The sequence below is a fragment of the Boleophthalmus pectinirostris genome, unplaced genomic scaffold (genome assembly GCF_026225935.1).
Source record: "Boleophthalmus pectinirostris isolate CB_2022bp ecotype Guang Dong unplaced genomic scaffold, ASM2622593v1 HiC_scaffold_17, whole genome shotgun sequence".
Classification (NCBI taxonomy): domain Eukaryota; kingdom Metazoa; phylum Chordata; class Actinopteri; order Gobiiformes; family Gobiidae; genus Boleophthalmus; species Boleophthalmus pectinirostris.
In genome coordinates this window covers 25,910,421-25,979,046 of record NW_026571115.1, presented here as the reverse complement: position 1 = coordinate 25,979,046, position 68,626 = coordinate 25,910,421, and the positions used below count along the sequence as shown (strand labels likewise).

Below are 68,626 nucleotides of genomic sequence, written 5' to 3'. Positions count from 1 at the left end.
TGTCCACACAGACCCCGCCCCCTTTTCCTTCTCGGCCAATCAGAAACGACCTGGATGAAAGGGTCATGAAGTCTGACACCTCTGCGTTTCAACTCGACATGAAACAGAAGCAGAAGGAGGAGGACTTGGACAGTAGCAGTCTTATGTCCTACTTTAACTCAGAGATTCTCACATTGTCAAAATCTCGGACAAATTTCGAGGACACATAAACAACTTGGAACAATTTTGACCGGAGATTTTAATATTTTCAGCGTTATTTTTTGGGGGGATTTGAGTTGCACCATGCTGAAGCACCTGCCTTGCATCCACATGGAGCCCGCCCCCTTCAGCTCTCAGCCAATCAGGAGCGAGATAGAAGGGAAAGCAGCTCGGTTTGAGTTGGAGCGTCGCGCCTGTCAGAGTCTGCGAAAAGGTGAGACAAAATGTGGAGAAGTTAAGACGTGTTACGGTTTTAGTTTCATATTTTACTTTGCAGCCAGTGATTGATACAACAAACACGGATCTAAGGCCAATATAAAAATCCAAGTATCATTCATTCAATATTTTTTCAAAATAAAACCAAAAATAAGAAAACAAAAAAACAACAATATTTCTTCATTATTTGTTTCCAAAACCAAATGAAAAAAAAAGGATAATGATTTGTTGTTTTAGTTTTCGATTTTGTGTTTAAATGAATAATGGAAACAACTGGTTCAGTCCTGGTTAAGTCCTGGTTCAGTTCTGGTTTAGTCCTGGTGTAGTCCTGGTTTGGTCCTGCTTTAGTCCTGGTTTAGTCCTGAGACCAAGACTCAGACCGGGACTGAGACTGGGACCAGACCAGGACCAGACTAGGACTGAGACCGGGACTAGGATCAGGACTGAGACTGGGACTAGGATCAAAACCAGACCAGGACTGAGCCCGGGACCAGGATCAGGACTGAGATTGGGACCAGACCAGAACTGAGACTAGGATTGAGACAGGGACCAGACTAGGACCAGACCAAGACTGAGACCGGGACCAGGATCAGGACTGAGATGGGACCAGACTGGGACTGAGACCAGGACTGCAACCAACTTAGACCTGGTTTAGTCCTGGTTCAGCAGTTTGGGAAACGGTCAAATAAATTTTTTTCCATTATTCATTTAAACACAAAATCGAAAACAAAACAAAAAAAAAACTAATTGTTATCCAATTTTTTAAATTAATTTATTTATTTTTTCATTTTGGTTTTGGAGACAAATAATGAAGAAAACAGTTGTTTATTCGTTTTCTTATTTTTGGTTTTATTTTGAAAAACCAATGAACGAATGATACATGGATTTATAAAGAACAGCACTCTTAAACTCTGCAACTTTAAGAGACCAAGATGCCAAAGAGGAAAATCTTTGTTAATGTTAAGTTAAAATAGTTTGAGGTTTCATATTAAAGGTGCAATATGTAACTTTCTGGTCTGACACTCTTGTTTAAAGGGCCCATGTTACACTAATATCTGACCTATGTTATAATGTTTCAAACATATCTGGAGTTGGGTTTTGTTTCATTCACACATGTTTAACACACAAACCCTGTGAATTTGAGCAAAGCAAAGTGAAAACCCTCTGTTCCACCTTGTGATGTCATGGTGCAATACAGGAAGTGCTCCACTGTGCTTAAACTCCACACACCTTTCATTAATTTGGATAATTTCAACCTTGGAATTGCCGATCTCTACTGAACTAAAGGTAAAAGGGTGCTGTTATCTTAAAAACTACTGCCTGATGACATCACAAAGTAGAACAGAGCATTTTGAGATTTGGAGATGTAGACAGACTAATAACGCAGGATTACTCAAACATGTGTGAATGAAACAAAACACAAATCCAGATTTGTTTTTGAGGAGGTAACAACATTATAGCATGATTTAACGCTCACAAGAGTCAATTCTGCAGGCATATAAGACCTTTAATGCCATACTGTGGATTATTCAAGGAAAAGTAATGAAATTTTCATGTTGACAAGTTGCCCTCCACCAGAAAAGTTTGATAGTGCATCTTTAATTTGTAGCTAGATTACTTTAGTTTTCAAAAATGCATTTCCTTACATTACAATAAGGCATTATTCTTTCACTCTTCACACTTGATGCTGGTAGGTTCTTTTAAATTTGAATAAGTTGCAAGGATGAAATTATGCACAAAATCAGGTACAACTGATACACAAAAAAATATCAAAACTTAAATCATATGGTAAGGAGCAATCCAAGAGTAATCAAAACTTTTACTTGAGAAAAAGTACTAATGATACACTCTAAAACAGACCTGGACATTGTGCAGCTCTAGGGTCACTTTGGTTGACTCAGAGTGTCCCGTTTAAGCTCATTTGGAAATACAAAATAAACATATTTTATCATTTTACCTCATGCATGGACTAAAGCTGCATTACTTCTATTTTAGAAGTGTTCTTAATGTCATTTTTTGTAAGGCAACCTCACTTTTCATTGCTTAGTCATAACAGAAACTCTTACCAGTCTTATAAGCTTGTCAAAACAATGATATTCACTAAGGATGTAACAATATCGAACTCTCTCAGTATGATATTATCACGATATGCATCTCACGGTACAATATTTATTGCAATATTTTGGAGAGACTGATATAATTGTAGATGGGACATTTGCTTTGCTTTTAAAACACGTTGACAAGATTTTGGTGTGAATTATTTCTGTCATAATCCCAAGAATTCAAGTACAAAACATATCTCTTCATGTTGTCTGCACTGAAATGAATCATGGGATGTGTAGTTTCTGATGTTCATAAGCTGTTGCTACTATAAAACAATGCATTTAAGCAAAGGAACTTGTGATTCGATATATTGTGACAGCCCACGGTATTATTGTGAGACTTTTGACGATACAATATATTTTGGTTATGTTACATCCCTACTATTTACTGCTTTTTATAAAGAAATACAATTAATATTATGCAGAAGAATTGCCTGTCACTGCTCTAAAATATATTACTCAAGTAGGTGTCTGAAAACCACAGTGAGAAGTACCATTTCTTTAAAAAGTCACTCAAGTGAAGTGAGTACTACCGACTGCTGCGAATGATGTGTGTGTGTGTGTGTGTGTGTGTGTGTCTGTGTGTGTGTGTGTCGGAGGGATGGAGTTGTGTGCGGTTACAAGTTACAACATGGACACAAATAGAACAGTGACACAGAGAGAGGGGGAAGAGGGGGGAGAGGGGAAAAGGGGTGAAAGGGAGGAAGGGGTGGAAGGGTAAGAAGGGCACAGGTCAGACTTCGAAAGACAGCATCAGGTTCACCAAGTTCAGCCGTGCTCTAATGTGAAAACATGTGGCACTTAACACTGGGAAACTGGATACTCTTTAGTTGTTCTTTGTAGTAATTTAAGACTACCTATTAATACATACTACAAGAAAACTGAAGCTAGTAAGTGGGCTAGTTTACTTTGCCTATGATGCAAATAATCTGTGTAAATTCAACTAGATTATCACATTAGATTGTATTTCTAAGAGGCTTTTCACACACATTTTACATAGACAATTATAATCATTCATTCCACACACAACCGCCTTATACGTTTAGAGTATTGTTGTGTTTCCGTTACCCAGGATTCCAAATACATACTGTATTTCAATATTTTACAAAGACCTGAGTTCAGACAGTTGTGATTGACAAGTGGATTAGCCATCAGGAATATGCAAAGGAAAGGCGAAAATATCACAAGGGACTGAAAAACATTACAGATTTCAGCTGAATCAATGAGCGAGACACAAGATTGGGTCCACGAGACTGAAACAAGAGAAGATTTTGATTAGCCAGGCCAGTGCCACCTAGTGCCTCCCCTCAATTTCATTTCTCTGCAGCGACTAGGTCAGGAATCAGAATACACTAGACAGTTTGCAAGAACCGTAGACCGTTCACCCGCCAATCAGCAAAGAGCTGTGAAGCCATGACGTCAAACTCAAGCGCCTGTCTGGGTCCCTTTTGTGGTACAGCACAACAGTAAACAGTAAAGAGATGGATGTAGACGAAGCCATACATTCTGTGTTGGCAATGAATCCCGAGATCGAGGATTTAAAGCTGAATAAAGAGAATGTTTGGTGAATTTTATCAAGGAGAAAAACGTTATTGCCTTTCGTCCGACAGGATTTGGCGCATTACATATGTCACGACCAAATAGCAGCGATTGGTTAAATAAAAAAGTACCCTTCTACTGTTGAGCGAACGAATCCTAATGCTGCGAGGTCAGACGGTTTCCAGGAAGTAAAACTGGCTGATGAATCAGGCTAATATTTTTATGATAATTTATAACAAATAAATAGTGTTGGTTCTTGATGGAGATGTAACAGAAGATGTAGTGACCAGACTCATTCTACGTAGCATAATAGTCTCTGTTCTACTATGACACTGTTTTAAATTATAGCTCTATACGCTTAAACCATAGACTGTATATATAAATGGACAGAGCTAACGCTTCTGGCTCCTTCTGACTCTGGCTGCCATTGACTTACACTGGGATATTATGGCTCCTCTCTCTGTAACTGCTGCTCATTTTGGTCTAAAATGTTCATATTACCCCACTCTACATGATTCTGGTGTTTTGTTTTTTATTTACAAGACAAAACAAATTTAGACCTAAAATTATAACAAAAACAAATCCAGCTTTTCTTTTACTTTCTGTTGATGCATCAGAGGCACCATTTCCTCCAAACAAAGGTATAACCAAGCAACAGTCATTTTGTGTTAGTGCTGATTCTCTTAATTGTTGATTTTGTCAGATATATTTTTTCACACTCCGGTTAAAAGTGCATTGTGTAACGTTCCTGGTGGAGGGTCAGTCAAATGCTTTTAGCCATGAAAATTATTATTAGTTATTGCTTTGTGTGGAATGTTTCACAGTATGACATTTAACCTTTCTGTCTTCATGGAGACCAAATTAGACCAAGTTACAGGTCACCCTGCTCACAGTCAGAATGCCTGTTTTTCTGGGTAATTTTGAGCTATAAAACCACCTCTAATTGAATAAATGTAAAGAAATCTTGTTTAATATCATATTGTGGAACATTCCAGGCAGAGCAATGACATGTCCATAGAAACAAACAGGTGATGGACCCTCCACAAGAAATGTTACACAATTCACCTTTAAGGTTAGGGTTACGTTTAGAAACAGGTAAATTCAGGGTTTGGGATCGCTAACCTTGACAAAATTGAACTGTCATTTTTAAACAAAATAAAATTAGCCTATAAAAAATAAAGGCATTAGTTAACTGTATTAAAGGCATCACAAAAATACTGTTAATGTCACTGAACATTAATTGCTGAACATCTCTCTCATCAACTCTCTGGAAAACACAGCACACAGCACGTATGTTACTTAGCTTTGATCAGAGGTGGGGACTCGAGTCAGACTTGAGTCACTATTGTTAGGACTTGAGGCTTGATTTGATAGACTTGGGACTCGACTTCGACTTGAGCCTTGTGACCTGAGAAAACATGATGCTTCTTCTAAAAAAATATGTTATTAGAAAATACTTTTCTCTTTACAGTGATTAATTTTATAGGATCAAACTGGAACATGTCCCTCCTGTTTCTCTGTTTGTTACTTTGGATGAAACTGAAGTACTGTGATGTGGTACCTCAAATGTACAACAGTAATATACAGTACAACACAGATGGAACAACAGAGAACATGATCCCTCGTGACAAAATAACTGTTATTTAGCACTTTAAAATCTGAATTCTTTCTATTCTGACCTGTAATGATTCACACTAGACCTTGTCAAGACAGTTAAAAAAGAAAAATTTGCATTTCTACAACTCTTCTATAAATACTCATAAAAAGTCATTGTATATTTTTATAAGTACAATTTAGTTTCAAAGTCAAATTGCAAAAAACAGAGCTATATTTAGTATTTTGCTTTAAAGACTTGAAATGACTTGAAACTCAAAGCATATGACTTGGACTTGACTTGGACTTATGGGTCAGTGACACAAGAGACTTGACTTGGACTTGCCTGTATTTGACTTGGGACTTGACTCTGACTTGAGGTCAAAGACTTGAGCCTTACTTGAGACTTGCAAAACCATGACTTGGCTCTTGATTGACATATAGTGCTAAGGCCCACTCTCAGACAAAATACAGAGAATTTCGGGAGTCCCATGGAAGGTCCGCCACCTGCTTGTCTCCATGGTGATATTATTGCTTTGCCTATGACGCCACCAGGCCCAGTCATGGAGACAAGCAGGCAGGTAGAAAAGTCACATCTTTAAATCACTACATATCATAATCAGAATATGGATCTTGGCTTATAACTGCAAGCCTCAGTGAGCTTCATTTGACTAGAGCTGAATGCTTTCCGTTAATCCACAGCATCGTTCCTTAGCATGTACTTCAATGCTGTTTACTATGCTATACTTAGAGTCCCTATTTACCCGGAACAGTCCCAGTTTTGAGCCGTGTGTCCTCTGTCCCAGCAGATTTATCCAAAACCAGTGATTTGTCCCAGTTTTACACAAGAAATGTCCCAAATGTCAATATTTTTGACCAATTTGATCTCTGCCAACAGTAAAGAGAAGCATAAATTGTTATTTGTTTAGCGAAAATACAGAAAAGTGGCTTAAAAATGAACAAAATGCAAAGAAAATGCAACTACACTGACTCACATGTTAGTCATGAATGGTCTCTACTAGGGATGGGCATGATTAGTCGATTAATCGATAATTGATCATTAAGAATTTCATCGATTACGTAAATTTTAATCGACAAACGGAATGCAGGTTGCTGTGCGTAGCGTGACCAAACGGGGGTCCGTACAAGTAGCTCTCTGCACTCAGAAGGAGCGAGCAAACACAAACAGTCAGTCCGCCTGCAACGTACCGAAGTGCATATGCGTATGTACGTAACGATGACTTGTACAAGAAATTCCACGCTTTCCGTTCCGGTCGGGACAAGTGTGAGTCCATGTGCACAGTGAACAAAGCAGCACATATGTTTCGGTGTCCAGTGGAAAAAAGCTTTACCAGGTGAGAGTCGCGCAATGTCAAAGACGAGTCCCCACCTCCCTCCCCCCGTACGGTGTTCTGGTTTTGACAAACGCAAATATGGTCACACTAACCTGTATTCCACTGAATCATGTCTTTTAATCCGACAGAAGTTGACCGCATCAGCTTCACAAGAGCTGTAGTTTTATCTTCGCTTAGTTTATGCAAATTAACGATGCGGTTTTACGTTTTGCTTCTGTGAGAGTTGTGCAAAACTGAATTAAACACAATTATAATAAACGGGCTGATGTGTCTCTAGAGTGGTTACGGTTTATTTGTCGTAAAGTTGAATTTATTTATGCAGATTAGGTAGTGCAGATAGTAATAATAATGATGATCATTTTAATATAAAAACATTAATGATTAATCGATAATCTATCGTTAATTATCTCGACGATCGATTAAGAAAATTTCATCGAATGCCCATCCCTAGTCTCTACATCACAATTTTCCTTAATTACGCACTCGTTTCACAATTTTATTATTTTATTACCACCTGCCCCAAATCAAAACCCTAGTTATACCTCTCAGCCAACCCACTTTCAACAATCAACCCCACTTTTCCACTCATATCCAACACGTGGCTGCGAGCGCTTTTCTTCTCAGCCGTTCAGACACAACAGTCCATCAGTGTAGAACAGCACCGCCCAAGGACAGCTTAGCATTTTCCCTTACATATTATAAACAGTTAGCGACCTTCGTCTTCTCACCTCGTCATCAGTTTGAGAGGAGTTATTATCACAGGTGGCCCCTCGGTCAGGTTACCCCCACTCTGCGCTGGAGGAGGAGGAGGAGGAGGAGAAGGTGCTCTGTTAGCTGTGACTGTCAGTACAGAGGAAGCATCAGCACATTGCATCATTGACAGTACATCGTCTTGTCAACTCTTGGCATGAGTGGTTTGAAACTGAGACGGCGCAGGTTTTATGTGGTGTCCAGAAAAGTTACACAGTTCACCTTTAGGCCCATAATTAGGTCAAGTGCGTGACTTTATAAATAAAACACTGTATTCTACTCTGAACTGTGGTTTAATTTTTTGTTTGGACAATTCTTTTCTAATAGTAATCTGCGTTGAGCTATGTTGACTAGGGTGATCAGATGTAGCTATTTACCCAGGATGATCCCAGTTTTGAGTCCCCTGTCCCAGTAAATTCATGTCCAAAACCAGTGATTTGTCCCAGTTTTATACAAGAAATGTCCCAGATCTCCCTATTTTTAACCAAGCTGGTGCCTGCTAACAGTAAAGAGAGACATAACTTGTCATTTGTTTAGGTAAAACACAGAAAAGCTGCTTAAAAATTACCAAAACACAAAGAAAATGTGATTATATTGACTCACATTAGTGCCGAGTGCATAACAATTTTCCTTAATGACGCACTCGTTCCACAATTTTATTATTACCAACCAATCCAAACCAGGGATGTCCCAGTTTTTTATTTTGAACATCTGGTCACCCTAATATTGACCAAAATATGTATTCAACTTACAAGATAGGTTAAAGGAAATGTGAAAAGGAGCTACAATCACAACAGTTGACTGTACATTTAAATGAACATAGGTAACGCACTAGTTATTGTGTTCCAAACAGGAAGTGAGCATGGGCGCACTTCCCTCTCCCCGACTCCAGTTGACGTTATACTAGAAAATTGTCAGCCCACTTTTTGTAATTGCTGCAGTGAGTCTCGTCATTTCTGTCGCTCTACATCAGGGGTCTCCAACCTTTTTCCTCGAGTGAGCTACCTTTACAAAATGAAAATTCCAGAGAGCTACTACTTTTAGCGGTTGCAGGAAGTAAAGTATACATAGGAGGCATGGCAAGACTTAGGAGCCTGTTTCATCAGCCGGTTTCACTTCGTAGAAACCGTCTGACCTCGCAGCATTAGGATTCGTTCAACGGTAGGTGGGCACTTTTTTTATTTAACCAATTGCTGCTATTTGGCTGTGAGGAATGTAATCTTGTAGGAAGAAGTGCAATAACGTCTTTCCCCTTGATAAAATTCACCAAACATTCTCTTTGTTCCCGCTTCAAATCCTCGATCTCGGGAATCGTTGCCAACACAGAATGTATGGCGTCATCTACATCCATCTCGACCGCTTTGTTTACTGTTGTGCTGTACCACAAAAAGGACCCAGACAGGTGCTTGAACGTTTGAGAGTTTGACATCATGGCTTCACAGCTCTTCATTGACTGGCTGGTGTACGATCTACAACTTTCAGGGTTCTTGAAAACTGTCTAGTGGAGAGAAATGAAATAGAGCGGAGGCACAAGGTGGTACCAGCCTGGCTAAAGACTTAGATGAGGTACAGTTAGATAAAACACAGAACATAAACCATTATTTATTTATGAGCGCACAAAGTCAGACATCAAAATGATAGATTTACAATAATAATAGGCATTTAATTCATCAAATTTTAGTTATTCAGGACAATACATGTAATTCAGAAATCCCTTGGTGAGGAAGAGGGTGGAGAGCGACTGGTAGCTCCTGAGCTACAGATTGGAGACTCCTGCTCTACATGATCCTGGATTTTATTTCGCTGTTATCTCTGTAAATAAATACCTCCTCTGTATATTGGGCTCAGCTTCAAATTCACCCCTTTAACCGCGAGCCTCGTGAGCTATTGGTGACATCTGGGTGCTTAATCTGCAGATACAGGACACATGCATACATATTTTTCTCAGTATATGGACAGGCCAGGGCTCATGTGAAAGCTCAGAACCTCCAGAATTCCTTGTCTGAGCTGCAGAGGCTACACTAGCACTGAATCATTATTGACTGCAGGTTCTGGGGTTTAGAGAGTGACCATTCAGATCAGAGAGGATTTTTTAGGCTTAAACAAACTGGATAAGCATAGAAACCCAAATGTGAGGCTTTCCGATTCTTCATCTTCAGGACCTAAATTCCAAATTATAAGATAAATAAATGTGACATCGTGCCTAATGTTTTTTGTAATTGTTATCAGTAAAAGCTGAATTTGATTTGAACTTGCTGACACACAGGTCAAGTTCATGAAATTTTCCGTCAAAACGTTACATACAGTTCCTTCAAACTCTACACACAAATATGTAAAATGTAACTGGACAACGATGATAAACTTTCACATTTACGAGTCATGCAGTAAATATAGCGCTGTCAACAAGTCATGAATCAAAAGTGCTACTTACATTACAATTTGGGTGGGACAAGAAATAAACCATAAAGAGTATATATATATGTTTTAATCTGCTTCTTGTGTTTTTGTTTTTCTTTCTCATGGTACTTACCCACTGTTTAACACCAGCAGTCTGCAGCTCACACCTGTGCTAAGAATAAACAGCCCATAGTCCTTTCATGACCCACTAAAACACTCGACTATATTCATATAAACACAAAAAATTGTACAGTAACAACTTTTTAAAAACACAATCTGCTCCTCATTTCAATAAGTGTGTTTTAGTGAGCAATAAATTTAAATATCCCAATGTAAGCTCTAGTGTTTATTAATTTAAATTAAAGCTGCACTGTGTAACTTTTCTGATGAAGGGTCCGCCATCTTCTTGTCTCCATAGTGATGTCATTGCTTTGCCTGGGATGTTATTAAACAAAAGTATCTTGCATTTATTCATGTTTTTATTTGTCAAAAACTACCACAAAGATATGCATTCTGACTGTGAGCAGGCCCGCTTCTCCACAGATCTGACCTGTAACTTGGCCCGGCAATGTGGCCCGCTCGCCTCCATGGAGATAGTTAAATTAAATACCATACTGTGGAACTCTGGAAAAAAATTAATTAAAAATCTACATGGAGTCAAGGAATGTGGAGGACCCTCTATTAGAAAAGTTACATAGTACACCTTAAAATTAAAAATTAAAAGTGCATTTCATAACTTTTCAGGTGGCGGGTCCGTCACCTGCTTGTTGCTATGGATACGCCATTACTCTGCTCAGAATATTCCACAGTATGACATTAAATAGCTCTAGCTTACATTTATTAAATTTTATAGCTAAAAAATACCCACAAAAACAAGCATTCGGACTGTGAGCGGGGTCGTCTCTCCACAGATCTGACCTGTAACTTGGTCTGGCAATGTGGCTTGCTTACCTCCATGAAGATAGTTAAAAATTACATGCCATACTGTGGAACATTAAACAATAACATCTACATGGAGTCAAGGATATGGCGGACCCTCTACCAGTAAAGTTACATAGTACACCTTAAAATTAAAATTAAAATTAAAGGTGCATTTGTGTAACTTTTCCGGTGAAGGGTCCGTCACCTGCTTGTTGCTATGGATACGCCATTACTCTGCTCAGAATATTCCACAGCATGAGATTAAATAGTTCTCCCTTTACATTAATTCAATATTATAGCTCAGAAAAACAGGCATTCAGGCTGTGAGCGGGGTCGCCTCTCCACAGATCTGACCCCTAACTTCATCAGCTTTGGTCTCCATGAAGATAAAAATGTTTAAGGCAAGGCAAGGCAAGTTAATTTTGTATCGCACACAAAATAATTCAAAGTGCTTAGTACCATACTGTGAAACAACCCAGACAAAGCAACAGAGAAAAGCATTCTCCACCAGAAAAGTTACACAGTGCGACTTTAAAATTAATCTTAAAATTAAAAAGTTTGTCTCTTTGTTTGTGCAGTGCTCCAGTTGAAGCTGCAGCAGAGAAGAACCCGAGAAGAGCTGGTCAGTCAGGGCATCATTCCACGTAAGTCACCCAATACTCATGTATGTTGTGAATAACACTTGAAAATAGAATGGGACCCAATCCAGGACGTAAAAATATATCCTTTCTAAATGTAACTGTAGCCTTTGCCTCGGCTGCTCACTCACCACAGCTCAATTTTCAATATTTTACGTGAGAAATCTACTGTAATGTCTGTCAATTCAACACAATTACTGGAAAAAATACATGAAATTATATTAAAATGTGCATATTAAAGGGCCCATATTACATCATTTTCTGATCATTGTTATAATGTTGTTTCCTCTTCAAAAACAAACTTGAGTTGTGTTTTGTTTCATTCTCACAAGTTTAAAACACAAACCCTGTACATTTCGGTGGAGTTTTGCTGAGTTCCATGATGTCATGTGGTGATACAGGAACATACTCAACAAGCGATGGGAACTTACAAGTCCTATTTGACAATATGTTTACATGAATAGTAAATAGTAGCATTGTAAACATTATAAACTGAATTCTCAACTATAGGGCTGAACGATTTTGGCAAAATATCGAATTGCGTTTTTTCTGTGATTATGATTAGATTTGCAATTCACGTTTAATTGCGGAATTTAGTTTAAAATTCATATTCACTGGGGAGAAAAGTGAAACATGAACTGGAGGCAAGAGGCTACGATGAGCCACTGACAGAGGTGGGAAGTAGGCAAAAATTTGTAATGTTCAAAATAATATTACTGTATTTTTCGGACTATAAGTCGCTTTGGTGTATAAGTCGCACCAGCCAAAAAATGTGTAATGAAGAAGAAAAAAACATATATAAGTTGCACTGGACTAAGTTGCATTTTTGGGGGAAATTTATTAATGAAATCAGAGACCAGGAACCGACATTTCAACTTGAAAGGCAAATTATGGTAATAACAATAACAGAGAATAACAGACTGAATAGGCGTCTGTATGTTAACGTAACATAACATTTATTCAGATAACTATAGCATAAACAACAGAACAGAACAAGTTTACCAAACTCTCCATCTCACTCCAAATCACTAAATCCATTGAATTCTTCATCCTCGGTGTCACTTCTGAGTAACTTGGTGACCTCCGGAGGTAAACTGAGCGCCGCTTCCTCTTCTGTGTAGCTGTTGTCAGACTCAGCATCAGTTCCAGTGTGAATTATTCTGGGCTTTCTGAATCCCGACAGGATAGTTTAGGTTGTCACTGAAGTTCGGGCTTTGTCGAGCCATCCAGTGACTTCCAGAAAAGTTTCATGGTGCATCCTCCTGATAACCGTGAAGCTGTGTTCTCCATCCTCGCTTTCCGCCAGTCAATCACAAGTTTCTCGCTCACTTCAAACTTTCTTTCTGCTGCTCTAATACCGTTTTCATCTGAATATTTCACTACATGCAGCAGGACAGCGGCTCTTTCTGTAGGAGGCATGTACAGTAGAGTGCAAAGTGACAGTGGTACAGGAGTAATAGTAGTACTAGATACTGGCACACAAGCCTAGAGCCTCTTGCGGCTGTCAGTCTGAAAATTTTAATATATAAGTCCCACTGGAGAATAAGTCGCAGGACCACCCAAACCGAGAAAAAAAAAAAAAGCAACTTATAGTCCGAAAAATATGGTACTCATGTAGTACTAAGTAGTGGTACTTCTGTAAAAGTAAAAAGAAAGTAAAAAGAATTTGGGAAAACACAACTCCAGGTTTGTTTTTGATGAAGAAACAAGATTCTAACACGACTTAAAGCTCACAAGAGTCAGTTTTGTGTAATATAAGACCTTTAAATTGTCATTGTACGTGCACTGACCTGCTAGCTCGACTTAATCACATGTTGTATTGACATTTAAATGGCGAGTTAGCTGCGAGTAAATGCCACTCTGCTTACATCAAAGGTTATTGCCAGAGAATGAAGAATTACTGTAATAGGGTTTACAAGTCCACCAGGCTAAATGCTGTACTGCTACTGTGGGTTAAAAGTCTGTTTGTTTGTTGTTTCTTGGAGTTACTCTGTGCAAAGAGATAATTGTCATGTTTTAAAGGGGCACTGTGTAACTTTTATGTGGACAAAATAAAAGCAAATAATTTGATATGTAGAGGAGAGAGAGTGCATTTGTGTGAATGTCCTGAGAGGTGATTGGTTGAGAGGTAAAGGCTACGGACTGTGATTGGCTGAGAGGGAGAGAGACAGAGAGAGAGAGACAGAGAGAGAAGACAGACAGCAGAGAAAGAGACAGAGAGAAGACAGAGAGAGAGAGAGAGACAGAGACAGAGAGAGACACAGAGAGAGAAAGACAGAGAGAGAGAGACAGAGAGAGACAGAGAGAAAGAGACAGAGAGAGACAGTGAGAAAGACAAAGAGAGAGAGACAGACAGAGAGAAAGACAGAGAGAGAGACAGACAGAGAGAGAGAGGAAGCAAGAGACAGAGAGAGACAGAGAGATATATATAAGATATATATATATATATATATATATATATATATATATATATATATATATATATATATATATAGAGAGAGAGAGAGAGAGAGAGAGAGAGAGAGAGAGAGAGAGAGAGACACACACACAGACACAGAAAGAGAAAAAGAGACACACAGAGAGAAAGACACACAAAGAGAGAGAGAGACACACACAGAGAGAGCGACAGAAATCTAGAGAGAGACACAGAGACAGAGACAGAGAGAGAGACAGACAGAGGGAGAGACATACATCTAGAGAGAGACAGAGAGAGAGAAAGACAAAGAGAGAGAGACAGACAGAGAGAGAGACAGACAGAGAGAGAGAGAGAGACAGACAAGAGAGAGAGACACAGAGAGAGAGACAGACAGAGAGAGACAGAGAGAGACAGAGAGAGAGAGAGAGACAGACATCTAGAGAGAGAGACAGAGAGAGAGAGAGACAGAGAGAGACAGAGAGAGAGAGAGAGACATACATCTAGAGAGAGACAGAGAGAGAGACAGACAGAGAGAGAGACAGACATCTAGAGAGAGACAGAGAGAGACACAGAGAGACAGAGAGCTAGAGAAAGAGAGAGAGACACAGAGAGAGAGAGCTAGAGAGAGACAGAGAGAGAGAGACAGAGCTAGAGAGAGAGGCACAGAGAGAGAGAGAGACAGAGAGAACAAGAGAGAGAGAGAGACAGAGAAAGAGAGAAGAAGAGAGAGAGAGACACAAACAGAGATAGACCGAGAGTGAGAGGAAGAGAGAGAGAGAGAGACAAACTGAGAGCTAGAGAGAAAAAGAGACAGAGAGAGAAAGAGACAGCAACAAAGACAGAGAGAGAGAGAGAGACAGAGACAGAGGCAAAGACAGAGGGGTAGACAGTTGTTGTTCACAGTGAGGAGTTTATATCCTCTCTCTGTGTGTCCTCTGTGTCTGGGACTTTTTCACCCATTTCCTGCAGAATGGAGGAGAGGAATCAAGGAGAAGAGAGTGAGGAAAGAGAAAGGAGATGTTTTGATTGTGAAACATTTTTAAAACTGTAAGAGCACAGACTAAATCCAGTCCCTTTAAAGAGTCTTAATGTCTGTATTTTGATTGTCCACAGTGTGTCCCTATAACACAACAATCCCAACTCCAAAAGAATAAGAGGACGGACTACAGTTGACACAAATGACTTATTTATACTGTGGAAGATTTGGGGTGAAATATCAAATTGCAATTTTTCTGAAAACCATTACGATAAGATTTGAGATTAATGTTTCAAAGCTGCATTGTGTAACTTTTCTGGTGGAGGCTCTGTCAAATGTTCCGTTCACTTGTTTTTCAGAATAAAAACCAAAAATAAGAAAATGAAGAAACAACTATTTTCTTCATTATTTGTGTCCAAAACCAAAATGAAAAAATGGATACGATTTGTTTTTTTCAGTTTTTGACATTGTGTTTTGATTAATAATGGTCAGTCCTGGATCAGTCCTGGTTTAGTCCTGGTTCAGTCCATATGTGGCGCAAAAGTCCAACATCTCGATCGATGTTTCTTCTGCTCAATAAATAATGTCTGTGAAGTGATGACGCATTTTTGACAGTAACGTTGCGTCTGTGAATCCGTATTCGTACGGAAGAAAGCGTAATAGTAAATTTTCATTTTCGTGATTGTAATTCTTGATGTCGTAACTTTTCAATTCATATTCTGATGGATAAAATACACACAATACGTTTTATGTACCACTGTACTCATTCGAGAATTTACGAATATTTATTTTATGCTCAAATACAGCCAAATATGCACAGATTTCTATCCTATGCACACACATATTTCTGAAAGCTTTTTTACTCCATAAATGTATGAGACGCAGAACTGGAAACTGTTATCCTCCTGTCCTGTCATCAAAACATATAAAGTTTTCATATAAATATATATATATATATATTTTTTGGAAATCGTGTTATTTTGTTAACATGATCACCTAAAATGTTTGACAAGTGCAGTTTAAGTCACGAAAACGAGAAACTCTGGTCATCAGTTTTTCCATTATTCATTTACAAATCGAAAACTGAAAAAACAAATTGGTATGCATTTTTTCATGTTGGTTTTGGAGACAAATAATTCATTTTTTTCATTTTCTTTTTCGTTCTTTCGGTTCTATTTTGAAAAACAAATGAACAAAGTTGAATGAATGAAGTTCACATTTTCAACCTGTCGAGAAGAACTGATCCAAGAACTAAAACTAAAACAAGACTCAAATGTATTTCAGAACTTCCTTGTATCGATCTAAACTACAGGGTTTGACATTTTTATCTAGTACATTTTGTTGTGTGTGGAAGAAATTACAGTACTACAAAAATGTCAGCCTTTACGATTTGCTAACAGTGATTTTAATACGGTCATTTTTATCAATATGTGCTGTTTCTTGCATTCTTGTATCTGCCCCAAGCCGTTTGTGCTGCTTACTGCCCTATCAGTCTATCTATAGGCCGAAACCATGGAAACGCAAATGTCAAGCTGTTATCAGGAGAATTTATTCATATAATTGCTAAAGCTCAAAGTTACTGGTTGTCATATGGAGATATTTAACTGTCAAAAAGAGACAATTTTTTACACTTTTTAGACTGACGGGTTCGGCCATAAATAGACAAAAGCTTCAGATAAAAAGTGCCACTAGACATTTCAGAAGTACAACATTGTCATTCTGTTCAACAAAGTGCTCCTCAGAGTTTTTAAAGAGTCTGAGAGTTTGTATTATACTTTTTAAAAAATTTATGTTGTAATGTTGTTTCCTCATCACAGACCTGGAGTTGTATTTTGTTTCATTCACATGTTTAACACACAGACCCTACATATTTAGGCTGAGTTCTTCTCTCAAACTGAAAACGCTCTGTTCCACTTCATGATGTTGTAATACAGGAAGTGCTCCACTGTGTTTTTAAACTCCACACATCTTCATTAGAATCATTTGGATAATTTCAGCCCTGAAGTTATCCAATCTCTTCTAAACAAAAGGTATCGCATCATCGACACCAGCGAGCATTTGTAAATAAAATAATGATTTACGCATACAAATCATTATTTATCTGCACCAAGATCTGTAACCTTACCAGGAGAACACGGATATAGCAAATGTTTGTTCTCCTCCGCTGACCACTGCACAATCTTCTTTCTCCACCATATTCCACAAACACGATTTCTTTGTTTGTTTCTTGTACCACGTGTGACCCAGTTGAACCTGCTGACGTTTACTGTGCCGTCACGGTTTGCTTGGAAAAAACACGTTTTTCTTGGTTCCTAAACGCTCTGATTTTCAGTATGAACATGTCAGTCGGCTCGAGATTAGGTCTGGGAACCGGCACTGGTACGGTTCTCTGTCGGCCTGAAAATGAAAAAGATGGAACAGAGCATTTAGAGCTTTGGAACTGCAGACAGACAAAATAATAAATAAATAGGATTACTCAAACACATGTGAATGAAACAAAAACACAACTCCAGGTAGGTTTTTAATGAGGTAACATTATAACATTAGATTAGATTCATCAACCAGTTTCACCTCGTAGAAACTATCTGACCTTGCAGTGTTAGAATTCATTTGCTCGAAGGTAGGCAGGTATTTGCTATTTGGTCGTAATGTATGTGTGCTGCTAACGGGGCTAACTGGTACATTAAGCTTTTCCCAAATCCTGTTTGAAAAAGGTCAGTAACGTCTTTCCCCTTGAAGAAATTCACCAAACATTCTTTTTATTCCGGCTATAAATCCTCGATCTCGGGAATCGTTGCCAACACAGAATGTATGGCTCTTCGCTGATTGCTGGTGCCTGAACTTGCACTTCCGGGGGTTTTGTGAACCGTCTAGTGTATTTTGATTCCTGACCTAGTTGCTGGAGAGAAATGAAAGTAAGCGGAGGCACTAGGTGGTGCCAGCCTGGTTATTATAACATGGCCTAAAGCTCAGACGATCAATTTTGTGTAATATAGGACCTTTAAAATTCGCGCACCTTTTTTTCATGCAATTAAGTCAAATCTGCTTTGCCCAGTAGCGATATACCAAACTGTAAAAGCAACTCATATGTGAAACAATATCTGCTGTCTGCATCCAGTAATTAAAGAGTGTTTGATTCACTGGAAAACAGTCATTAACATGCTCGGTGTTGTTAGCATCATCATGACAGCAAACTGGTGTCTGAGAGTTGTGAAAAGGTAAATTAGCAATGCATTTCAATCACTGCACACATTTTAGAAATAAAAATGTGAAAAACAGAATTTGTTAAGTACAAATTTTAGATGCCTGTATCTTTGAACTTCTTCATTGTACTAAGCACTGCTGTCTGAGCCTCTGTAGATGTGCTGTAATCGCTTAAAGGTCCTATATTCCGCAAACTTGACTCTTGTGAGCCTTAAGAGAACATAGATAAAAAAAATAGTGTAATATGGGGCGTTTAATACAAGTTATTAAAAAACAAAAGATGAATGTTGGTTTGCAAAAATATAGCATCACACTGGAGCCTGGTTATTAATGTGCCTAAATGAGGGCCTCTCCGGTATCCGCTCCTTGTTCTGTATTACATTTAATAGTCAGGGGAGCCTACGGGCCTTAAGGTTTGCAGTAGCACTAATCCCTGCCTTTTCCATAATTACAGTCACAGAAGTATTATTTAAGTCTTTTGTAAAAGCTGGGCCCACTCAAAAATACCACTGGTGGAGTACATACCCCACAGTGATATTTCAGCCTTTTAACACTGCCTGCTAATTGGATTACTATGGCACAGATTCTAGTGCTTTTTTTGTTTTGTTTTTTTGTATTCATATGCGAAAAATATTTAACACAAAACATAAAACATGCAACTTTATGATAGATTAACCTGATAAGATTTTGGGTGTATAATGTGGGACAGAGTTGGATCAAGTCGTTGTTTCTCAAGTCTTTGACCTCAAGTTTGAGTCAAGTCCCAAGTCAAATACAGGCAAGTCCAAGTCGAGTCTAGAGTCAGTGGCCCATAAGTCCAAGTCAAGTCCAAGTTGTCTGCTTTGAGCTTCAAGTCATTTCAAGTCTTTAAACCAAAGTACCGAATATATCTTAGATTATTGCAATTTATATGAGTTTAAAACTAAATTATACTTAAAAAGTCATATATATAAGAGTTGTAGAAATTCTATTTTTTCCTTTTTAAATGTCTTGACAAGATCTTAGTGTGAATAATTACAGGTCAGAACTGAAAGAATTCAGATTTTAAAGTGCCTCTGTATTGTACTTTTTACTGTAGTACATTTGAGGACACCACATCACAGTACTTCACAATACTTCAGTTACATCCAAAGTAACAAACAGAAGTGGGAGAGACATGTTCCAGTTTGTTCCTGTAAAATTAATCACCACATGTATTAACTGTAAAAAGAAAAATATTTTCAAAAAACATATTTTTTAGGAGAAGCATCAAGTCTTCTCAAGTCACAGGCCTCAAGTCCGAGTCAAGTCCCAAGTCATTGATCTTCAAGTCCAAGCCGAATCCCAAGTCTTAGTCCATTTTATCAAGTCAAGTCTCAAGTCATAAAAATAGTGACTCAAGTCTGACTCGAGTCCAAGTCAAGACCAGGTATTTCAAGCAAATGGCAGATTAGACAAAATGCACAGAATGACCACTAGGGGCAGTCAAAGCAAAACATTTACACTCATTAGCAGGAATTTTGCTTTAAAGGGTCCATATTGCACTATTTTCTGATCTGTGTTATAATGTTGTTTTGTCCTCACAAACAGACCTGGAGTTGTGTTTTGTTTCATTCACACATGTTTAAAGCACAAACCCTGCATATTTAAGCTGTGTTCTTCTCTCACACAGAAATGTGTAATATAGGAAGTGCTCCACTGTGTTTATAAACTCCATACACCTTCACTAGAATCATTTGGAGGATTACTACCACTACATGACATCACAAAATGAAAGAGAGCATTTAATAATGCCAGATTACTCAAACATGTATGAAAAAAACCACAACTCCAGGTATGTTTTTGAGGCGGTAACAACATCATAACATGGTTGAAAGTTTAAAGATTGGTGTCTGTTTGTGAAACAGCAGCCCCAAATGACACATTTTCTATTATGAGTCAAAATATTATTAACATTGTGATCTGCAGGTTGCATTTTGGGGTTGGAACTTAATAAATGGGAGGATTTCAAGACACTTCACTAACTTTCCACATCTTTCTTTGCCCAGCCTTGAAAAGTTCCGCCTCCTTCCATGAGCAGAAACGGAGCCTTGAACGTGCACGGGTGAGTGAGTCAGAAATGCAAAATTGCTGCGCTAAAGAGACAAAGCGTAGAGAAAAGACTGAAAAACTTAATCTTATTTTCATAGCCCAACCCCGATCAGTGTTAAAGCTTAAAAAAATCATATATACTGTGTTAAAATATTAGGAAAGCTTTATGCCTCTGATATTGTCATCCATGAGTAATGATCACAATATACATTTAATGAAATTTACCTTATCTTAGTGTGCCACTTCCATGAAAACACAAACCATGCTTCATACGTTCGATACATACAATTAATGCCATAACGTGGAAGATTATACATGCCTTTATTTTAGTCACACATTGGGCTAAAAATTACATACTGTGGCTTTAAATCAGGGCTCCTCAACTCACATGTTATAATTTACTGTACTACCAAAGACTGCATGAATAAACTGTCTACTTGTACTAAAAAAGTAAGAAAAGCAAAGATAAACTACAGTGAGAGGCATAATTGCACATGATATTCTATCTTAGTTTGGCACAGTGCTCGTCTACAATTGAAGAGCCATCCAGATTAAAGATTAGAAAATTTCCATGTATGTCATGAAGAACTTTGCATATTCTTTTCATCTCTGAAATACATGAAACAAAGGACTGCTGTGAATCTTTTTGAAATAGTTAAAGAGATGAATTTAATGAAAAAACCTCAACTCAAGCAGCTATAACAACTCTGCTGTATTTTATTTTACTATTTATTTTTTACATTTTATTCATTCTTTTCCTGTTCAATTATTTTATAGTTGTACCTCTTATACATCCTTCGGAAATTTACCTTTTTCTCTTTACCTTTTTGCTTTTTCTCTCTACAGACAGAGGACTACCTGAAGAGGAGGATCCAGCGGCGCCCAGCACGTGCAGAGCTCATCAGAATGCACATCCTGGAGGGTGAGGGACGAGGCGTGACCCTGTCTGTCCACACTGCACCTGCCGATAGGTGCTGATGCTGGTTTGACATACAGGCTGATAAAGTCCACCTGTGTTTGTGTGTGTTTGTGTGTGTCTGTGTGTTTCAGAAAGCACAGGAGAAGACTCCGGGCTGCAGAAAAGAGCTCGTCTGGCGGATGATCTGAATGATAAAATCTCCCAGAGGCCCGGGCCCATGGAGCTCATCCACAAGAACATCCTGCCCATTCACAGCAGCATCAGGACGGCCTTCATAGGTGAGGCTGGCCTGCTTTACCTGACTCATACTCTTACAAACTCAATGGAAGTAGCTCAAGAGCTGTAAGAAGAGATTGTAATGCAGGAAAAGTTTATATATTTACAATCAATATGGGACCTGGAAAATCATAAAATCTGTGTTGCCCATTCCAGTCTAGCCCAGTCTAGTCCAGTCTAGTCCAGTCTAGTCCAGTCTAGTCCAGTCTGGCTATGATTCTGTTGTAGGGAGTTTTATAGCTCTGATGACGTGAGCAAAGAGCAAAGATAACAAGGACTGAGCTGGCAGTGTTGGACTGGAGCAGCACAAAAACACAATTTCTCTATCACAGATGACAAGACAGAAGAGCATCAAAGGCAACTGAGAAATTAGGGAATAAAGTTTTTGATGGTCCCAGTGCTCACATTATTTGTTTAGAATTATGACTCCTCCACATAGGGGGCACATGACAGTAACAAACCTATTTTTATGCATATAGTTTTTCTTACTTTATGTATAATATTACAATTTTGAATATGTTCTGCAATAGTATATCTTTCATAATTTATGACTTAAAACGTAAAATCTCTCAGTTGCCAGTAGAGGGCACTTGGAGCCCTAATATGAAGAATCTGAGGTTAAAAACTGCCATCTATGTGCCATGACAGGTTTGATTACCCATATTCCTAAAACACAGTTGAAATCATCATGTTTAACATTTCACTCAATTTTTTATTTGTTTTCCCAATTTGGCAATTTTTTTTTATTTTATAATTTTTCAAAATTATAATTTGACAAATCAAAGTATAAGAAAATTTTGCTAAATAATGTTTGAAGTATCAAAAAAATAAAAATTGTTTCTTGCATGTAAATTGTGCCAAATTTTTTTGAAAAAATTCTCCCAGTTTGACATAATCACGATGGAACTCTTTACTTTCTGTAATTTCCAACTTATTTGTCAACTACTTCTTCTCAAATTGCTTCTTAATAAAACAAATTTAGGTATTATCCCTCCAAATTAAGTCAAAATGAGAGAAATATAAAAACCTGTCATACCCTGTAGATGCAATTTTGCGGTATATAAAACAATAATAAACATGGTAGACAGTAAAAATGAGGACACTGGTCTCTGTAATACATGGATATTATACAAGAATTAGACGAGCCATCAGAGCAAAGATAATTTCTCCTGGCACAGACGGACTTCTCCTTTTAAAACTACAATCAAATTATGAAATACAAACTCTGTGTCTCTCTGAACAATTTTTTTTGCCCTTTTAAAATTAATTGGCGCAACATGTTTCCAGAATCGATTCTTTCTATACAAACACAGTCGTGAGAGAAGAGGCATCCATCCATTGGCGTTGATCGGGTTTTTGTGCCGTCTTTTACACCAAACGCGGCGCTTTGATTGGACAGCTGATATTTCAAACAGCTGGACGAGGGCTCACGGTTGCACATCGCCGTTGCTAATTACGAGCTTTCAATTACATAAGTGATTGAGCAAGCCATTATGGAGACGTGAGATGTTGTTACAGACACTAGCAGATTATGCAGCCCGCAAGATGTCGCGTTTGATTCATGCCTCATTATTAAGGCTGCACTCACGCCATTAGCATTGTATTAGCATTAACACGCAACAGACAAGTGTGTTTTCAGTGGCTGCTGGTTTTACTGTGAACTCTCAACAGTAAAAGATGCACTATGGAACTTTCTTATTATTGTTGTAAACCAATTTTGTAACTTTTGGGACAACATTGAAAAAATGTATAAACTATTTTAATCATTTTTGACACAGTAAAGATAGATATATGGTATAAGCAGCTCTTTTTACAACTTTATATATACATTTCGATAGCAAATTATAAAGTATGTGTACCAAACATCATATTTGTGCAATTTTGTCAAAAAATAATCCCAGCAAAAAAAAAAAGAAAAAAACCATACCGTATTTTTCGGACTATAAGGTTCACTGGATTATAAGGCGCAATATCAATAATGTTGAATTCTCCTGTCTAGTTTCATACATAAAGTGCATTGGATTATAAGAAGTGTTGGGGAGTAACAGATTACATGTACCGGAGTTACGTTATCACAGTACAAATTATGAGTAACTGTATTCAGTTACAGTTACTGTTTCAGTGAGTAGTAATGGGATTACAGTTACTTTGTTGAAATAAAAGGATTACATGGCGGTATTTTTTTATTTTTTTTAAATTTTTTGTAATTCCACTCATTGCCGGAAACTAAACCAGGTCTGAACTGAATCTAAACCAGGTCTAAACCAGGACTAAAACCAGGACTAAAACCAGGACTAAAAACCAGGACTAAACCAGGACTAAATCAAGACTAAACCAGGACTAAAACACGTCTAAAACCAGGACTAAACCAGGACTAAAACGGGACTACAACAGGATTTAACAGGACTAAATCATGCTGCGTGGACGTGTCTCCTTCTCTTCTATCAATAATATTTTTAATACGGTTAAGTAAAGTCTGGGCTTTTCATTTTCTTTTGTCAGACAAAACATCTTATGTTACGATGTCCTCGTCTATGCTTCTCTACAGCAAATTAAGTAATCCAAATCCTATTTTTACATCATAAACTTTTTCTCAGCTCAAAATCCTTCCGTTGTTTTAGAAAACACTTCATAATCGTTACCTCCGGCTACACTCTGCTCTGCTCTAGCTCCTCTCTCTCTGATTGGTCAAAATGATCACATGATACACGAGTCCACGCTCCATACATATGCTTGTGTTCATTTGCGTGTGTCCGCGGGAGAAAGAGCACTACTGCGCATGCTCAATCAGCCCAGAGCCACCGGAAGAACCTCACCGGGCTAAAGGCGAATCTGGAGTCATGCGCCATTGAGCTCGGCCCATTGACTTGAATGGGCAGCCATTTTTAGGTCCCCGGGGCTTGGGTTGAACCTGCACACATACACCTCATCTTCTCAAAGTCCAAAAAGTCATGAGACCATTTATCATTGTAAGCTTTACCATGAAAGCAAAAGTCCACTCCGGCCTCTGATAGCTGTGAAAAGTACTTATAACCTCATCATGGTGAATAATTGGGATGCTCTGGATTCATAAGGTAGTGAGAAGTAACTTTAGTTTAAACCACTGCAAATTGCTTAAAATAGTTCAGTTTTTTTAACATTTTTAAGAGAGCAAAGGTCTATAGAAATATCAATACCCCATACTTCCTGGAGTGGGAGGGAGTAGACAACCAATCTTTTAACGAAAAAACATGAAAAAAGTCTCACTTACAACTTGTCTGAACTATCTAGCTTTATTTAACCCATTAGCTTTTGTTCCCAGCTGTTACTTTAGCAGTATCATGTTTACAGTACAATATATTTAATCTGTTTTTACAGTAGGGCGGTGTGTAAAAATAAACTCGTGCAATAATTCTCCTCTCAGTCCCTCCTGCTCTCCTCCTCCTCCGCATTGTTGTTAATGAGTAATTGAGGACTAGCAGTAAAATCAGGTACAGCACTTGTAAGATCAAATTTAATGGTTTTTTATATAAATTAGACTTATTTTATCTGAGCTAAGTAATACTTTTGGTGCTTCGACTGTTGATTCTGTAAAAAGCCGCACTGTTTCTCAATCCATTATATAGATTATTCTCCTTTTTTACGTGGAAGCAGGCTTGTTCGTTTCTGTGTTTCAAGATCTTGTGCCACAAGATCTCGAGAGACAAAATTGCCAGAAGATAACAAAAATTTTCTTGGGAGATTTTTTTCCCCCTTGAATTTACCTTTGGCTTGACAAAAAAGAATTAAGAGCTGGTGAGTTATACAATTTGAGAAGCTGCAGTTCCCAAAAACAGTGGTACAATGACCTCTAAAGTATTACATAAAACAAATAAAAATAGTGAAAATAAAATTGTGAAATGGATTGCACTTACTGGTACTTATCTATTACAATGGCAAAATCTCATCTTTTCACGTTCTTTTGGGCTTCATCTCGTGATGTGTCTTGTTTCATGAAAATTTGGTCTCGTCCCACTCCTAGTCTCTCTGATTGGTTAAAGGAACAGTTTGGAATTTTGGACATAGGGCCTCATTTCCTAGTGAGCCAGAGTGTTGGAGACGTGTGGAGACACTTTTTAAAAATATTCCATGCAGTCCTTGTATTTGTAGAGGTCACTGGTGCTAGGCTAGTGCATGTCAATGGCCATAGTTATCCTGCCACCAAAAACAGTCTTACACACTCCACAAAACACCCGAAGCAAAACAATTATAGCACCAGACTGTTGATGTCAATGTCTGTGTTGATAGAATAATTTTAGAAGCAAAACTGAACAGGAGCAGCGAGTTGTACTTACTGACAGAAAGCTTAGTAGCGGCGGACTGATATATGAGAAAATAGTTCCTCAGCATGCGGCGATTCATGCGATGCAAGGTTAGTTTTATTTCAAACATTATTTTATCAACATAGACATTTACATCAACAGTCTGGCATGATAATAAATTTATTTCAGGTGCTATGTGGAGTGGTTAAGACTGCTTTTAGTGGCGCTAACTATGGCCACTGACATGCACAAGCCTAGCACCAGCGACTTCTGCAAATACAAGGACCGGATGGAATTTTTTAAAAAGTGTCTCCACAGGTCTCCAACACTCTGGCTCACTAGGAAATGAGGCCCTATGTCCAAAATTCCGAACTGTCCCTTTAACCAATTAGAGAGACTAGGGATGGGACGAGACCAAATTTTCATGAAACAAGACACATCACGAGATTTTAATCTGCCTGTCAGTCACACCCTCTGAAACCTGGGAGAAGAGAGGCAGGTAAACATAAAGTGACACCTGCGTTTTTTCTATATCTGAAATTTTTTTTTTACCCATACATTTTGTTGCAACCTGTCACTTTACCAGTATGATGAAGATAATATGTTTAATCGTTTTTTACTGTAGGGCGGTGTGCAGAAAGAAACCACTGCAACCCATGCAATAATAATTCTCCTCTCAGTTCCTCCTCCCTCCTCCTCCTCCTCCTCTGCGTTCATGAATACGTTAATATCTCCTCTCAGCTGGGTCCCACACTCTAACACTGTATCCTAAACTTTTTTCCACCATGATGCACCTGCTACAAATGGATGTTCCACAAGTTCAAAACGGGGTCAGCTAAATTATGATTGGCTCGGTGCGCACGCTTGACAGACAGGAACCCAAGACGTGTCCTCTTTCACTGTCTCATGATCGCCATGTTAATGAAAGTAATTATCTCCCATTAGGACAATTACAGGCTCATTTAGACTCGTTAAAAGGGTAGCGCCACGCAAAACTACACAGCCGTTTGTCATGTGTTGTGGGTGTCGCTACAGATTAAATGACCCCTGGTTTGACCTTTTTCATTACTGTCTGCGGATTGTTTTTAGAATGCCCTACAAGGATGAAAAGAAGTGTTATAAAGCGGCCCTATTATGCTAATAACTTTTCAGAGATTTTATGTTGTTGTTGTTGTTGTTTCACCACAAATTTCTCACCTGAAGTTTAATTTGGAGTGCGTGTTTGTGCAGTCTTTAATATCTTATTTTTAAGATGCCATATTCCACAATCCCCCATTGCTCTCTGCTTTTTTGTTGTCCAATTTGTGATAGGGGCAGGATTCGACTAGCCTGATTCATCAGTGGGTTTCACTTCGTGGAAATTGTCTAACATTGCAGCATTAGGATTTGTTTCGCTCGACAGTAGGCGGGTACTTTTTAATTTAACCAGTTGCTGCTATTTGGTCATGACGTATGTAACGGGGCTAACTGGTATATTAAGCCTTTCCCAAATCCCGTAGGAAGAAGGGCAATAACGTCTTTCCCCTTGATAAAATTCACCAAACATTCTCTTTGTTCCAGCTTTAAATCCTCAATCTTGGGAATCGTTTCCATCACGGAATGTACAGCTCTTCACTGATTGTCTGGTGCCCGGACTCGCACTTCTGGGGTTCTTGCAAATCGTCTAGTGTATTCCGATTCCTGATCTAGTCGCTGGACAGAAATGAAATTGAGCGGAGGCACTAGGAGGCACCAGCCTGGCTAATTGTTGTTGTTTCACCCGTAAATTTCTCACCTGAAGTTTAATTTGGGGTGCATGTTTGTGCAGTCTTTAATATCTTATTTTTAAGACGCCATATTGCTCAATCCCCCATAGCTCTCTGCTTTCTTTGTTTGTGAGAGATGCAAGATTCAACAGTGTTAAGTAGTCAGTTTGGTACAAATGAAAAAAAAACATCAGCTGCTAGTGTTATGTGCAGTTATCAATAGGAGTTAAGATTTAAAGTTTGAAAATTATAACAATGATCCACGGGTGTCACAGATTATTGCTATATAGCAGACATAAACACAATGTCTTAATAATAATAAAAATAATGATAAGGTAAATTTGTATATGCACTTTCAGAACAACAAGACAGAGGATACAGGACGTCAGATGACAACAGACCACAATACATGATTTTTACTGTCTTCAAAAATTTTAAAAACAAAAATGGTCCATTCAAACAAACATATTCCTTACTTTACTAACGCATTTCTAGTATCGTAATTATTCACTGCGATGAGTTTATAAGCACTTTGCACAACTTTCAGAGGTCAGAGTGGAGTTTTGCCATTGCCTCAATGCTGACAACAACTAGTATGCTAATAACACTTACAGAAGTCTCATTTTGACTTCAAGAGCTGCTTTTACAATATACCTGTAGTGGGGCAAGGTAAGTTTGTCTTTATTATGTGAAGAAAATTGGGCACAAATTGTAAAATGTAAACATCTGTCCGACTACAGAGAAAATATACGTAGAGAGACCAGATTTTCAAAATCAAAAACTGGGACATCCCTTTTTTGGGTTGATAGGTAATAATAAAATTGTAAAACGAGTGCATAATTAAGAAAAATAGTAATGCACTTGGCCCATTTTAAGCAGGTTTTCTGTATTTTATCTAAACAAATAACAATTTATGCTTCTCTTTGCTGTTGGCAGGGATCAGATTGGTCAAAAATAGAAACACCTGGAACATTTCTTGTAAAAAACTGGGACAAATCACTGGTTTTGGATAAATCTGCTGGGATAGGAAACACAGGGCTCAAAACTGGGACTGTTCCCGGTAAATAGGGACGTCTTGTCACCCTAAATATACATAAACTGCTCAACTACAAGAGCGGTCTCATTCTTTGCTGAAAACAAATCCATGATCAGCATTTGTGACGATCTGAAACATTGCTTGTAAGCATCTGGAACTTTCTTTATATAGTTGTAGTGCAGCAATAAAGCCTCAAATGAACCACCTCTGTTATAAATCTGAGCTAAGGAAAATACCTAATTGTGTACGTGCAGTAAGTTTAGCGTGCACATACACACTAAACTTATTGCTTTTGCTGTTGCACTTGATCAGCATATTCAGTTTTTGCTGTTACCAACTTGGACTTTCTATATTTATATCCCTCTCAGTCAAATGGCGCTATCAGATATTAGCTTGCGAGTCCAGCTACTTGATGGATGCGTGGTAGTACAGACGCGCAGGTGTAATGCAGTAAAATCACATCAGGTTATCCTTCTCTGTCAGCTCCACACAATAAGCAAAACCGCATTACAGCTATTTACCGTAACAGCGGAGGAGCCTGGAGTCGGACCGATCAACATATCAACAAAATGCGTATCTGTACCGTGTTATTTCATTACAGGTTTCAGATATCGCGCGTGTTGTCTTTTCATCATAGCCCACAGATGCTAAATGAATGAGCAGAGGAGTGAGGTAGTGCCCGCAGTAGCTTCAGTAATTCAATAAAGTGTGAGAATGATCTGCTGCTGTCCTTGGGAGCCTGGCAGGTGTCCGGACTCCTCAGATCCACAATAATGACATGATGGTATGTTCAGGGGAGAGGCTAATGGGGACATCATGGAGCGCTGTGATCTGACGAATGCTATTTTTCATGTTCTATCCTGTAATCCTGGTATCAAGGAGTTCTTAACATATTGTAATATTAATACAGTACATTGCGTTTGACATCCGCTGAAGGGTGTTTTACATGTGTGCCTATGAGGGCTGGATATCATTAAGAAGTTGCACATATGATACATACCTCAATACAAGGGCAGCGATACGATATGTTTTTCGATACAGTGCACTTTCGATTCAGTATGATATATTTCAAACTGATTCAATAGTGATTAGTGAAAAAGAAAGGCTAAATCATGGCTGTGATACTAAAAGTCTACTAAGTTCGGGCAAAGTTAATATAAAAAACACACATTTTTCTCATCATAACAGTAAATATCTCAACACAATTGTAGCTCTTACACAAAATAATATAGTAAAATATACCTAAAAATATATATATATCGTGATATATACGATACAGCAGCCCGCAATATTGATACTGTAGCATTAAACGATACGATCCATAGATATTTCAATATTTTTGCACACCCCTAATGTCTATGGTGGGATGTTCAGCAGTTGCTATTGTGACAGAATTCACACATTCACAAACACAGTCAAAAAAGTTTTAAGACTTAAAAAAATAAAAAAAAATAAAATGGGTTTAAACACATTTTCATGAGCTTGTGATCAATACAAGGGTTCATGGTCCTGTTCAGGCATTTGATTTTCAACAGTCACTTTTGGCTAATGTCTAATTTCCCCGAGGTCGTTCCTACTATGTTACTCACAAGTTTGATTGATAGAGTTGACAGGGTGTCATAATTCCTAATATGCTCCAAATTTGCCCATAACCGCTGACACAACTTCATTTGATGAGTGACGTCATACTCACTTAGTCCACCACTTTACAGAGTCTAATGCATTGTTTCCCAAAGACTTTGTTGTGACAAAGTCTTGTGAGGTCTGCAATATACAGTTCTGACTATACGCCTGATATGAATGTTGCGCTCTCCTCCTGCACCCCGGACTGGAATGCGGTACAAAAACACAAACAGGTCCACCTATCTCATAAGAAATGTTGAAATGTTAAATCATGATTTGTATAATCAAATCTTTTTGTAATCATATAATTGACTATTTTGTTCCAGTAATCCTGGTTCAATTGAATACTGAAAAGAAAAAGAAATGGGCTAAATTTAATGTCCATATAGGCGACTTATGGATCCTTTTATTGCTGCTTCAATGACTGTTTTTCATTGTTTAAAACTTGAGTAATATTAATTGTTCAGAGAGACACAATCATTCAGTCAGCAATAAAATATCCTTATTAATGTTCAGTAATGGTCAAATCCACCTTTATTTTGTGATTTACCAATAATGTCTATTGACTTGGGTCGCAGAGGTTTGTGACTTTTAAAATATGGTTGTTACTTGCAAGTCCATAAATTACTCTGTTTTACTAACATTTACTGAGATTCAGAGAGAAAAGAACACGGAAAGAAAAGAAAGAGACAGAAAAGGCGTGCAATTACAATAACAAAGACTGAGATGCAGATTTGTACAGGACTTGTATTATCACCGGACGTCTGTGTTTGGCAAAATATAGTAGGAAATTTGTGGCGTAATTTTGACTTTACTATTACAGACATGGTGTATTTGCACGGAATTAAGATCTCAGGCATCCTCCGCAATTATTATCACCAAAGGTCCACAGGTAACGCTAATCTCGTGCGAATAGGACTTACGGCTAAAACACATACTTTCGCTCAATACTCACTCAAAACTCATGATGATAACCCACTAGCAAATATAAACCAATGACTGTCAGTACACACAGAGTCTAAAGCTTGCTATAATGTACGCAAAATGTGTCTTGCTTAGTTAAATCTTCAATCAAAGTTTCTATTTCAGTTCCAGATTTTTCAAAGGCCTCAGATGACCTGTCCTCCGCTGACGAGGACAGTATTGACAGCCCGGACTCCCCTCTGCCCCCTGGGACCCTCACGCTCACACTGGCCCCCTCTGATGTACAGGTAACAACAGTTTGTCTGTGCACTATGTAGTCATGACTGCTTCTCACACACTATATTATGTATAGGATTCTACTGACTCGCCTCTGAAGCCGACCGCACCGCTGTCTACGTGTGTCAAGATCATAACTGCTGAGGTATTGGAATTTACTATAATAATGTGTCGCATAAGGGTGAGGAAAAATTCAAAATGGCAGATGAATTTGTTAATCTTTCGCAGAATAAGCAGAAGATAATCTCTGAGCATTGCCTCCAAAAACACAAGAAACCCAAAGATGATAAGCCAAAGGTATGTCATTTGGATATATACTGTCTTCACTTTTTATTCCGCGTTTAGACGAGCGTTTTCGGGAGCAAATCTGCATGCATACGTTGACGTGAAAGTGTGTGGAATTCAAATGGGTATGCATGCCAGGCGACTAAGAGGTGACGCTAGATGGTGATGATGTAAACGTGTACGCAACGTGAGCAGATCTGACCAGAGTTTTGTGTCTTGGGCAGTGTAGACGGAAACGCTACGGCGGAGTGTGTTCAACTTTTCCTTTCTGGAGGGTGGTTTCAGATTTTTGCATTTTTAAACCCAAAAAATGCCATCACTGTCTAAACAAAAGGCACTTCCGATAAAATATTTTGTCATTTTTACCTGCAAGCGGTCTCGTGTAAACAGGTCCCAAGTTTAGAAAAAATGTTTGAGGTTTTCTTTCTTTGATTTGGCAAGGGTACAAGTTTTCCATCTAGAGTTACACAGATATAGTAGTCAAATTTGAGAACTGCAGCTTTAAAGGGCCCATATTATGCTATTTTACACTATGTTCTGTGCTATAATGTTGTTAATGTCGGTTATTCAGATGAAAAAGCTGAAGTACCATGAGTACGTCCCTCCAGACCAGAAGGGGGAGAAAGAGGCTCCTCCTAAACTGGACTCCTCTTATGCCAAACTCCTCCAGCAGCAGCAGCTCTTCCTCCACCTGCAGATCCTCAGCCAGCAGCAGAGGCACCAGACCACGGGCCACACCCAACCAACCCTGTAAGTAATCCACAAGGAAGAATGATCGAAATCCTTGTAATGGACTATATTTATGTTTTCTTTATAGGCAGACAGATCAGGACCAATCCAAGTCAACTTCAGTACTACCTGCGGGCGAAACTTTGATCACCAATCTCACAGCACCAGCAGAGGAGAGCACCAAGTCTGCCAGTCTGCCCCAAAACCTGGATGAACTGAAGGTATATCTTTTTCATATTTGAAACATATAGACTTAAATGTATTCTTTTAGTAGGAGCAAAATGGTAGAAAAAGTAACTTTAAGTAGATAGGGACATATTATATGAGAAAACATGATGCATTTTTGATAGGCAAAAAGCTTCTGTATCAACAAGTCAGCATCAACACTGTCAAGTTATCGGCGAGTTTTAACTTTTCAGAGTAATGGTTTGGATCCATTCAGTGACTTAGAGTAAGATGATGAAGTCATGTCAAAACAATTAAATGCAAAACTTACTTCAAAATAAGACGAGCTATCTCATGACAGACATACGCAACGCAACTGTCAACACTAATGAGCGGCTAGACTGACTTTTTGCCTTCCAGCCACTGCGCACATGCTGAAAAACTGGATGTAAACAAAAACGTTTTTGCAATGACTGTACTTTTATCTACATAGAAGATGCCTCAGAAGTAAATACAACCATCTACCATCTGAATTTGAAACATTAGCAATCATTTGATAAGCTTAATAATTTCTGTTAATTTCATAAAGGTATTGACAAACGTATCTAATACTAATCGATACTAAAACTAGTATCAAAACTTGCAACAATCGATCATGGAAAAAAAAAACCTTTCCTGAACAGTTTGATCTTGAGTTTTATGAGAAATAGTCTAAGATCACTTAACTAATAAACAAATACTTTGAATTTGTGTTAAAGATTGATATTAACATGATCATTTAGCTATCAAAATCAGTACTGAGTAAATATTTTTTAGTATCGAAATCGAGTTTGAAAGTTTACTATTGTGAAAACACTATTACAAGGTGTGATGATTCCAAAAATGAGAAATAATAAAATAGATATATTATTGATAGTCTCCATAAGCTCTCAAATACAGTTGCGCACAAATAAACCAGAGCTGATGTTTCTGAAGAAAGCTGTCGACAGTGAAAAGCACTTCCGCGACAGTGATGGATAGCTCCGTCTTACAGTTTTCTCCGCCGTTTCCCATGATCCTTTTCTTTCCTCCGCTTGCATTATCCTCACCTCTGCGCCCCCATTCACTCCTTCACCTTCAATCTCTCTCCACTTTGTCTCCTGTCAGGTCGCTGAACTCAAAGCAGAGCTGAAGCTGAGAGGCCTCCCCGTGTCTGGCACCAAGAGTGACCTGATCGAGAGGCTGAGGGCGCACCAGGCGGGGGGCAGTGCACGCGCTCAGCCTGCAGGGGGGGCCAGAGAGACGGGGGCGGAGGGAGCAGTGAAGGCTTCAAAAACAGCTGTGAATGGTCATCTGGTACTGGGTGAGCAGCTGTCTATGTTTGTTGGACAGAATGGTAAAAGACAGAACTGCTAAAATAAATAAAAGTGATTTCTTCAGCACTGATATCTGTCCATGCATGTCATTTTATTTCCTCTACTCAAGCTACTTTATGTACATCAAGAAATCCATACACACACATATTCATATACATACATAAATGAAGTGTCTTGCCCAATGACACAACAACAGTATAATATGCTAGTAAGTGTATTTGATCTTCCAACCTTCATGTTACTGGGTATCTGGTTCAACTAAGGCACGGCCACCCCAACCATCAACATGATTTGAGTCGCCAAGCTTAAGTGTAGTGATTAAAATCATATTGTAGATTGGAAAGTTTTTCTACTCATGTTGGTGCTGTTTTCCCAATGGGCTATGATGTAATTCAGTCTCGCACATACATTGTACACACTATGTTTTATTGCAATGATTATTTGCTAGATTTTCACTGAATGTATCAGAACTATGAATGAACTCATATGGAATGTAGTAAATAAAAAATAAACTCAAGGCTGGGACACTGTCACACAGGACTGTGGTTAAGGCAAAGCAAACAGTTAAATGAACACTTAGGTAAAAGGCTGTAAAGTTTTCCATAACAAACTTGAAACTTGCTTTAGATTTTAAAAATAAAAAATATCCAACCTTTGCTTTGAACTCTGGTTTGCATTCTTGGCATTTCTTGACCCTGACATGGCACACCTGAGAATTGAAAACCATTTCAGGAGACTTCTTGAAGTCAACAAAGTTAATTAGGCTACTTTGAGGATCTGAATATTAAAAAAAAGTTATTCAACTTTTTCTTGACTTCATAATTCCATATATCTTGCATCGTATATTTGATCTCTAGTGTTGTAAATTTCGAGACCGGTCTTGATTTTTTAGGGGCACAGAGTGTTTAAGTGCAGTACAGTACAATTTATCAGATAAAATGGAGATAGATTTCCAAAAACACTGATATATATGTGCCAAAATAACTGTAAAATACAAATAAATATAAAAAATGAGGTGGTCTTGATTTGGTCTTGATGGGCCGTGGTCTTGGTCTTGTCTTAGTCTGGACCTTTAGAAGTCTTAGTCCTGTCTTGGTCTCGACCCTCAGAGGTCTTGATCTTGACTTGGTCTACGGACCCTGTAGTCTCGGACAGGTCTTGGTCTCAATTAGTGTGGTCTTGACTACACTGTTAATCTCTTCCATATGTATATGAAATGTAGAAAGTAGTAAACAAAGAAAAAACACTGAATGAGAGAGTATGTCCAAACTTTTGACTGGTAGTGTAAATAAAAAAAAGTGATATAATATGATATGACATACAGTACCTTTTTTTTTCTTTTTTCTCTGTAGCTGTCAAGTCCAACAGTTCCACGTTTCAGATTAAGAATTCTGCAGACAACTGTTCCAAATCTGTGTCCTTAACTCCCCTTGAAAACTCCACTCTTATCACCGAGACAAAAGTGTTTAAAACAGAATTGGTAAACCTGGCTATTTTACATTTTACACACATTCCAATCACGTTCAACTCTTAACTCGCTTTTGCTATTTCTCTATCCAGCCTGACCTTCAACCTGCCCCTACTCCACAACTAAACATCAGCATCAAAGAAGAGCAGCTGAGCCCAATCCCAGCATCCATTCACGTACAGAAATGCCAGTTCGTGATTCCCGCTTCAACGCCAAAAACACCAACTCCGCCTGTCATGTTGGTGGATAAAGACTCCATGTTGCGTCAGAAGGACCGTCAAATCGAGGAGCTTAAACGGCTGCTGTTGCACAACCAGCGTTTAGTGGACATGCTAAAAATGAAGCTGGAAATGAGGAGGAGCGAAGAGCAAATGAACACTGAAACGATTCTTCATTTGAGAGTAGCGCCCCCAGATAAAAGTCAGTCTGAAAAGCAGCCATTGTCCACAGGTGAATTTCATGTTAAGGTTAAGGAAGAAGTTGTGGATGACGATAATCTGGAAACTTCGGGACAACTCAGCCCGAAGTTAACTAACGGAGAACAAAATGGCCGACATCAACAGGCAGTTCACAGGCTTTTGCTTCAACAACAGAGCAAACTGCGCAGTCAACCGCAGGCAGTTCAGATGCACGATCAGAGAGGAGAGAACCGCCACAAGCAGGAAAAAGTGTGTCAGGAGAGGAAGAAGAAAGCCTCCCGACAGCAGCTAAGAGCGGAGCAGGATTCACAACAGATTCAGCTAAAGCAAGAGATAAGACTCAGCAAAGACTTATCTCAGCAACGGCAGCCCACAGACCAACAGCACATTCAAGTCCACACCAAGATAGAGCTACAACAGCCAAAACAGGAAACTGCACAGGTAAACAAAAACAACGGAGATCAGTGATGAGCTGGTGGACTCACAGACTGTATAAAGAAGTGGACTAAGAGTGTGACGTCGCCCATAGCGTTCGACTCCAGTCAAATGAAGCTCACAATTCTAGTTGTTATAGAGTAGGATGACCAGATGCCCCTATTTACCCGGGACAGTCCCAGTTTTGAGCCCTGTGTCACCTGTCCCAGCAGATTTATCCAAAACCAGTGATTTGTCCCAGTTTTATACAAGAAATGTCTCAGGTGTCCCTATTTTTGACCAATTTTATACCTTCCAGCAGTAAAGAGCAGCATAAATTCTCCTTTGTTTAGGTAAAATACAAAAAAGCAGCTTAAAAATGACACAAACACATGGAAAATGTGACTATACTGACTCACATCAGTGCCGAGTGCATAACAATTTCCCTTAATTACAGACTCATTTCACAATTTTATTATTACCTACCACTTCAAACCAGGGATATGACTCGGTTTTTTATTTTGAGAATCTGGTCGACCTATTATAGGGGCAAATATGGAGCCAGGTCCATATTAGGAATAGGAAACTATTTAGTATTTATGTACAAAATAGTGAAATAAAAATATCAGGAGAGCAGGTTAATATGAACCTGTGGCCATCCCGTCAGATCTCAGAAGCTAAGCAAGCCCGGGTCTGGTTGGTACTTGGATGGGAGACCTGGTCGTTGTGTCCTCAGGCAAGACATTTCACCCACTTTGCCTAGTATGAAAGTGGTGTGTGCGTGAGAGATGGTGGTGGTCGGAGGGACCGATGCCGATTGGCAGCCGTGCTTCAGTCAGTCAGTCCCAGAGCACCTGTGGCTACAATAGTAGCTGACCACCACCGGGTACGGAGTGAATGAATAAAACTCATTTACTTACGAAGATTTTAAGAACAAAAAGACAAAGCTCACTGCAGTAGTCACAGAGATATTTTCAAATATAAAGACAAATGAATGGAGTCAGAGTTGCCCCCATGAACACTTCCTATTTGGAAGGCAGCAGCTAGTGGGTGAGCTATGTTCATTTATACATACAGTCTTTAGGTAGACTATTAGAAGAATAACTAGTCTCAAAACTGCTTACTTTTATTCAAACATGAACAATTAAACACAGCCAGTCAAAAGTTGACTACCCAATAGTTTTTATATGTAGATTACTCGAGTTTGTGGTGTTATTTAAATATTTCTTATATTATGCCTCAAAATTAGGTTGAACCATAGACTGTATATATAAATCGACATGTCTAATGCACTAGCCGCCGCGGTCCAAATAGGAAGTTTGCATGTGGCTCTTCTGGCTCCTTCTGACTCTGGCTCCCATTGACTTACATTGGAATATTGTTGTCCCTCTCTCTGTGACTGCTGCAGTGAGCCTCGTCATTTTGGTGTTAAAATGTTCGTATCAACCCGCTCTACATGATCCTGTTTTATTTTCTCACTGTTTTGTCAGTCAAAAAAATCCTTTTCATAACATAGAACCTGGCTCCAGATTAGCTCCTGTAATCACTAGGATCGCGAGCTTGAGCACTGAACACACACACTGACTTAGTCCACTGTTTTTATACAGGCTCTGGCTTGAAGGTTAGTGTGGAGACACAAAGACATATCTTTATAAACTCAGAAGTGGCCTCTGGTGAAGTTTTCACCTCATTTGTGAAGTCTTGTCTGTACTATTCACCCACAACCCACTGTCCACTGTAATATCTTCACATATTTATTTATTTTAGTATAACTTGGCAAAAAACCCATATATATAGATTTTAGAGCAAGTTTAGAGCAAGTTATCCTGCTAATCTGATGAGAATGTGAAAGTATTCCATTAATAATCTTGAAAGCCAGAAAATTCATTACATCACCTTTATAACTAAGTATACAGCCAGAATAATGCCCTGTAAAAAGATCAGTTTGCTGAACCCATCATATAATATTCTTGGTGCCTTCCAGTCCAATATTCATTAAAAAGTGTCCCTCTGTTTTCTCATTCACAGGTCTCTCCAGTGTGTTCTGAACAGAAGCTCAATCACTTACTTCCATTTGATCTGAAGAACAACTCCACACCAGCGATAGTCACTGACAGCAACGGAAACTACTTCCTGATCACACTGACCAACCACGTCGCCGAAAGCCAAGCCCATGGGAACACATCTAAACACATCACACTGCAGGTACTGTAGGTTTATTTTGTTTATTATTTGGTGATTAGACTGTTAAATTTCATTGCGGTTGATTTTTGTTCTGATCTCCCCTCAGAGATTACAGTGGTCTCCCTCCAAGCTCCCAGGACACGGCTCTGTTCAGCTGCCTCGTGCTGATAATGAAGCCAGAGCCATCACACAGCCCAGCACAAAGGTGAGATTTACATAAAGATTCTGTTGCCTCACACAATGGGAAATCAACCTGATGAAATGAGTTTGCATTAGACAAACTCAACAGGGGCATTTACACACATTTAGTCAGACACATGTTTGTTCTGATCCTCTGCAGAGACGGCTCAAATGGAGATGAAAGAATATGAGGCTTTACAGAGTGCAGCTGACACTCTTCCAAAAGTAAAAGCAGAGAAGTCGAGGCTGCTGCAGAGTTGTGTTCATCTTGTGTTCTATGATCCTGTCACAGTATTTTGTGTATCAAACCTCAGGCTCAGAGCAGCAGCAGAGCAGTCAGTCACAGTCAAAGTCCTAGAGCGTCACAATAAAGTATTCTGTTTGAGACTGCACAGACTGCAGTTCTGATAACAGTCTGACAGCAGCCTCATGCACATTATTATTGTTTTGCTAATTAGTTTGAGGACATGCACCATTACAATGATTTATGTGCTTAATAGGCTTCATGCAAAGGGCTAATTGAGACGTGTTGTGTGTGCGTGCAGGTGCGCTGTGTGAATAATATGGAGCTTTAGTGGAGCAGAGTGTGCTGTTTACTGTATAGTGCTGCCATCAGCAGCCTTCAGCGGAGCTCTCCAGGATCTCCATCACACTATTAATAGTGAGCTTTAGCAGAGCAAAGTCTCTCTGCTCCTCTTCATGTGTGAGTGTGTGAGGAGGATGTTTGTGCAGCCGCGTGTGAAAGATGTCATTAGAACAAACAGTCTGAGGAACAGAGATGGAGCTGTGTGAGGCTCATACAAACACTGTCACTGTGTTTTCATAACTCCAGGCTCAGAGCGCAGGACTTCAGCAGAGCAGAGGAGCACCACAGCACCAGCAGCACCAGCAGCACCAGCAGCACCAGCAGCAGCTCAGGGAGAGGCCGTGTGAGACTGAGACTGAGACTGAGAGCCCAGACACTACCGGGGACTCAGCTTCTACTCTAAACGTGAGACACAATACAACAGATATTCACATTACAATCATGATATTACAATTATATTTCTCTAATTTCTCAACAGAAAATATGCTCCAGTCTGGATTTCCTTTTCAGTCCTGTCTCTCCGTTTGAATCCTCATCTGACACCAAAGTATGTTACAAAATTATACTGAAAGAAACACAAAATATATCACTGAAGATTTTAAACTTAAAAAGAATCAGTATCAATATCATATTTTTCTTCAATACAGGACACAGAAGCTGAAGACTTCATTGACATCATACTGAAGAAAGGAGGTAACATGTACCGCCACTTAGCTACACCTTTATACTTTACACAATCTCTAACACGTAATAATTATTTTCCAGACATTTCCAGATTCAAACCATCTCCTGATCCAGCGTTGGACCACCTGCACCGCTCTTCCTCATCCTCACCCCTCCTCCCTCTGCCGTCACCCACCGCTGCCCCCTGCCTTGACCCCAAGAATACTGCACCCTCAGCACCTCATACGTCTCTGGGCCCAGCGGAGCAGAGAAAGACCGGCCGACTGGAGGACTTTTTGGAAAGCACTACAGGAAAGCCTCTTCTCGGAGTGGAGCCTGGCGGGCCGCTGACTCTGATCGATGACCTTCACAGTCAGATGCTGTGCACGGCCAGTATTTTGGACCACCCGCCCTCCCCCATGGACACGCTGGATGCAGAGCCGGAGGGGATGGACTGGCTGGACCTCACTATGGAGGAAAACACCACCAAGGATTTACCCAAGTTAGCCTCGCCCACGCCCCCTAGTGTCTTTTCCACGGACTTTCTGGATACGTATGACCTGGAGACGGCCTGGGACTCATGTTTGTAAATGTACAAATCCAACTCCAAATGCAATTCACATTACTTCAGAATTATTTGGTGCACTAACTTTTAGGCTGGGGGTCTGTTATGTCATTGCTCTGCCTGGAATGTTCCACAGTATAACATTAAACTGCTCTAACTTGCATTTATTAAATAAAAATAAAAATATTACATTTTTTAAAAATTACCTGTACTTGGTCTGGTTTTGCCTCCATGAACATTAGGAAGGTTTAATGCCATACTGTGAAACATTCCAAACAAAGCAGTGACATCTCCATGGAGACAAATATTTCAGAACTTCCACCAGAGAAGTTGCACAATGCACCTTTAAAGCCAAAATGGTCAGGAAAGCAGAGAGAGTTTGATTATTTTCATGCATTAAACCTAAATTATTAACTACAATGTTATGAGTGCAGTTACATTTTCTCAGTTAGAGTTACCTGAGTAACTTAAAAAAAAAAAAAAAAAGCACTGTACTTTTACTCCTACTTGAGTTTTTAATGAAGTAAAAGTATTCTTAAGTAAAAGTTTTGGTGGCTCTTTTCACTGTGAGTCTATAAGAGACGAAAGCTTCATGTTGATAATATGAAATGATTTGAACATTTGTTTTTCTTGCTCTGCTCGTTCAGATATGATTGAATTTGTCTAATTTTTGAGTCTTTCCTTTGAAAACACCAGATTTTATGCATTTTTTTAATGTTTTGTCCTTCAAATTACAAATCAGATGTCACGTCCCAACAGGTGCTCTTTAAGATCCTCTTACTTGAACAGTAGTTTTCCCAAATACTTCTTTACTCCTGCTTGAGTAATTTCTTGGACCACTACTTTGTACTTTTACTTGAGTAATATTATTCTTCAGTAATGTTACTCTTACTTGAGTAAAACTTTTGGCTATATCTGTCTACCCATCTCTGATAGCAGATTATATTTAATTTAGGGTTAGGTGTGAGTTTGTGGTTGTCTCAGATGTTGCCAAAAATGTCTGATATTATAAGGTATTTTATTATTTATAAAGTTATTGAGAAAAGTATTTGATTGATACAACACTATCGAATCAAATCAAGTGATTACAGAAGTGAGCAATGCCACTGGCTACATTTACATGGCAGTAAAATCAGATTACCAGAATAATCAGAAAACACAATAATTGGATTTTTGGTGTGTTTTTACATGTTGTATTTGCAAAATAAAAAAAAAAGATTTTTTTTATATTTCTTGCAAAATTTAACATTTTTGTCTTTGCCACAATAGTTTGTCCTTGTCTTGCATAAAGTTCCTCGCAGTGGTGGAAGGTAAAAGGTAAAAGTGAAAAGTAATTAAGCACTGAATTTAAGTGAAGTACAGATTTTACATTTTACATAAAGTTTGTACTTTTACTTAACTACATTTGAACTTTTGAACTGGATTGAAAAGTAAATGTGCTTTTTATTATAGCTTTTTTATTTTATTATAGACCTGCTGAAAAGCCTGAAGGTTTATTCTTAACAAGTTTTTAATCTGAGCAAACAAAATTATACAAATAAAAATAGCTAGGAAAAAATGATGGATTTAATTGTTTCTGGTGAACAAAATTCAGCATAAATCTTTATAAAAATCACTACATTTGAATCCTCAATATCTGTGCAAAATACCTTCATTTTTATTCTTTAAGTAAATGTTTAATACTTTTACTTATGTAGATTTTTTTCATATGATACTTTTATTAGATTTTTTTTTTTTTTGCTTCTGTACTTCTACTTAAATAATTCAACTGAGTATTTCTTCCACCACTGTTTCCTTGTCAAAACCTGCACAGGTCTGAAATCAGATGAGAAAATAAAAAATAAAATAGAATAAAAATAAATACTACTTTACATTATATTGCAATAATCTGATTAGATTTTTGGTGTACATGTAAAAACTTTCATCTTTGTAACTTACCTTGGACAGCCAATAAAAGTGACCATAGAATTGTAAAGTACTTTTTGGGGTGTAATTAAAATGTCAGTAGGACTTCACTGAACTAAAGAACAGAGTGACCTTTCCTTACTACATACACTTGTGTATTGATCGGTGTATACATAGGCACGTACATCTTGTTATTTCAGTAGAGAAGTGCTTCACATGAAGTTGCTCATTAAGACCCTTTAACTGAGCTATTACAACACTGCAGTGACCTTCATCTAATTGGGCCCCAAACGCCTCCTTAGCTGCCTTTAACTACACATAATCAATATACTGGGCCCGCAGGAAATGTATAGGGAATCAATAAGCAAAGTTCAGGCCAAAGGAACATTTTCTCCACCCTTTCAGAAGTGGGGCAAAACTGTTTTGTTTTTTGTTTTTTCTTCTTCTGAGGGTTTGTCTGTCTGCAAGCAAGAGGGAAAAAAAAAGTCTGAGGATTGGTAATATTGTTTGGTGTGAATAGGGCAGAGTTTTGGGAAACAAATTTAGATGTATGTATTATAATGTGTATGTATATTTTGAAATTAGGTCACAGTGCACATTGTAAACAGCAGGAAATAAAAACTGAAATATGAACTGCTAAACTAATACAAGGATTTCATGACATCAGAAGACCCCATGAGGATTTTTTTTCTAGTTTCTGCGAAGGAAATTTTATCACTTAAATAACTGTCTTTATGAGTTGCAATTTGGTTAAACTGTGATCAGTCCATCATCAAATTTCAAAAGATTTTTAAGCATTTTTTCAGGCTTCAAAAGTTAAGAAAATGTAGCCTGATTCATTGGCCAGTTTCACTTCGTGGAAACTGTCTGATCTCGCAGCATTAGGATTCGTTTGCTCGACGGTATGCAGGTACTTTTTTAATTTAACTAATCCCTGTCTAGTGTATCCTGATTCCTGCCCTAGTTGCTGGAGAGAAATGAAATTGAATGGAGGCACTAGGTAGCGCCAACCTGGCTAAAAAGTGCACATTAGTTCTAAAATCTTAAGAGGTTTCTGAAAAGAGGTAAGTGTAGAGTGCCTATTGGATTACTGAAAGCTCAATATACACTGACTGTGGTTACATGTGTACTCAAAATCAGATTCATATCAGATTTTTGGAGTTATAATAAGCTTAAGGTGCGCTTAATTGCCCCCATGGGAAAATTTATCCTCTGCATTTGACTCATACTTAAATGCAGCTGGGCCATCTCACAGTGTAGAACTCGAGGACCCATCTCCATGATCTTTTTGGTAGGTTTGGTCAGGACTAGCCTGATTCATCAGCCAATTTCACTTCGTGGAAACCGTCTGACCTTGCAGCATTAGGATTCGTTCGCTCGACGGTAGGCGGGTACTTTTTTTATTTAACCAATCACTGCTATTTGGTTGTGATGTATGTAATGCGCCAGATCCCATAGGAAGAAGGGCAATAATGTCTTTCATGGAAAGACGTTGTGGAAAACTGGAGTGCCCAGAAGAAAGCCACTCAGACACAGGAAGAAACAGGAAGGACCAGCAAATTGGGGATTGAACCTGGAACTTTCTTGCTCTGAAGCGAAGCCACTCAGCAACTCAGCCACCAACTATCAAAATGTCATGTAAACAACAAAATCATCTAATATGACCATGGACCCTCTGATTAGTCGCATCTTTACAGTCTTGCCTATAACTACAGCCACTGTATTAGCTTACACTCATTAATTAGATTTATAGACTACAAGGCCAAGAGTATCCTGAAGCAGACTTGAATTTCACTTTTGCTGTTTCATCTTTGGGGGAGAATATTTTGTGTAAAACTAGGTAATACTTCCAAACTGCTATTAAATGAGCAAATGCGAAATATGAAAATCAGCAGAAATTGTGTAATCACATTGATGGCTTGAATGTCTGTGATGAATGGAAAACCGGACACGTTGTAAATGAGAGCTGGTCTGATGCTCGTGTCATTTTGTGCTGCTGTGTGGAAATGTGCAATCAGAGCAAAACGCCCTCATTACTATTCACAGTCCAGCTACAAGCGCAGGTTATGAGATCTCAGGCTCAGGCCATTAGGGGGGAGTTTCTTTATTTCCTCAACGTAAACAATGCAGATTTATAAAAAAGATGGTATTATGCAAAATCGACTTTTTTGAGCTTTCTGCTATGTTACAATGTAGTTCCCTCATTGAAAACATGCCTGAAATGGTTTTATATGTCACCCATGCATGCGACCTCTCCTGGGCTCTATTTGAACCCTCTTTACATTTAGAACAACAATTTTGTCCAATGTCCAGCCCATAAGCCGACGTTACTCTTGCTCCCACATGACAATTCTCCATAAATGATGATGCACGATACAAAAAAAAATACACTAATACTCTACAAACTGACAAACCTGAAGCAATGTGCAGTAGTTTCATTAGCGAAATGCAGGCAGATTTTGTTAAGCTGGCACTCTGAAGGGGGAGTGTCTTAGCACGGGGAGCAAGACGGAGGGACACATAGCATCAAAAATGAAACTGAAACTTAAAAGAAAAAGTTCTTAGCATATATATGTTGCAGATGTACAAAAGCAATTTAGGGTGTCTTTACCACAGGGGATACTTATTATGAAGCCACACAAAAAAACATAAATAAAAAAGTTAAAACGGCTACAACAGCCCCCGCTCTCATCCTGGGCCTCGCTGCGGTAAAAAAACACACACTCCAGTCTAGTTGAAGGCACACGTACCAAAACAGTGCGGGGCGTTCAAATGCACCTTGTAAAAACAACAATGTTCAGAATTTAAAACAAAAATGCTATAACAACAATAGGGGGCAACAGTGAACCTCAAAACAATTAAAGTGTACATTAATTCACAACAATCATGTATAACTGTAAATGAATTAATCATGTCTCTCACATATTGCATTTTCAAAACAATAAAAAGAAACATGAAGATCAGCCCTGTAACTGTGTGAATGTCAAATACACTAATAGGCTGATGTTCCAAATCAAGTCTTATAATTGTGTATATTAATAGTTTCATAGTATTGGAATAGTTCAGAAGAGAGGGTCATGTGGGTTCCTTCTACTACTTTACTACTCTTGAGGGTGGAAGTTGGTCTTGAACTTTTGAAATGTCAAACATTTTATGGAATTGTGTTGTCATATTTTTGATGGACTGAAGGTGAACTGTGCAACTTTTCTGAAGCCTTAAGGCCTCTGTGTAACATTAAACTTGTCTGTTTCCATGGCGACAAGCAGTTGATACCATAAGGCCAAGTTACAGGTCAGATCCTTGGTAAAAAAAAACAACAACAAAATGTATTTAACTCTGTATCAGCCAAAACAAATACTGAAGAATCGCATATCAGCTGATACCAATACTGGAGCCGACATACATGACCGTTATATGCAAGTCTAATGTTCTGTTCAACGTGGCTCACATGTTTCATGTAGTTTAATACTGTGTCAAATCCAGTTATGGGAAGAATACTTTGAAAATGTATTTAGTTACACAATACTGAATACTTGAATTGAAGTGTATTTTGTAAATTCTGTTACACATGATCCAATCAGAGTACTATATTCTGAATACTTGGAATACTTTTAAGTGGAATTGCATAATATTATAGAGAACAGAAATCAAATAAAGTTATAGTTGTATATCAAGTGTTTACATGATATACAACCATAACTTTATTTGCTTTCTGTTGTTATGCATTTATTTATGTTTAAATAGAGATGAAGTAGCACATGCACGCACTGTAAGAGCTGTGTTTCCTTTTTTTCTCATGTATGACATAATGAAGTAGCCTACCACAATCTGTGTATCATTCGTTCATTCGTTTTTCAATATAAAACCAAAAATAAGAAAAAAAAAAAAAAAAACTGTTTTCTTCATTATTTGTCTCCAAAAACAAAATTAAAAAAGGTTAACGATTTTTTTCAGTTTTTGATTTTGTGTTTAAACGAATAATGGCAAAAACAGATAACAGCTGTTTCCCGTTTCTGTGACTTAAACTGCAATGCCGGACTTTTGCACAGCATACGGACTGAACCAGGTCAGGGACCAGGCCAGAACCAGACCAGGACTGAGACCAGGACTTAAACCGGGACCAGACCAGGACCAGGACTAGGACTGAGACCGTGGCTGAGACCGTGACTGAAGCTGAGACTGAGACCAGGACTGAGACAGGGACAGAGGCCGGGACCAGACCAGGATCATACCGTGACTGAGACCAGGACTGAGACCGGGACCAGACCGGACTGAGACCTGAAACCGGTACTGAGACCGGGACCAGACTAGGACTGAAAACAGTTTAATCCTGATTCAGTCCTGGTTCAGTCCACATGCAGCGCAATAGTCCTGGATCGCAGTTTAAGCCATGATGTAAACGGCAAACGGCCATTATCGGTTTTTCCATTATTCATTCAAACACAAAATCAAAAAATTAAATATGAAATCGTTATTGTTTTTTTTTCATTTTGGTTCTGGAGACAAATAATGAAGAAACCAGTTGTTTTTTCGTTTTCTTATTTTTGGTTTTATTTTGAAAAATGAATGAACAAATGATACACGGATTCTGCAAACCATCTTCAGAAGTGTCACTGGTGTTGGTGGTGACGTGTCGTATATCAGCTCTTGTTACAAACACCCGGAATACCGCATCCGGATACCAGAATACAGTTATAAAATTAGTATTCATTTTCAGTACATGTATTCAGTTACTTCCCCACAAAGGCCATATCTAATGCATAACTAATCAGACTTCTCCTGATCCACTCCTTCCTTGGTCATTTCGACAACTTCATTACCGCCCATACAAGCCATACCAAGTCTCATTTATCATTTATCCCGCTAGATTAAACCCAACACCGAACGCCTTCAACGTACACACGCTCTACTTTGTAAAGCAGCTCCGTCCCTCCCTCTCCTCCCTCTCCTCCCTCCTTTCCCATCACAGAAATGCTAATCACACTTTTATCCCCGCTCCAATCTGTCCCGCTTATCTCTGAAGATGCATAAAATCTCCGACTAACAACTTTACAGCGCCGTAAGCCGACTTAACATGACAGCAAACAGTATCCGCGTAATGTAACACAGTTTTTTAGCTACCGTGGTCTCCCGGGCGACCGCTTAGTTTGGTGTTTGTTTAAATCAGGATGTGACAGATATCGGGCCACGACTGTTGTTTGCACTGCAATGAGTCACCAGAAGAAGAAGAAGAGGAAAGCAGCAGCTGTGAGAGGAGGCATTAGCACATAAGCAAACACGTATGAATCATAAATGTGTGTGTGTGCTGAATAACGGAGGAGGGAGGGGGTAGTGATGGAGCGACGTGATTGGTCCAAAACACGTCCTGGTTTTCTAGGAGGATGCGTTTCTCTGTGATGTGGAAAACTGTTTAGGTGATGTTTTAAGATCTCATGCCAATGCGAGACAGGGGGTCACGCTGGGGGTGTTGTACGTGCATGTGTATGGCTGGAGGTTCAGCATTTGCCATGGTGACACGCAGTGGTGTAGAGGGGATTTTCTAAGAGCTAAACAAGGACTAAACCAGGACTAAACCAGAATTGAACAAGAAGTAAACCAGGACTAAACCAGAATTGAACAAGACTAAACCAGGACTAAACCAGGACTAAATCAGGTCTAAACCAAGACTAAACCAGAACTGAACCAGGACTAAACCACAACTGAATCAGGACTAAACCAGGACTGAACCAGGACTAAACCAGGACTAAACCAGGTCTAAATCAGGTCTAAACCAAGTCTAAACCAGAACTGAACAAGGACTAAACCACGACTGAATCAGGACTAAACCAGGACTGAACCAGGACTGAACCACTATTAAACAAGGACTAAACCAGGTCTAAACCAGGTCTAAATCAGGTCTAAACCAAGTCTAAACCAGAACTGAACCAGGACTAAACCACAACTGAATCAGGACTAAACCAGGACTCAGGAGGACTAAACCAGGACTAAACCAGGACTAAACCAGGACTAAACCAGGTCTAAACCAGAACAGAACCAGGACTAAACCAGGTCTAAACCAGGACTATAAAGAATGTTAGGTTAATTCTTGCCCCGGTAAATTTCAGTAATGTCTGAAATACAAGACCTTACAAACAAACTTGGACCCGAATTCATGCACAAGAAACCAATCCTACATTTGCCTTCTCCAAATTCATCCTATAATTGTAGTGTCATTCATTTTGTCAACCAAGGAAATCAAAATCAGCTAAGTTTTGACAGGCAGTGCAGATGTGCGTGCTAGTTTCCTCCACACTTGCAGTATACCGCGGGTGAATCTGACAGACAGCCCCCAGTCATTCCGCTTTGATGCTCCATGGACCAGCGGGGCGCCTGCTTATGATGGACACCAATATGCTACTGTCAGCAAATAAGAAAGACGGAAAAATGTATTTGTTCTTAAAAGTTGAGTATCATGTATTATGTAATTAAAGGGCCCATACTGCTCTACCTTCTGATCTATGTTATAATGTTGTTTCCTCATCACAAACAGACCTGGAGTTGTGTTTTGTTTCTTTCACATCACACGTTTAACACACACACCCTGCAGATTTAGGCAGCTCTGGTCTTTTCTGAAACTAAAAACATTCAGAAAAGCAATACAGGATGTGCTCCACTGTGTTTTTAAACTCCTTACACCTTCACGAGAATCATTTGGATAATTACAAGCCCTGGAATTGCCAATCTCTTCTGAACTGAAGGTAAAACGTAGCTCTGTTAATTTGAAAACTACAACTTCATGACATCACAAGGTGGAACACAGCATTTTGAGCTTTGGAGATTAAACAGACTAACAACAAAAGATCACTCAGACGTGTAAACTTTATTGATCCAAAAGGAAAATTATTTGGGCACAGTAGCTCACACATCACAATATAATATAATAACAAAGAGTATAAAATATAAATGGGAATAATAAATTCTAAATAAGTAGCAAAAAAGATACAGAGAAAGGCATCAAATAAGATATAATTATATAAATGTAAATGTACAAGTCAAAATAAAATAGAAAGATAAGTAATAAATATAAAATCACAGCTTTATGCAATAGGTCATAAGAAGACAGTGCAACAATGATATGATCACTGTAAAGCATTTTGTGTTACATTTTGTATGAAAAGTGCTTTATAAATAAAGTCTGATTGATTGGTTTGATTGATAGAGTTATCTGTTACATAAAGGTGAGTTGTTGTACAGTTGTAGGGAGTATTATAGTACGAATGTAGTCCTGTATCTCTCACTGTTTGAGTGGAGCTGTAGGAGCCTGTTGGAGAATGAGCTCCTCTGTCCCTCTATAGCAGGGGTGGGCCTGGAGACCGTATGCAGCGCTTTAATTTTTTTAATCCGGTCTGTCCAACTTGAATAATAGTCACATAATAATAATTTTCAGTGTTTTAAAAGTCATTTAAATAAATAGTAAATACCGTGGGACTTGAAAGACAGATAATTTCTTCTAATGCTTTGTAATGATTTTCAATTATCAGATTTTTTTTTTCTCTTATGAGGTGGTTTACCAAAACACTCCATCTATCTGCTCCTGGTCTGGTCCTTCTTTAAAATTGTATAACCCTTTGTGGCCCACGAGTCAAAAAGTTTGTCCACCCCTGCCCTATAGTCTGGTGCAGTGGGGGAGTTTTTGCACAGTTGTAGGGAGTATTATCTGTCCGTCTATAGTCTGGTGCAGTGGGTGAGCAGAAGTGTCCATGATGGAGAGCAGTTTGTCAATGAAGTCCAGGGCGCTGGCCACCACAGACTGGTAGAAGATCTCCAGTAACTTGTTACACACATTGAAAGACCTGAGCTTTCTCAGGAAGTAAATGGTAAATGGTCACATTTTTCTATAACGCTTTTCCACCTTCAAGGCCTTTCATGTACACAGCATTACTGTTGTCCCTCCAGTCCAGTCTGTTATTTACATGGACACCACGGTACTTGTAGCAGTCACTATTTCCACATAATCATACATCAATGAAACAAAACAACTCCAGGTATGTTTTTGATGAGGTAACAGCATTCTAACACAGCTTAAATCTCACACGAATCAATTTTGTGTAATATAGAACTTTTAAACAAAAACTCAAAAAATTTGAATATTTAAGCTGTTCAGATTTACTTAAATATGCATTCAGATAAAGAACACAGCAGACTTATTTTGACCTCAAGAGCTGCTTATACAATAAATCTGTACTGGAGCAAGATAGATTTAGCTCAAAAACGTGAAAAGTCGGGTACAGGCCCTTTATGTGGTTAAGATAAGACAAGAGAATGAAAGATGAAGTGTTTTTTTACAGTATACTTTTGTACATTTATTTTTAGTAACATCAGCTTGAAGGATTTTGCAGGATTTCATATCAGATGGCATTCCTGTCGCAGTGAGCCACAAGGGGGATATGCAAGTAAAGTGTCTTTCTCTGTGACACATCAACACTAAGTTTGAACTGGCTACGTATTGGTTGGTGGGCGAACACTCAACCACACATGCGCAACTGTTGTCCCATTTTTCTTATTTCCACAATTTTATTTACTTCTCAAACTATAAAACAATTCTAAGTCTCTCCACTGCCCTGGGAATGCCTTGCCTCAGCTGGTCTGGGAAAGCTGGAGGAAGTCTCTGGGGTGAGGGAATTCTGGGAGTCCCTGTGCAGACTGATGCTTTGGGACCCAGCCCTGGATAAACGGAAGAAAATGGATGGATGGGGTTGACTCTCCACATATCTGACTGTTGACTTGGCAACTCCTTGTCTCCACAGATGACTTGTTTAATGCTATACTTTGGTAGCCAGGCTGGTGCCACCTAGTGCCTCCTCTCAATTTCATTTCTCTCCAGTGACTAGGTCAGGAATCGGAATACACTAGAAGAGTTGTAGACACACTGGCCAATCAGCGAAGAGCTGTGAAGCCATGTCTGGGTCCCTTTTGCAGTACAGCACAACAGTAAACATAGCGGTCGAGATGAATGTAGACGAAGCCATACATTCTGTGTTGGCAACGATTCCCGAGATTGAGAATTTAAAGCTGGCACAAAGAAAATATTTGGTGAATTTTATCAAGGGAAAATACCTTATTGACCTTCTTCCTACGGGATTTGGCGCATTACATACACCACGACCAAATAGCAGCGCTTGGGTAAATAAAAAAAGTACCATCAAGTGAACAAATCCTAATGCTGCAAGGTCAGACAGTTTCCACAAAGTGAATCCGACTGACGAATCAGGCTAATACTTTGGAACATTACAATCAAACCAATAGCATTTCCATGGAGACAAGCACGTGGGAGACTCTCCACCAGGATCCTCTCTGCAGACAGATATAAGGAAGTACTCACCAGCATTCTGACCAGAACTGAAGAAGCAGCCTGGATGAGCATATTTGACCAAATACGCTTTGTCCAGTTCACAAATTGAATTTCTACTTTGCAATGGATTCTACCTGGACAACTCCACCAGGAAATTAACATAGTGCACCATTAAACAGCACTGATTGAAAGTATGTCCAATTTGCATCCATCATTGCATATACACAGCTGCACACACTTTACCTTAGCCTGTTGTAGATCCAAAGATAAGATGGTGAGATATATTCCCTGAGAGCCTATCAGAGAACAAGCAGCAGAATACAGTAGAACATGCGCTCTTATTCAGATGACAGACCACAGTCTAAATCTGGAGCCCTAATGGAAGCATGCTGTGATCAAACCCATGATAGCACATACACACACACACACACACAGACACTAGGTTTCCATGCTTTGGGGGAGGGGGGAAGGACATTACATTAAGTTTCCTTCCTTTCCTAGAGGCTGATCCTAACCTCACCATAGTTATTACTTCACTAATGCAAACTATACATAAAAACCTGACAAAAAATCTGTTAAGTTTAAAGGTCCTATAATATATAAAACTGACTGCTGTATGCTTTAAGCCATATTACAAGGCTGTTACCTCATCAAAAACATACCTGGAGTTGTCAGATGAAGAAAAGAGGTAGAGCGCTTCACTGGGTCATAAAAAAGTAAAAAATAGCTGTAAAGGTGTTTTACGAGGGTTAAACAGAATATTGCCCTTACTGAAAAATGTAAAAGTGGGCAAGGTACAAACCCGAGGCACTCCGACTGAATATATTAAAAGTCCTTTATTACATGGAGAGACGCCAACGTGTTTCAACCAGCAAGATGGTCTTCGCCAGAGCATAATGGTAGAACGGGACCTGGAGTTGTGTTTTGTTTCATTCACGTGTTCGAATAACCCTTTATTAGGCTACATCTCCAAAGCTCAAAATACACAAATTCAGGCCTGTGATAAATCCAAATGATTCTAGTGAAGGTGTATGGAGTTTAAAAAAACACAAAAGCACTTCCTATATTCACATCATCACGAGGTGGAACAAAGTGTTTTCTGTTTGAGAGGAGAACGCAGCCTAAATATGAAGAATTTGCGTGGTAAATTTCTGAATGATACAAAACCCAATGCCCCAGGTAACAGGTTTTTGATAAGAAAGCAACATAGATCACAAAATAGCGCAATATCCTCCTGAGACTCGGCCCATTCATTTGGGTCCTTTATAGTGGACACTGAGATAACCAGTTTATCTTTTAAGTGTCTTAATTGGGGGACTAGGTTCCTCTGCCTAAATAGGACTGGGGGATTATAGGGTACTATTATCCAGGATACAAAATGAACTCAAAAGGAGTTAGTTTGTGGCTGCACTATGATAAGATAAAAATTAAGAAATTTAAATCTTTTTGAGGCAACTGTAGAAGCTTGTCAGAGATGTTGGTCATCAAAAAAGTTGTTTTTGTTCAGTTGTTAACTTAACTTGGATTTAACACTAAAATGTCCCTGGTGTCCATTACAGAGGACATGTTATAAAATTATAAGTAAAAATAAAATGAACAAAATCTAAATGCTAAGGTGTTCATTTACCTTCAAATAGATAGGAAATCACAAAAAATATACATTGCAATACACAATTTTTCTTCGGGTCCCAGGAGGATATAGGCCCTTTAACCTAAATTAACCCCATATCCGTGCCATTTGTCTCGTACACACTAGGGGTGTAACAATAACCGAAATATCGTGATATCATATCGTCAAAAGTCTCTCAATAATATCGTGGGCCATCACAATATATAAAATTACAAGTTTCTCTGCTTAAATTCATTGTTATGGTGCAGCAATAGCTAAAAAAAACAGAGGGAACTACATAGACCATGATCCTTTGCTTCATTTTGGTGCAAACTACACAAAGAAATAACAGTTATAAGCACTTAGTTCTTTGGATTAAGTCTAATCAATGCATTTTAAGAGGAAAAAGTAGCATATTCACGATTTTGTTAGCCTCCACAAAATATCGCAATAAATATCATACTGAGAGATTTGGATATTGTTACATCCCTAATACACACATACACACACACACACACACACTGCCAGGACTGCCACCACATGCTAACTACAGCAGCGCGGTGACTCACATAGGAGTTCTACATTGTTATTCCTCCTTGTGCATTTCAGACCGGGGCATCTGGAGTGTTGTGGGCACGTCATCGATTAGCACAGCGGGCCGTGTCGAGAGGGCATCTGCGGAGCACTGAGTCAACGTGGTGAAGAGCTGATTCATTGTTTTTCGCGAGTTATTCAATTTAGTTCTTTCACCAACTCATGTCTCATCTCGTCCGCACAGGGAGGTCAGATCAGGAGAGATTAGACCATTTTAGAAAGTAAACACCGGTGGTTGGCTATGGAGCTGGGAATTGTTCATTATTAAACTGTGCTTCCAGACCAGTTTATAGATTCTGTTGTGAACTGCGTAAGAGCGGCTAAACTGATCCCTATGGAGCATTCAAAGTGCTAGTTTATTTTATACTGCCCAAACTAATGAGATTGCCTATGCTATGGTAGAGGTCATACTAAAATGTATCTGTGAAAAATGAGATTAAAAGCAGAAAGGGTCTATGGATGTTAAATATACAACAGTGGGCCCCCAAATTCTAACTTATATTTCTGGGCTGTCACACCTTCACGATTTAGTCAGCGTATGCCGACGTATGAAAAATTTGGCAAATATGCTGCTGTACATCAAATAAGTTGTAAATAAATTTTGTATAAGTTATGAGCATTGCACACGTCAACATATGGCAAGGTCGAGCATGCTGAAAATGTATTGCCGTATGTCAGCATGTGCTTATATGTCCAGCATACGTGGGCCATAAGTTGTAGGTAAGTTACGTGATCGTTGACACACATTAATTGTAAGTTACTCAAAAGTCCAAATACGTTGAGATAATGTCTAGTGTACCCAAAACTTCTGAGCAATGTGCTTTGAACCTATGTGTAACTTCTACTTCCCTGATCTACTTCTATGTGCATATGCAAACGTATTTGACATGTTCCCACGACCACAGAACTGAACGTGTTTCTGACTCACAGCTACCGTATAATGGTGTATTGGCAGCATGTAGGGAAATTGGTAAATAAAAACGGGGAAACCGTCAGTACTCCTTCAGACTTGATGGTGAGCAGACCCTGTGGTACCACCTGCTACACATATCATCTGAGAGATGGAGGATCCAGCAAGGCTGAGACAAGAATACATACGAGCTGTCCTCCAACATCAGCGTGATCTCATCGATTAGTCGCTGTACCAGTTGCGTGCCAATAGAGCCAGGGGAAGAAGAGATCAATGACGGAGAAGGAACTGGGTAAGACCATGGATCAGGAGATGACGTTAATTTGACATGTATGATCAGTTGTCTTCGGCATGAATTAATGATTGATTAATGCTGATTAATGTTGCTACTGTGATGTCTAGTGCAGTTATGAATCGTCAAGCGGCAGCCTTTTTATAGGCGACGACACGTGAGCATCAGCTATATGCAGTCGTGTGCTATGTATAAGTTAGACTGTCGGCAACACGCTAAGAATTAGTTGGTATATGTTATGTATAAGTTATCAAAATGTTCTATATAAGTTACTAATACATTATGTATATGTCCAACTCATTACGAATACAGTATTTATATGCCCAAAATTGAAAAAAAAAAACATAGTTTTAACCCTCTCCAGGCAGGCGTTGCAGATTTGCAACAGCTAAATTCCAATTACCTACTTATTCCACATCCATATTTTATGAGCTTTTTTTACTCAGGAGCCTTTTCTCCCATCCATGCTGATAAACGTGGACGATGCAGACTGTGCAAGAATGGCTACACGCAAACGGCCTGCCAGAAGTGCAAAATACTTTTTTTGTTTACAAAGGATAAAAAAAGTCAGGATTGTATATTACTACCCCATATTATAATTTCCCCCAAATATCAGATTTTTCCTGATACTAAAAATTAATTTGAGCCTGAGAGGGTTAGTTCAGTGTATGATAGCATTTTAGGGAAATTCTGGTACGTCGGCATACGCTGGCTAAATCGTCAAGGTGTGACAGGACATTTAATAAGCCTGCGTTGCTTTGAGAATGTTTTTAAAGGTACACTAGTAGCACCTGACCTGACTCACTCTGCATTGTTCTACACATTATCAGTCTGGGATGGCTGTCACTGAAAGTGAGAATGACGCAGAATATCATGATGACTTTTTGAGTCTGATTGGTCGAGACATCATAAAAGCAGAACAAGCAGAAAAATCTAGCATAAAGCGCTTCTGCAAGTTTTTCACAAACAAAATAGCATCAACCTGTTTGTTTGGGTTTGCTTGGGTACTTGACCTTTGGCTCCCGCACAAACTTCAGTGCTGCTCTGTGATTGCTCCACCCAGCCGATTATTCTTACAGCTAGAGTCCTTCAAGATGGAGTTTGTGAATTCACAAATATTGTAAGAATCCATATCTGGCACTTTCTTGTCTCCATTCAGATGTCATTCTTAGGAATGTTACACTAACATTTTCAAAACAATAAGAGATAACACGGTGACCTAAATATGTAATGTGTTAGCAATTAATACCCCATAGAAGTGTAATAACCCCTCTTTAAGCTCATATATCCCCATGGAGTCAACCAGGTCAAGTTACAGCTCACATCTGTGGAGAAGTGACCCCACTCACAATAAGAATGTATGTTTTTTGAGCCATAAAAACACCTATGTAAAAACTTCAGTTGATACTTTTGATGCAGAAAGAAAGACAGATTTATTTCAACTTGGTACTTTGCAGCTGATGTCATCAACCTTCCCAGGGGTTGTGATGTGAACTGTAAGCACTACTCCTTCTGAGGCTTGTTAGACTTTAATCTGAGCTTTAAATGAACTCAATCAGACCAGAATGAACTGACTTAGATTGGACAATTTGTGCTGTTAAATAAGTCCCTCTCAAATAACATTCGAGTCACAAACTAGCTAGCTTTCACAGTTTTTCAGTCACTCTCACTTTTTTGTTGAAAATCAAAACCCTAAACAGGACCAGGAACTCTCCAATTGAAAACAGGCTCCTGGAAATGTGTTGTTGTGTGCGTTTTCAGGCGTTGTTTGCTAATGTGTGCATTGCATCTCCATGGTAACTGGCAACCATTTCGTCCAGTCGACATACATGCAGAACACCCCCAGCATGATGTCACTGCAACATATCAATATCCAAAATCATAAGAACCAAATAATAATGATGTTTAGAGCTTTAACTCAAAATCTCCGTGACACAAAGATCCCAAAGTACTCCACACTTTCTTTTCTCGGGGAAAATCTGCAGATGACAAAATCTAATGAGCACTGCTTGAAAACGCTGACATCACATCATCCTTACAGACAAAGAAGAGAGAGAAAGTGCTGGAGTTTAGTCTAAAGGCGACAGATAAGGTATAACAGGATTGGGTGTGCAGGGACACGCCGGAGGTTCGGGTACGAGTGTGTGCGTCGGATGTTGAATATCTGAGAGACATGAGGAAGTGAAGCCGGAACCAAAATAGAACAGGCTCAATTTCTCCACCTCCACCTGTCTGCCTGTCGCTAATTATCGCCGCGAATAGCTCCAGACGAATTCCTCTACGATTTTGTGTACGTTTCTAAGCATCCCGAGGCACGCGATTGTGTGTTGCAGAGATTATAGTTCTTCAGTTAACCACCTGGAGAGAGGAGAAGAGCTTACGGACAACCTAATCCCTGGTTTAATGTGACAGCGGAGTTTTCACACACACTAGCGTCATTACTGAACTGCTGGGGCTTGAAAGTGGAAAGCATTTACACACACGCAGACAGGCATTTCGGGCTGGAAGATGCAGTTACGAGCGAGTTGATGTGTGACTTCTTAGGCGTAATGTAGGTCAGCGTTGTAAACCAAATGCTACCAAGCGATTAGGATGCAGACAGAGGCAAAACGCACAGCCCAAAGAGAACAGCGCAAGATGACAATGTAAAGGGATTTGGGAATCTAGGTCATGAAAGTAAGACTTAGTATAGTAGTGCGTCATCGCAGCAACAGTGTGCAATTTGTAATGGAATACAACATAATAAGAAGGGTGCCTAAGTGAAAATTCCAAGTTTGAATGCACTGGCAAACCTGATGAAAGAGGTGTTGCATGGGTAGTATAAAATAGTTGCACCTGAATAGATGATGGTTCAATTTTCACAGCAGAAAGAGACTTCAGCTATCATGCAGTATGAGGTCTGATAAGTGTGTTTGGATGCATCGATCCAGCCTTTTTAGTTCAGATACTGATAGATACTTGGGCTTTAAGTTTCTGCCGATATCCAATATGAACCGATGCCAGTAGAGAAACTTGTTAAGTTATTAGAAAATGTATCCAGTTGTGTAATATACCTGTTATTTATTCTCCAAATAACAACTAAACAGCTTTGTATGAATTACTTCAAAGATCCTGGGCCTACATCAGTCAGTAAATAGTCTCATTAACCAATTAAAGGTCCAACCAGGATATCAACTGAGGCTATATTTATATGATGACGGTCTGAACAGAAGACGTAAAAGTGGCGTTGCGTCTTCACTTTTTATATCGTGTTTAGACAAGCGTTTTCTGGAGGAAATCTCTGTGCATACAGTGACGCAAAGTGTGCGGGATTCAATTGGGTATGCATGCCAGGAGGCTAGGTGGTGATGTATGTGATGTAAACCCGTTCATGACGTGAGCAGATCTGACCAGAGTTTTGCGTCTTGGGCAGTGTAGAAAGAAACGCTGCAGCGAAGCATATTCAACTTTTCCAATCTGGAGGGTAGTTTCAGATTTTCGCGTTTTAAACTTCACTTGTGATAAAATATTTTGTCGTTTTTACCCGCAAGCGTTCTCGTGTAAACAGGCCCTGAACCAATATCGTGGAACCGATCTAGCCAGCTTTCCTGGATCAGCACTGATATTTGATACCTAATAGTGTTAGGTTCACTCAATTAAAATGTTAAACTCCATTTTGATACTAATGAAAAGGCCAATTGATACAGTTTTCAATATTATAATCATGATACGAAATGTTTTTTTAATACAATAGATAGTATGTGATTTTCAGCACAAAATATTAAAGAGCTCATATTACAACGCTTTTTGATCTGCAGTATGTTGTAATGTTGTTTCCTTATCAAAAACATGATGTCGTTTTGTTTCATTCACACATGTTTAACACACAAACCCTGCATATTTAGACTGACCTCTTCTCTCAAACAGAAAACACTCATGATGTCAGGTGGTAATACAGGCGCTCCACTCTGTTTTTACTCCATTTGGATGATTTTAGCCCTGGAATTGCCAATCTCCTCTGAACTAAAGGTAAAAAGGTCACTGTTAACTTGAAAACTACCATTTACAATTACATTCTGAGCTTTAAAGATGTAGACCCATTAAAGGTTGTATAGAGGATTTTCCAAGGAACGAGAAATCCAGCGACTGTTTGTCCTTTTTCAAATGTTGCGCATGTGTGAAACCACCCCCCCTCCCCTACAGCTCCTACGTAGAAACGCCTCCTCCCGCCTCCTCTTTACGCCAGAAACAGGTTTGTTTACAGCCGGTGCGCTGCACATGACTTGTAAACAACTAACTACAGTGTTGGTTAGGCAAGACGGAGAAGTGAGGAGCGGGGGGAGCGGGTGTGCGGACATTTCGTTCGCGGACGAGAAGTGAGGAGCAGGGAGAAGAGCGGAGCAGGGAGAGAGGAGAGGAGAGAGGAGAGGGGAGCGGTGCGCGGAGATTCTGTGCCCGGAGAAGTGAGGAGCAGGGGGAAGAGCGGATCGGGCAGCGGGGACAGGAGCAGGAAAGGGGAGCAGAGAAGGTTGCGCGGAGATTCAGTGCGAATGAACTAGCTACAACACGCAGCAGCAAGCGGACTCTTTCTTTGCCTTGAAAATTACGTTTTCAGGCATAGGATATCGCTTTCGTGTCCTGAAAAACGTTTGACTAGCTCTTGGAAATAAAGTACGTTTTCATAATAAGCAGAAGTTACCTGTCCAGGAGTAATTTGGCGACCAGTGCATCAGTCTTTAGACCCTGCGTCTGCTTCAGTCGCGCCATCGCTGGAATGAATCTTCAAGAATCACCTTAGTTTGGCTTCGCTGCTTTTCCCCTTGTCTTCTTCTTTCAGCGACCTCAAAAACGGACTTTCTTTTGCGGCTAACTGCTCCTGGATTCTTGTCTGCCATTGCAACAAACTTTGTGCTAACTGCGAGGAAGATATAAGTCAAAAAAAGCCGCTAAGAACTGTTGCGTTGGTGGAGTAAACAGCGTCTGTGCGTCTTGCGTCTGTGGACTGTGTGACAGGCGTACGTAAACCACGTACCGGCGGCGCGCAGGCAAGTCAGTTACGCTAGAAACGTAGAGAGTTTGATTGACAGCCTGTCAGCTAACAGATAACGAGGCAATGTCGTTATCTATTGGCAAATGTTTAGCTGGACCCACCACGTCCAGAGTTGATGAATTTTTATTCTCTTTTTTTTGGTCATCATAATTACAAGGCTACTGCACCTCTATAATGCTATCATTGACAACTTGAAACAAAAAAAACAAAAACAAAATCCTCCATACAACCTTTAATAATAAAGGGGGACTCAAATGTTTGAATGAAACAAAACACAACTCCAGGTATGTTTTCCAAGAAGTAACAACATTCTAATATGTCTAAAAGCACACAACATTTCATACCTTTAATAGAAAAAATATTATGTCGTCATGTAGTTCTTAAACAATTGAGGGAACTATTAATGTTATTTAGTGATACCTGTTCAAATGAGCATCTAATTTCTCAATCAAATTTTTCAACCAGCGCTCCAGCTCTAATTCCCTCTCAGTATCCCTTATAGCTGCTGATTCTCTAACCTGCTGCATTCTCTCTATCAATCTCTCTTTTTTCCGCTCGTGTGCAAAGTGCCTCGACAGCAGCGTACCCTGACAACATGCGCACCACTTCCTCTTCTTGTCTCCTCCATCGCAGAAACCCTGCCAAACCCACACAAGAAGGAAGACATACCCGAGCTCCATCTGCCTGTCTGCCTACATAGACTCCCCGCTGTCTCTTCATATATGAACTAGGTAGAAGACTACACATGCGCCGAGTACTGATGGATGGCTGAAGCACCTTTAGGAGACAAACGGCGAGAAGGATCCGGACATTAGCTCGCCGTGATAAATCGCCGTAATGACCGAAGTAAAGCAGCAACTCAAAGTCTATCCGTCATAACCTAATTTCGCTAATAGGATTTGCATTGCTATTAATGTTAATTTAGAAGGGTCATATATAGAAGCTCGCACCATAATCGCAGTAATGTAAGCTCGCTCAGTGTGTAGAGTTAAGCGAATGTATAAAGTAATAATTGCAGCTTAAAACCGAGAACAATTTATAGTTTGGAGTTGTGATTTCTTTTTTTTTCATGAGGTACGAGCCAGCTGTCCTATCCTCCAGAAGATTATTTTTAACTGCACTTGGCTTCGTTACTCATATAAACAGTTTTCTATTTTACTTTCTCACTCAACTCAAATGCTTTTGCCTGACCAATTAAAACAATTAGAAAGTTTTGTATGCAAATGAGAATTTAATCAACAAGAAAGGTTACAGCCCCATTTCTGTGTACTCATGTCTCAAGATTGCAGAAGAATTATTGATGAAACAAACATGGGGACTTTCTATTAGCTGGTTAAATGAAAGGCCCTGTAGCTTTAAGCCATGTTACAATGTTGTTACCTCATCAAAAACATACCTGGAGTTGCGCTTTGTTCGATTCAAACGTCTGAGTAACCCTCTGTCTACATCTCCAAAGCTCAAAATGCTCTGTTCTACCGTGTAATGTCATGAAATTGTAGTTTTCAAGTGAACAGCTACCTTTTACCTTTAGCTCAGAGCCTGGCAATTCATTTTCTCGTAGTGAAGGTGTGTGAAGTTTAAAAAACACAGTGCACTTCCTGTATTACCACAGGACATCACAAGGTGGATCAGGGTTGTTTTCTGTTTGAGAAAAGAACAAAATATGCAAGGTTTGTGTGTTAAACATGCGTGAATTAAACAAAACTCAACTCCAGGTTGAAAACAACATTATAACATACTGTAGATCTAAAAATAGCATAATACGGGCCCTTTAAAATGCAAATTCACAAACATGTCTAGAAATTTGGCTTCAGAGCAAGACGGTCTCAGGTTCTACTCCTGGGCCAGCTGAGGGTCTTCTAGATATGAAGATGTGTCTTGTACTGCACTTGGATCACCCAGTGTTGCTGAAAGTTTGACCCACCTGCGTTGAGCGCTGGGTCAAATGCAGAGGACAAATTCCAACACCTATAAGCTCAATAAAGTGTACCTCAACTTTTAACTTTGGAAATCATCCATCCATTTTCTTCCTCTTATCCGGGGCTGGGTCACAGGGGCAGCAGTCTAAGCAGGGACTCCCAGACTTCCCAGATTTCCTTCACCCTGGACACTTCCTCCAGCTCCTCCAGGGGGACCCCAAGGTGTTTCCAGGCTGGCCGAGAGACATAGTCCCTCCAGCGTGTCCTGGGTCTTCCCGGGGTCTCCTTCTGGTGGGACATGCCCAGAACACCAAAGATAATTATTTGCATCCTTAATTTCTTCTTCTTTTTTTTTTTTTTTTTTTTAAATCTCATAAGTCTGGTATTATTTAAAAAAAGTTATGATTCTGTATCAAAATCATACCTAGAGTTTTGTTTCTTTAGCACAAGTTTGAGTAATTGTGTGGCTCCCTGTTTAGGGCTATAGCAAACAATATCATGAAGTAGTTAAAGGCTCTGTACCCAATTTTCTTTATGTATTTAAGCAACTATGTCTGTGTTATTAGCAGGAGGTGTGTGTTAGCATGGTAGTTGTTGGCAAAACTCTGCTCTGGTCTCTGAAAGCTGTGAAAACCACTCATAAACTAACTGTTGTGAATAATTAGAATGCTCTGAATGCATAAAGTAAGTGAGGAAAAGCTTTGGACCACTGCAAACTGTTTGAAATGAACTAGTTTAGTTTTTCTCGTTTTTAAGACACTAAAAAATCAGTTACAGCGCCTTTAACAAGCCTGAATATTGCTTTCTCGTGCAAGTTTAAAGTTTCAAAAGTCAAACACTCAGAAGTTGCATATAAGCACTCCTGCCCTTTACAGAGCTGTACCTTCTCACAGTCTGCAGGTGTGGCCTCATCTGCCTCCTGCTCCTGTCCCCAATAATGAAGAAACTACAGTACGACTCCAGCACTGCACACTAGAATTTATTGTCCCCTAAAATAACATCGATTTCCATTTAGTTTTTTCTGGTCAGCCCACACCATATCCAAACCCTCAAGTGTAACCAATGAGTCGGCCACTGTTGGAGGTTTTCCGCGTGTATTTCTGTGGTGGAATGTTCAGCAATTATCACAGTGACACAATAAGGTTTTAAGATAGTCTGAGAACAACACATTTTCAGGTTTTTAGGTGTTTGATTTTCGGCAAAAAAGGTGATTAACTAGCTTTTGATAGTAATTTTATTTGTACAAGACTTGTTCAACAGTAAAAAACTATCTCACCAGTTGCAATTCCAGCTAAGTCAGTTCTTTCTGGTCAGACTGTGTTAAAGAAAGCTCAAATTAAAGCACTAACTTTTTGGTTGGGGGTCCGTCATCTTGTTGCTATGGATATGTCATTGCTCTGCCTGGAATATTCCACAGTATGACATTAAAAATATCTTACATTTATTACAGTACATATGGTTTTATAGCTCAGAAATGCCAAAAAAAAAAACCTGACTGTGAGTGGGATCTGACCTGTAACTTAGTCTGGTTTGGTCTCCATGAAGATAAAAAGGTTTAATACCATACTGTGAAAAAGCTGACAAAGCAATAAGATGGCAAAAAAAAAAAAGCATTTGACAGACCCTCCACCAGAAAAGTTACACAATGCACCTTTAAAGTGTAACTTGAATAACAGAGCATCAGACAGAGCAGTGCAAACAGTTAGCATCACACTCCCAGGGAATGTTGATGACAGCTGTAAAGTATCAGTAGCACCTCAGGAGGCATTTGTCATACTCTCTCAGATTAAGGCTGAGATCTTAGTCATCTTCTGTTCAGTGAGTTTTTTTTCCCCTGTGACAACACACATAGAGGGAGGACTTAAAACACTAACTCAGCTCCAGTTTTCAGGTCAAAATATTTGCAACGATCATGCATTTGGTTTAAAAGATGTCTTATAACTTTTCTGTTCACTACCTGCTTGTCTCTTCTCAAATACTTACGTGCGTTCTAATTATGAGAGAAGCAGGTGGTAGACCCTACACCAGAAAAGTTACAGAGTGGATCTTTAACAATACTTTTTTCCTAGCAGAGTGTCAAAAATTACAATTACACAGATTTAATCTTCTAAAACAGACCTGGGCATTGTACTGCTCCTGGACCACATACAGCCCTTTGGTTGACTCTGACCGGCCCGTTTTAGCTAATTTGGAATTACAAAATAAGCATATTTTATCCTTTTACCTCATGCATGGACTAAATCTGCATTACTTTTATTTTAGAGGTGTTTTTTTTTTTTTTTAATTTTTTTGTTAGGTAATGATATTTGCTGCTTTTTATAAAGAAATACAATTAATATTATGCAGAATATAGTTAGTTGCAGTTTTGTGTTTCTCATGTGGTCCTATGGAAAAAAAATAAAAATAAAAAAATAGTCCACCCCTGTTCTAAAACTTTGTTAAAGAGACACAAACAATACATTATCTATAATCAAATACTCATAATTTTCATCTTTTAGAATCTAAAATCAGTACTACATGTAAAATATTGACACCCAGGTCCTGATTCTGAAACTGATTCTAAAAACTGAAGATTATGACACAAACTTGGCTCACACACTACATACATAAATAGGAAAAGTGAGTATTTCACCCAGCAGCAATGCACATTGTTGGCACTTGAATTGAACCACCAACCTGTTACTGGGCACACCATTCTTATGCCTCAATACAATATTGTAACACAATCTGCATAACATGAATGTTTTGCCCAGGGACACAACAACAACACGAACTGTTTGGAGCTGCACTGCCAACCCACACAGCGTGCTTATCCCAGAATACTACACTAAAGCACAATCAGCATAATTGACATGTCTTGCCCAAGGACATAACAATACACACTGGCTGGAGCTGGGATCGAATTGCCAACCTGACCCCCTGCACACCCTGCTTATGCCAGAATACTGTAATATACCACAATCTGCATATCTGAAATGTATTGCCCAAGGACACAACAACGATACACACTGATTGGAGCTGCGATTGAACCGCTGACTCACCCAACCTCCTTATGCTCGACATGGTAATGTAGCACAATCTGCACAGCTGAAATATCTTGCCTAAGGATACAACAACAATATATACTGGCTGGAGCTGGTACTGAACCACCAACTTGTCGCAATACACGGCCTGCTATTGTCAGAATACTATACTGTATCTCAATCAGCATAATTTAAATGTCTTGCTCAAGAACACAGCAACAGTACGCACTAGTTGGAGCTGGATCAAATTGCCAACCTGTCCTTCTACATGTCTTGCTTATGCCAGAATACAATATCATACCACAATCTGCATAATTTTAATGTCTTGCCCAAGGACACAACAACAATACATACTGGCTGGAGTTTGAACCACCAATCTGCACAGCCTGTTTATGCCAGAATAGTATAAAAAAGTACCACAATCTGCACAACTAAAATATCTTGCCCAAGGACACAGCAATACACAGTGGTTGGAGCTGGAATCAAGCTGCCAACCTGTTGCCCTGCACAGCCTGCTTAAGGCAGAATACTATACTGTAACACAATTTGGCTACATTCAGACTGCAGGGCTTAATGCTCAATTTGGATTTTTAAAATATGATTTTTAAATACTTTTTGCTAGATTATTCACATTTCCAATTAAATTCTACTTGAATGTGATCTCCAGTGTGAATTTTAAATGCCCCCAAAGTGTCCCGCATGTGCAATGAAGGACACAATGACATAACTCACAGGCGCCTAAACGCTGGGCTTGTCTCCCAAAATACAGTTCAGTTCTTCATAAAATGGACAGTTTAAACGTCCACGGCTGCTTTGTTTGTTTGACTCTTTATTTGGCTCACAGGCTCTTTATTTTTCATTGACATTGGACCAACTGTAGCCACACTCAGACATTTGTTTGGCAATCATTTCAAAAACTGCCTAGTTCCAAAAAGACCCCTCCAATTTGACCTGAATACGGCGATCCCCCCGAATATTAATCAACTCTCTAACCTCACTTTCCCTCCTTTGAGCCTGAAGTGTAGGTGGGATGAATGCGACCTGACTGTTCAGACTGAAGTCGCATGTTCAAAGATCAGATATGTATCAGTTTTAGGTGCACATATCCAAGTGGCCTGGGTTGCATTTGAAAAAAAAACGGACCTGTGTCGTACAGACTGTCATTAAAAGATCAGATACACGTCGCAAAAGGATGAAAAAATCTGATTTAGATCACTTCAGGCTGCAGTCTGAACGTAGCCTTTGTGTAATTTAAATGTTTTGCTCAAGGACACAACAACAATACAGAATGTTGGCAGTGACACTGAGTTTGACCCACCAACCTGCACACACTGCTTTTGCCAGAACTCTAATGTAGTGTAATCTGTATATCTGAAATGTCTTGCCTAAGGATGCAACAACAATACACACTGAAGCTGAGATTGAAGAATACTTTACTGTAGCACAATCTGCATAATTCAAATGACTTGCCCAAGGACACAACAACAACAACAACAACACACACCGGTATTGCAGCTGAGATCGAACCACCGACTCCACCCGCACAGCCCGCTTATGCCCGAACACGGCAACGTAACACAATCTGCGTCACCGCTTTGCGACATATTAGCGAGATGAATGGAGAATGAGGAAATTGGTTTAAAATGCAAGCGGGGTTCGTGGTCATTTTCCCCGCCTGATCCGTCATTACGCGCACAAAGGCACATCAAAGCGCTCCCGTACGCGCCGCTGATGGTGTTTCCTTGTGCGATAATTCAGCATGACAGGTAGTTTTGGCGAGTGCGCTCCAAATGACGGCGGTTTCCTTCACGACATTACGGGAGATAGGGGCTCGGCAAAAGTCCTGCTCGCTCTGTTAAATCGTATTGTAGGAGATAAGCAGAGGAGCTGGTGATGTTGCGGGGGGAGAGACAGAGAAAGCAAAATAGAAGGGAACATTAGAGAATCAATGCTGGAGTTTGTTAATGTCAGGCAGTGCGGCGATGTCTTATCTGCGAAATGGGCTTTCTGTTGGACATAATGAAGCAATTGGCCGTTAAAAGGGATAGTGTTATTAGGCTGGGAGCTTGTATTTGAAATTGTGATTTATTTTGATATGACAAATGTAGCGTGAGGTTTTAACAAAGGAGGTTTTGTGGATATGATGGGACGTCAAGCTAATATTTTCTTCTGTATACTTTTAACACTTGGATTCTTTTAAAGGTGCACTGTGTAACTTTTCTGATGGGGTTCTGCCACTTGTTTCTCTCCATGGAGGTGTTATTTGGATTCTACCCCATATTTAGGCTATGTTTATATGATGACGGTCTGAATAGAAGATGCAAAAGTGGAGTCGCATCCTCACTTTTTATTCCACATTTAAATCAGCAAAAGTGTGTGGAATTTGATTATGCTTGTAGTTAAAGCAACAAGGGCATCTCTGGACATAGGGAAATTTTCACGCCACGCATTTTCAACAGCTACTCCTTCCACAAAGTTGTCCCACCATCGACTGGTTCTCCAGGTCTCATCCATAACCGTCTGACTCGCCTGCGACGAACTGCTGCATCCAGAATTTGACACAGGTAATTGCAGATCCTTCTCTGTTCACTAATAGTATCTCTGCATATTCTGTACATTTGTTGGAACATTTATTTCTGTGTACTGTATGTATGTGGCGTAAACACCTACGTGACGTGAGCAGATCTGACCAGAGTTTTGCATCTTGGGCAGTGCAGACAGAAACGCTACTGCAGAGCATATTCAACTTTTCCACTGTGGAGGGTGGTCTCAGATTTTTTGCGTTTTTAAGCCCCAAAAACACTGTCACCGTTTCAGTGAAAGGCACTTCCGATAAAATCATTTGTAGTTTTAACCCGGAAGCAATCTTATGTAAACAAGCCCTAAGAATACAATTTAAAAGGGAATATTACAAATAATCCAAATACAAATCTGTAACATTTTTGTGCATTTATATTTGCTCCTAAAAATTATGCTTTACAAAAACATTACCATACCATCTTTATTTATAAAGCACTTTAAAAATGTTACAGCTGGCCAAAGTGCTGTTGATAGAAAGGTTTAATACTATACTGTGGAACATTCAAGACAAAGCAATAACATATCCATGGAGAAATGGATTTGACACACTTAGGGGTGTCCAAAAATATTGAAATATCAATATATCGTATTGTTTAATGGGATGGTACAGTATGGATATCATGGGCTGCTGTATCAATATATCTCCAAGAGTATTTTTTGGTATATTTTACTACATCATTTTGTTACAGCAATACAGTTTTGTTTCTTGTTTAGAGAAAGGTCATTCATGCAACACATTTGACATTTGTAAAATCTGTTTCATATGAACTTTGCACAAGAAGTGGTTTAACATAGACTTTTAATATCACAACCATGATTTGACCTTCATCTTTTATTGAACCCCAACGAATCAATTTGAAATATATCGTATCAAATTGAAAGTGCACTGTATCGAGATATGTATCATATCGTGGCCTATGTATTGAGGTATGTATTATATCGGCAACTTCTTAATGTTATCCAGCCC

General features: G+C 39.1%; 1 protein-coding gene across 1 annotated transcript; it reads left to right on the top strand.

The window, feature by feature from the left end:
• Nucleotides 1–8,775: 8,775 nt before the first annotated feature.
• Nucleotides 8,776–41,014, top strand: LOC110155767 (myocardin-related transcription factor B-like). The gene is made up of 18 exons (XM_055152744.1): nt 8,776–8,914; nt 11,650–11,715; nt 20,333–20,388; nt 21,222–21,297; nt 21,426–21,572; nt 31,344–31,465; nt 31,531–31,599; nt 31,683–31,751; nt 32,311–32,489; nt 32,557–32,689; nt 33,780–33,975; nt 35,341–35,468; nt 35,549–36,316; nt 38,318–38,494; nt 38,580–38,678; nt 39,486–39,644; nt 39,718–39,786; nt 39,887–41,014. The coding sequence occupies exons 4-18, from the start codon at nt 21,282–21,284 to the stop codon at nt 40,490–40,492; spliced, it is 2,937 nt and encodes a 978-aa protein (XP_055008719.1). The 5' UTR covers nt 8,776–8,914; nt 11,650–11,715; nt 20,333–20,388; nt 21,222–21,281; the 3' UTR covers nt 40,493–41,014.
• Nucleotides 41,015–68,626: the final 27,612 nt, after the last annotated feature.

Bases quoted from the DNA above. Each gene is read 5' to 3' on its own strand.
- LOC110155767 (XM_055152744.1), top strand. The intron at 21,573-31,343 runs GTGAGGCTGGCC...TTTCTATTTCAG, and splicing joins CATCAGGACGGCCTTCATAG to TTCCAGATTTTTCAAAGGCC. The intron at 35,469-35,548 runs GTAAACCTGGCT...TTCTCTATCCAG, and splicing joins AAGTGTTTAAAACAGAATTG to CCTGACCTTCAACCTGCCCC.